We start from the raw sequence: 71621 nt of genomic DNA on the forward strand, positions 1-71621 counted from the left end.
GGCCCTGCGACCTCAGTGGCCCGCATTCAAGGCTGCAGTTATTTTAGGTGTCCTGTGCAACGCAGACAGTTCAGGCAGATTTCAAAGAGCCCCGTGTCGGGAGCGGAAATCATGACGTTAACCATTAACACGGCCCGGGTGTCTTTAGGCTCGTGTTTCAGGCTTTGGTCACCGTGTCTCATCCTGGGAAAAGTCACTGAACTCACCATTTGGCTTAGGTCAGAACAGGCGAATGACCCGGTGACTGATGATCTTCTGTTCCAAATCATTTTGATTTCCTCTTCCTTTCTGGTCGCGAAGGGAAAAGGGGATTTTCCCAAGTTTCGTTGGAATTAATCACATTTAACAGCCCTTCAGAAAGAAACTATTAATCTTGTAAGTGGCAAGTTTTCACCGCCTGGGGAAGTCCGCATCAGGCCAATCAGGCAGGAGCTGAGTTTCCCTCCCGGGGGCTGAACCCTCCCCAGGGCAGCGGCACCTCAGCCGCTGTCTTTTCAGTCCTGGGTCAGGAAGAACTAACACATTCCACTTGAATGTCGACAGTGCCATCACTGTACCTTAATTTCTATACTTCCTACAACCTCTCGTCTTTTTTTGATTCTTTAAATCAAACGAGGTCTTTTCTCTTTTTTTTTTTTTAACTTAGCGCCATTATCAAGTGAAACAAGGAAATCTCTCCCTTTGCTGATTGTTTCCAGGATTGGAGTGGGAGTCATGCAGGACAGATCACAAAGCTTAATGACACACATTAAAATTATTCTATTTGTACATGACCTCTACTGGTTAGTTACATAGGGTTAAGGAAGCTTATCCTTTCTTCTAGTGTCCCTTTACCCTGCTCATAAATCAACTATAAGTTGGAAAAAAAATAACTAAGGTATGTCTGTTACCGACTTCAGGGGAAATTCAAGTTCTCGTTTGCACCACTGAGCCCCTAACCCATGATGCTTTAGCTAAGGACCAGGGACCATGAACTCAGGTTCACTGCTCACTGCAGACTTATTGAAGGGAGAAATTAACAACATGGGCATTAACCATCTCCGACGTCTCCGGGGCTGTGGGTCCCCTGACTTTGCCGTAAGCGGAAATGGTTCCGATCCCCCGCAGTCTGGCTGAGGTGCTGGAGTGGGTGCCTTTTCCACAGCGCTTTGGGGAAAAAGAGACTGAGTTGGAACAACTTCTGCTGAAGCTCTTGCCATTCCTAAATCGCTCAGCACTGAGTGAAACAGCATCTATGTGGGGAGGATTTCCAGCTCGAGTGACCATTTTCCTACTTGCAGACTTCGGAAACCCACTTACCAGGGACCGCGGCTTAACCATGAGCAGGGAAAACGCAGCCTCCTTCTGGAGCTGGGCAGTTCTCTCATTGGAGCTGGCCAACGGCAGGTATGACCGCTCTGGTGGAGGGCTCTGACAGTCTCCTGGGTTAGATGTTGAAAACAATGACCTCGATTGTCTCCACAACAACAAAGGAAGGCATTTAAAAGTCATAAACACACGGGTTGCCTTCTGCTCACACACATATTCCATACACGAATAGCAACGTCCTCACTAGTGAAATAAATGTCCCTTTCAGCTCTTCTCTCTCAGGGGCTCCAGTTTCAGAGCTTTGTGTCCTGAGCCTACAGGAAGCATCCCAAGCATTCTTGCAAGTCCTGTGGCTTGGCTCATGCAGCCGGGAATAAAGAGTGCCTTGAGCACAGATGGCCATGTCACATCCCGGCAGCTGCAACCCAAGGGCAGCAGCCAGCAAGCAGTTCATGCTTCGTGTCGCTGCTGTTCAGGCTGAGGGAAACACGAGGGAGATGTGCCTACTGAAGGACCTGTTGGTCTGATTTATGAGGGGAAAGAACACTTGTTTTGATGATTCCCTTCGGCATATAAAGATTTTCCCTTGATTTTAACTAGCAGAGACACATAAATTTCTATACAATGCTTTGTCTGAATTTTAAAAATAAAGGAATTGGAAAAACAACAACTCCAATTCCCACGGAGCTGTCAGCTTTCAGCTTTCAGGAGACTGTACTGTGTGTGGTTAGTAGCAATGGGTTAAATCCTCTGTTATTAACGAAGACTAGAAAAGAGCCCTGGAAAAGGTCAGCAGGGCTTAACTGGAGCTCGAGGAAGTGGGTGAGGATGTTTACAGTTCTAAATGGAGCATATTTCAGCTTTCTACACAAAGAATGCTTTCTTTCTCCTTTTACCATATCACTGAAATGAGGTGGCCAACTTCTGAAGACTCACAAAGGGATTTGTTACTGAATCGTAAATCTAAACTTACACGGTATGAATTTCTTTCCTTCATCTCATTCCACAGACCAGCCCATGACACTGAACATCTTTCACAGGCCATGATGACATTGAACACAGTGTCTACAGAATTTTATGGGAAGAAAGAATGGATGTTGAGCTTTCTTTTCTTTTTCTTCCGTCTTGAACTTTGTGTGTTTAAAGCAGGCATGCATAGTCAGGAAGCCACGTGCCAGACAAAATCACTAGTGGTATTGACACAAAACTTTACCACTGAGGGTGGGTGGGAATCTAGATCCCATGGTGTTCAAGAACAGAGTGATGAATTGTGAGTTTTCTGTGAAAAATCATCTCTACCCGTTGTAGTTACCATTCAACACTTCATATACATTGCCACGGAATCTCACCAGTGAAAGAGAACTTAGAGACGTAGAGACTCACGATCAAGGTCGTTTCCTCAATTTACAAATGTTCACATGAAGATTGGGAAGACATATATGACTTGCCCAAAGTCATAGAACCAGCAGTGCCAAAGCTGGGATGAAGCCAAGGCTTCCTGAGTCCAAAGACTGGTATCTTTAAAAGCCTACAGCATTTTCTTGGACATTATGGAATATTTCCCCTAAATGCATGGGCTACCTTTTCACCAGGTGGAAATAGTTTGCCTGGATGAAGAATGAAGCAGATGTTGGATGATGTATGGATAGGGGCTGAGGAAATGAAATCGCCCTGGCGAAATTCTTTGTGGGTGACCAGGCTGCATGTCAGAACCACCTGGAAGAGAGTGCTGGCTCTCTATTGCTAGGTATAAACTACCACAAAACTTACAAGCTTAAAATAACAGCTATTTTATTAAATCTCACAATTTTGAGGGGCAGGGAACTGAGTGAGTTGCAACAAGGTGATTCTTTTACTCCATGTGGTGTCAGTTAGGATTATTTGGTGGTATTTAACTGGCCACTGGATGCTTCACTCACATGACGCATGGGGCAGGATGGATGTCTGAGCTTGCTTGGTCCCTCCCCCATAGAGTCTCACGGAATCTCTATATCACTGGGTGAAAATCTTAATTCTGCAATTTACTGGCTATGCGACTCTGGACAAGCTAATTTACTTCCCCACATCTCAAATTTTTCATAAACAAAGTGGAATTAATAATAATAATACCACTTCATTGGGTTAAGCCTCCACCCTTTGTTTCCATCATGTACTCCCAAAGAACTAGGAACTCCTTGTTGGAAGACTCTTCCCACTGTCAGGATCTGTTTGCCGTCCCCGCAAGGCTGAACTCTATGTGAAGCAGAATCATTCCTTCATGTTTTGGAGCAGATCCCCAGTGATCAGCAGGGTTCCTGGAATATGATATGGAAATAATCAGATGTCAACCAAATAAAGGAACATGTGTTACTATACTTGTTTAACACTCAATAGTAGTTTGATCGTCATGATATCATCATCAGAAATTACTTCCATTTTAAAGACAAAAATAATAAGATTCAGAAAGTCTAAATGAGTTAACAATGCTAGACTCTTAGCATGCAGTAAAGGTCACATCAGAATGCAAAACCTCTTGAGTTTTTGTCCAAGGCATCATCCTGTTTCTCCAAAAGATTTAGTACTGAGCACTGGTTTCCTAGAAAGATGTTCTAAATCAAGAATGACAGATAAATGGCATATGCACCCCAGCTCCCTCCTCTTGCACCCATGGCAGACATTAGTAATAAATCACTGCACGTGGATGTAAGATGATAAGACACTTGAGAAACAGAGCCCTAGGGAGCCTCCACTGAGCGATTCTAACTAGCCCGTGAGATAAACCTATTTTCCGCCCTGCTATAAGCTTTGCTATGAACTATCTTGAACCTCAGGGGGGAGGAGAAAATTGACCAGCCAATCTCAGAAACCAACTATTTTAACTTTTTTTATTAAAAAAACAAATCATGTTTAATAATTTGCATGGGGCCTAGACTCGAACATTTGAGGAGAAAAGGGTAAGGGGAATTAAAGGATGATTGGGAACTGTTCCATACCCCAGTAGGCTATCTCCAGTCCAGACTCAATTTCCTCGTAGTCACTTTGGTCTCAATCTCATTCGCCTCACCAGCTCTAAGCTGTACGTGGTTGACAGTGGAGTGAGGCATCGGAATTCATCGCCGACATGGTCCCTCTGAGCTAGGGCCTCACTGCCAGCTGGAGAGCCACAGATGATGGTAGCAGAGAAGGTCTGACGGCCAAGAAAGGGGCTACCAGGAGATTTTCCCTTTGGTCCTACACTATGAACTCTCATTTGTTCTGCTCCCACATGTCACAGAACATGACATAGCTCAGCCTGTTTAGTGTGGCTTATCTGCATTAGAGATTTCTTATCTCTTATGTGTTCATTCAGCAAATATTCACTGAATTTGCATTTTCTAGGCACCGTCTACACAAAGTGAAGAAAAGCTCAGCCGTCTCTATCCGGGAGGTAACAATCCAGTAAGGGAAATACTATGTATATAAAGACAGTGACGTGTCTTTAGGGAATGCAGATAAAAATCTGGAGGGAGTTCTGAGAGCAGGATCTAGTTCTGGCTGGGGATGGGGTGGGGGTGGGGTCTGCAACCAGGCTTTGCAGTAGACAGCAGGGGGTTGGGTGGAAACGGGGCACAGGCACATCCTAAGGCACATCCTTACGGGGCAGCGCACAGGCACATCCTAGGGGTATGAGATGCAACTTGGCTGGAAGAGTCAGGGAGCGAACTGGAGGGAAAGCAGACTCAGAAAATCTTCGATGCCAGACTAAGGCAGAAAAGAAGCGGAAGGCTTTTGAATATGAAAAGTGACAGTTAAGACAAATGCTTCAAGATAAGTGCCCAGGCAGTAATGAGTAACAGGGACGGTAGAGGGACAGATAAAATGGGGTCACTGCTTAGAGACTATAATATTATAATAAACCCGATAGGACAGGCCTGCCTTTGAGGGAGGGAAATGAGGGTGAAGGGATGTGAGAGAGTTTTCAGGCTTGAGACTGCATTTGGAGAGCAAGAGAGAGGACAAAGTCCACACGACTTCCTGGGCGACCAGAAGGACTCGCGCCTTCACCCAGCACGCCGTGGTGCCCTGCTCTGCGCCAGGCACTGCGCTGGGTGTTGGGCGCTGAGGGGAACGGTCTTGGCCCTGCCCTCTGGAACGTGTCATCTAGAGGGAAATCAGGCCAGGCCAAGTAAACGATACCCAAGGAGTGGTAAGTTATCAGAGTGATGCAAGAGACGACAGAGGTGGGGCCTGCTCAGAGGGGGCCGTGCAGGGCAGCTTCTCCAAGCAGGCGACATTCATGCTACAGCCGTGGGCACAACGGGGCCGGGGGAACACACTTTAGGGAAAGGAAGCTATGTGGGCGAAGACTCTGACACCTGGAAAGTAGGATGATGGCAGAATGGATTTTGTTTCCTCCAAACAAAACCTTACACAGCGGCCTTTGGTGAACAAAAGAGACCTCTGAGGCTGTGACTGCTCTGCCTCAAAGGAACCCGGCTCTCCACCCAGAGTCCACTCTCCTGGCTCGGGGCTGAGGGCTCTGCTGGTCGCTGACACGTTTCTCCCCCGCTGACTGCAGAAGCAAAGGCATCGCCTGTGTCATGTGCGGGCCCCTGGCCCATCGGACCTCTCCTAAGGACTCTCAGCTGGAGTGAGGGACCTGGGAGGGTGAGCGGCCTCCTCAGAGCAGCCAGGGAGGGAAACAGCTCAGGGCAGGTGGGGGCTCTGCACCTTCTGGGTTGTGACGGGGGTGGTGGTGGGGACTACTGTTCTTTCACAACTCAGAAGGAGTTAACAAGAGGTGAGTTTGGGGCCCACTGTAGTTAAGAGGCCAGTAGATGAGCAGAAGAAAACAGCTACGGGGCAGATGCAAGGACACAGGACAGGACCACCTGCCTGGAGGCAATGGTGGAAGCAGTACAATGGCCAAAGGACGGATCAAACACACACAAACCAGGGGACATGGAATCTGGATGAAAGCAGAATCCTGAGGTGTGCAGGGACACTCTAGGTGTCTTCAGGAGCCCAGGTTTCCAACCTGGGCAGGGAAGGAGCTTGGCTAGCAGCATCCAGCTCACCAAAGCCACGTTCAATGCCCAAGAGCCTGGGTCACAGCACTCGGCTCCAGGGAGGGCAAAAGACCAAGCCTACCTTGGGAAACAGACTCCCCTCTCCCGCCATTCTGCAGGAAAGCTGGCCATGCCGAAGGCAGAAGGCGTGACGTATGCACAGAAAATGCTGACCTCTGTTCTCCCTGAGGAGAGAAGGATAGGAAAGGGAGTTGTTTGGAGAAATCTGCAACTAAGTTACTGTCTCAGAAAGGTGGAGTGTGATGACAGCTGCTTTTCCTCACCCTTTTATTTCCTGTTCTTGGAGACACTTCTTTTCCCACAAGCTTTGTTGGTTGTTGCTAAAGAGCAACACAACACAAACTTTCTCATCTGCAAGGATGATAGACGTTTCTCAGTGGGACACTGAGCCAGACAACCACAGATCCATGGGGCGGGAGCGTGCACCAAAAGTCTCGTTCTTCGAAGAAAGGCCATTCTCTGGAATATATTTGGGTCGAGAGTTTAACAGAAATGGCTGCCTTTGCCTTTTCACAGAAGTGCACCGAGGCACAGCCTGTAATTTCCAGGGTCCCTATTGCTTAAAAAAAAAATACTCTGCAGTCCTACAAGGCAAGTAAAAGATCTGAATTCAGTGAAATAATTTTGTCATGTTTTCCACTTTTTACTTCTGACTCTTGGTAATTCTTACAGAAACTAGAAAGAACAACTTGAATAAGTACAAGGTTGGCCTGGACATGGGAAATTCATCTCTTTACAGATCCTGTCACCCAGTGAATAAATATGTTCTATTTCCATATTTCTGCTGAAATCTAATCAGTGGCTTTTACCTTCAATTTATAGTTTAACTTTAGTTCCTCCACATCCCAGAGGGGAAAAGAAAAACACGGCCATTTTTCCCATCAGCATCTCATCAAGTCTCGTTACCCTTCTTAATAAAATCAGCACCATGCAATTAGAAACCAATTACTGTCCAGTTTCTCAACTGTCTAAACCATATGCATGGACTTTACCGATACACATGTCAAAATGTAAAATTGTTTCATTTACACATTATCTCACACACACAAGTTCTTTCTCGGAGCAGGTTATAAGCATTTTGTACTCTAGAAGCGTGCGTGTTACCTTCTCCGTTTCCCTGTGTTAAACCCCAGCACAGTCCCCGGCGCACCCTGACAGCGCAGCTGGCCAGAGGCAGGCAGCCTCCCCACTGAAACCTGGGCGGCGTCCAGCATGAAGAGAGAGTCCGGAGTGAGTTGGGTGAGTTTCCGAGGCGCAGACAAGGCCCCGGGTGATGCAGAAGGAAAAGAGGGACACTCGCGCAACTGGGGTCTTCCAGCTGGCCCTGGGATGCGCTGGGAGAGGGTTTGCTAGAAGATGCGGGGTGGGGGCTTCAGCATGCGGGGTGAGAAGAGGCCCCACGACCGCAGACTGTGTGCCCAGCAGGGGGGTCCCGGCGCCCCCGCGCTGGCGGCCGTGGTGAGTGCGCCCTGGGGAGCCAGGTTGAGCAGGGCGCGCCCAGCTTTGCATCCCGGGCGCCGCGCGTCCCCCCGCTGCCCCGGAAAGGGGCGCTGCTCACGCCGCCACACCGGGTTCCCGCGGCCCGTGAGGCCCACGCCAGCGCCCTGCGGGGACCGCGGTGGCCACCCGAGCGTCGCCCCCAGGGGCCTCCAGCTCACCCGCAGCCTTGCTGCGCCAGCAAAGTGAGTCTTCCTCTAAAAGTGCCAAAATAACCGGCAAAGATTCGTCTACGTGCTGTGCAATCATCACTGAATTATTGCTCAAACATGAAATAAAAAGATTCAGATTTAAACAGCTTCAAAAATCTTACTAATTGATGTTAGAGCAATAAATGGCTAAATGATAAATGATCCCTGGATAATTCCTCCCAGACCATTTAACCCAGTGGGTCCCTCCTCTTACTTCACCTAATTTCCTTCATAGAATTTACCATGATTTGTAATCATTTTCGAGGAAGTTATCCATTAAAGACTTTTCAATAGATTAAATTGGTTTAATTATTTCCCTAATTATAGCATAGGAAACTATCTATGAAGATTAAATATAGATCCGTGTAAGTCCCTGGGTACCATTTGCCGTCTTTAGCCCATCACATAATGAGTGTCCAATAAATCACTGAGACTGCTGTTGCGGCTGATGGTAAATAAGGGGCAAAACAGTTTTCTAAGAGTGTTTAGTGAAATAGCAGAACTAGGCGTGTTGGTGGGCCCTGAGTTACAGCAAAAGTGAGTAATTCAGATCACTGATGAGGAACTTGGGCCATCAAAATTTTTTAACTTATATTCAATATGCTCTTTTTAAGGATACAAGAATAGACTCTGGATACAGGTGCTTAAATCAAAGCCACATAAATCTCTCTTTTCAAAATCATGACTAACATATCAAAAGAATACTAAAATAGGGAAAAAACCTGCATGAGCCTGAAAACTAGGATGCCACAAATTCAAGGGATCCCTAGTAGGTGGCAGATGGAAGCAGATTAAAGGGAAGCCCTGGGTGTGCCTTGGAGCCCTTCTTGAAAGGAGCAGGATTTTGCAGGAAATTTAGTAAATGGAGCCTCAGGGAACTGTGGTTACCCTGCTAAGTTTAGAGGGCTGAGGACTGGAGGCGAAGGACAGCTGTGGGGTGGAGGAGGCGAGCAGCTCCTCTGAATCCTCTTTCCTGTCCCAGAGCGGCAGCAGCAGCAGCGGCAGCCAGCAGCTGCAACACAACACCTGTGGCCCGGCCCGGCCTGGGGCCTGCGTCCTGCAGGGGTCTCGTCCCATCTAACCATCCCCGGGCAGGAGCCCCTGAGCAGAGAACAAACAACTCTCAGAACCCTGGGTCCTCACGCAGCAGCTTCACCAAACAGGCTCAAGGCTGGGTGGACACAGGTGCCCGAGTGGGACGGCCACAGCTGCCCACGGCCAGCCTCCCCGCTGGCTGGTGAACCACGACAAGTTCAGGTCACGCTCCACCGCCATCCTCTAGCTTAGGGTCTGAGAGCAGCTTCCAGAGCGCTGGCCCTTTGGTCAAACAATTCCCTCCGAACCCCTACCAGCTTCTGACCTGTTCGCCTCAGGGAAGTTGGCTCTTTGGCCACACAATTCCCTCAAAGGACTCGATAGATTCTGACCTGTTTGCTTCTGGGAAGTTCCACATGTCAATGACCACACCCAGATTTCTTTCCTAGACATAATTCTTAAACCCAATTTATTTCTCACTCAACTCCTTTCTACTCTTTCTCAACTTAGTGCTGGCTGATATGGAAGACGGGAGAAACGCCACACCCTTAGTGAGTTCTTTACCTTGAGACTGAGTCTTGGATGACTTTCACTACTCAAAAAGAAATTTTTTTTTTCCAATCTACTTTCCTGCTATTTGGGCTCTAGAGGCAGTCCGCTTTTCTTGCTTTACAAGTTCCAAATCACTGGACTCTATTCCCTTTTCATTTCTGCTTTCAAGCCAACAGTTCTTATTTGAACTCACCTCTTTCTTCTATAACTTGGCAAAATGTAGCCTCTGTTAACGAGCTTATCTACTCATACACTCACACACACACACACACACACACACACAAGCTATTCTTTATTCAGCTTGTCTTCCTAAAACTATGGGCTCAGTAGGCGTTTTATCTACCATACAAGTTATCACCAACAAATGTTTTTCCAAAATGTTTTGCCACTGCAAATCACGGGTCTCCGTTCTCCAAGCCTGTAGTGCAGGTTTACTTGCTGCCTATTCCCCAATGATTAAGATAGTATTATATATTAATTGTTTTGTTTTGGCAACACTCCACTTCCTCTGCCATTTCTTATATTTGTTCAGGCTGGGTGTGCGACGTTAGCAGCTGAGGAGCTTTGCCTAATAGCGTTTGCTCTTTCTCATGCATGTCCGATGGCAGTCGAGGGCTCTGTCCATGCAGTTATTCAGGGGTGCAGAGACCGGTGGAGGCTCTCTGCTTTCAGGGCGGCCTTCGGCATTGGCGTGTGGAAGGAGCACGCCTGAGCAGTGACACGTATCCTTATGTCCCATAGCCGCAACTCAGCCACATGGTCCCACCTAACAGCAAGGGAAGCTGTGGGCTCAGGAAGAAGATAAAGCAGACTCGGAGAGGCAAGACAGACCTGAATTCACTCTATTAATTCCAGAGATTTTCACACAGGCCCAAACAACACTATCAACAAAATCTCTGTATTTTCAAGAGACACTTGAAAAAACATTCTGATGCAGAAAAGTTAAAAAAAAAATGTAAACAAAAAATTCACTTAGAAATATTGACACACACACACACTATACATCTAAAATAAAAATTCACCCTTCTAAGTAATTCCTGGTTCTAAACAATCAAAATGATGGTGCTATTTATATTTTTTAGGGTTCAGGGACCAGAAAATGAAATGATCAACTTACGGAAGAAGAATTGGTGGGACTGTAAGTATTCCCGGGTAATAAGGGGGTCGGATCTAACAACGGAGCCGTGGACGTGGCCACACCCTCACCAGGCCAGAAGTGCCCCGTGTGGGGCCAGCTGCTCCCACGGCCTGCTGCGAGCTGACCCCACTCCCTCCACCGCCGCCAACCAGCTTCCCCCCTCCTCATACCTTTTCTCAAACTCACAATTTCTTCTTTTTTTCCAATGTGCCCTAAACCTGGTCCTTTATTTACTGTCTTGCCATACATGACTGTAATTCCTCTACGGCTAACTGCCTCTTCCTCTGAATATTTCTGAGCTCAGAGTTTAAAGAAATAGAATCTAATTAGCCAGCTCATCTTTTGTGCTGGTCAGCCTGAGGGCTGGGGAGTGGGGGCCTGTGTGAAACCCTTACCCAACAGGCAGTAACTGAGGGCGAGAGGGAATGGCAGGCATGAACCTGGTATCCGAAGCCGGTCCTTCCTGCAGAGGCAGGGCTGAATCCCAGGAGGAGCGGTAGGTAGGTCAGGCAGTAAATATTTGTTGAACAAACAAATGCAGACTCTGCCATTTCCAGGTATTCTGCAGGTGCCGATGCATGCGTATATAACCAATGCCGCTTTCTAAAATTATGATATAAATTCACATTTGCAGACCTGGGAAAGGAATCCATAGTATAATGTTGATTAAAAAAAGATCAGATTAGGAAAGAACACGTCTAGAATGATCTTATTTTTGAAAAATGGAAGAGTATCTGTACGCATAAATAAAAGTTCTGATGAGATATACGTGAACGTGTTTAAACATGGTTTTCTCTGAGTGGCAGGTTTGGGATGATTTTAATTTCTTCTTAAATCTTTCTGAAATGTCGGTACATATTTAGCATTGAGTGCACACTGGTATTTTTTATAATCAGGATAATAAATATATTTTTATTAGGGGAAGGAGTGTCTTAAAATATGTGTATCTTTTGACCTAGTAAATCCATTTCAAAGAATTTATCCCAAGAGAATAATTGAAGTTAAGCCCAAATATATTTTTATAAGAAAGTTTAGAGGCTTTATTTTCTTTCTAGAAGAATAAGCTAGTTATTCTTTCTGAGACTCCTTGATTATTCTACAAATGTGACTGAAAGATGAGCCTCCTGTACATTTTCTTGGATGATCTCAAAAAAAGCAAGCTGAGCACTGGGTTTGATGCTAAGTAACCCACAGGTAAAGGTGAGGCAGGCGGCAGCACCCGTAGCTGCAGTCGGGGAAACGGAACCAGTGAAACGATGCTTCTCCACTGTCAACATCGTGAAACCATTTCCCTCCAGTCCAAGTGTTCCTAAGGTTTTTGTATTGAGAACATGTTTCAGAAAAAGGATCTGAAACTGATTAATCATAAAAGAGAGATCACAGCTTAGCAAAGAGTTCCCCCATTGGAACCCCTAATAACAATTCTTCCTCTCTCCATCCCAAGGTTTGGATTCCGTGACTTTGAGGTGTGACCCGTGGTCAGCATTAAACAGACATGCCGATGCCTTTAGAGAGGTGGCCTTAGAGGAGGCTGTGAGAGGCACCGCCTGTGCACACGTTTGCGGCCATGGGTGTGACAGGCACCGCCTTCGCACGCACTCGCAGCCATGGGTGTGACAGGCACCACCTTTGCATGCGCTCTCAGCCATGGGTGTGACAGGCACTTCCTTCGCTCACACTCGCAGCCATGGGTGTGAGAGTCACCACCTTTGCATGCGCTCGCAGCCATGGGTGTGAGAGGCACCACCTTCGCATGCGCTCGCAGCCATGGGTGTGACAGGCACCGCCTTCGCATGCGCTCACAGCCATGGGTGTGACAGGTACCGCTTTTGCACGCGCTCACAGCCGCGGGTGTGACAGGCACCACCTTTGCATGCGCTCTCAGCCATGGGTGTGACAGGCACTTCCTTCGCTCGCACTCGCAGCCATGGGTGTGAGAGGCACTGCCTTCGCACACGCTCGCAGCCATGGGTGTGACAGGCACTGCCTTTGCTCGCGCTCACAGCCATGGGTGTGACAGGCACTGCCTTCGCACGCGCTTGCAGCCATGGGTGTGACAGGCACCGCTTTCACTCGCGCTCACAGCCATGGGTGTGACAGGCACCACTTTCACTCGCGCTCGCAGCCATGGGTGTGAGAGGCACCGTCTTCGCACATGCTTGCAGCCATGGGTGTGAGAGGCACTGCCTTTGCACACGCTTGCAGCCATGGGTGTGACAGGCACCACTTTCACTCGTGCTCGCAGCCATGGGTGTGACAGGCACTGCCTTCGCACGTGCTCACAGCCATGGGTGTGACAGGCACTGCCTTCGCACGCGCTTGCAGCCATGGGTGTGACAGGCACTACCTTCGCACGCGCTCGCAGCCATGGGTGTCTGCATTCTAACAGGGATCCGAGTCTCAAGGTGAAGGAGCGAAGTTGGTGTCCATTTCTGACAGCATGGGGGCCAGATAGCCTGAGCAATTCTACTTCTGGGAACAACTAAAAATAGTGGGTAAAATATCTTTTAATATATTTGAAAATTCACTGATGAGGGGTCCAGAAAGCAGGAAGTACTCTGAAGCCAAAAAAAAAAAAAAATAGTCCTAATGTAAAGTAAAAAGCCAGAAAGGTAAGCAGACACTTAAAGCAGCATTTGCCCTGAGAGATCTGTCAAAACCAAAGGAAACTGAGCACTCGTTTTCATGCCTAGAAGGGTTCAGGGAAAAAGAGACAAGGTCCTGTACCCAGAGAGCAGGAGGCGAATGCGACAGCCCTCCTCAGCTGGGCCCCAGGGTGACGGCTAACTTAAGGGGCGTTCTGCCCTCACACAGTGGAGACGAGAGAAAAAAACAGACCCTCCCTCCACCGTGATTCTTTACTACAAGCCAGACCACTTGACCCCGCACTACCAAGGTGAACACTGAAAGGTTTTGGGTGTTGGTAGTGCCCCAAGAGCCAGGCAGAAGAAAAGAAAATCTTCTCCAGAGGAAATCATCTTAAACCCAAGTGCAATCAATTTCTGAAGATACGATTTTCAAAATATGAGCTCATATTAAAATTTTTTTAATGCTAAAAAACAAGTTTCCATTAAAGAAAGCCAAGAAATGAAAGACTGAGAAATCAAACATGCAATAAATTTAGATTTTGAGAATATTGGACATGTTATAGAAAATATGTGCTATGCTTAAAGAAATAAAAGATAAGTTTGAAAATATGAGCAGGAAACAAGAGATCATAAGGAATTATGATATGAATAAAAGGCAAGAGACTATGAAAATGACCAAGCAGGTGTAAAATAATTGATTTGACATCAATGAAAAGAAACTTAATAAACTGGAAGATATATCTGAAGAAATTTCCAGATACCACATGTAGAGACAAAAGTATAGAAATTTCAGAAAAGAAGTTGAGTCATGTAAAATGGACTCGGCAGGTTTACCATCCATCCGAGCACTATTCCAGAGGATCAGGAAGGAAGCGAGAAGGCTGGGGAGGAAGCAAGGTTTCAGAAAGAATGAGAATTTTCCAGTACTGATGAAAGACAGTGTGTGAAGATTCAGGGTGCCCAGTGAAACCAAGTGAAAATAAAGTCTAAAAGGTCTGTAAGAGTGACATCTTAAACCAACTCCAGGACACCAAAGGCAAAGAGGTCAGAAAAGCACCCACAGCCTTCTGTCGGGATACGGAAAGATGCAGAGAGCATGACTCTCACTCTCACAGCAAGACAAAAGCTGGGTCACCTGAAAATCCACTGTCCATTGCAGAGCTGAAACTGCAGGGCCATGCGCCAGCTCAAACTGCACAGAGAGGCTCGAGGGCCCCTGCCACCCGAGAGCAGCTGCAGATCCACCGAGCCAGTAAGAACTCAGCTAAAAATGTCGATGAGCTGCCAAACAATTGCCAGCTTTGGGCTAGCCTGAGAGTATAGGACCAAAGAGGAATTCACACCCAACTGCCAAGGCGGCCTGGGAAAGGGGGACCCCGTAACCACCACAAGGAAGGCATGAGATCTGTTCCCCCGTCCAGACTATGGAGCAAAAGCCTAAAGACTGGGGGAAGACAGAACCCTCAGGTCGCAACTGGAACCCAGGGCAGCTGTGGAAAGGGAAAAGCGGACAAGGAAACTGTAGCTCTGGCTGGGACAGAGGCAGGGAGCTGTCCTGCCCGCACAGCATCTGCAGCTGGGGAGGTGCAGAGCCCCTGCAAGGCCGCCGCCCCCTAAGCGGCCACACAGCCCCTGCCGAAGACGGAGACAAGCCCGAACGACAGGGGACCCCGTCCACGCGGCACCTCTCCACCTGTCCAGCCGGCATGAAACAGCACGTGACAGCAGTCTCTGCAAGCGGACGGGAGGGCGTGACAACAGACGCGGCCATGCAGGGAGGAGGGGATGCCATGGCAGCAGCCACGTGGCGCAGGAGAGGTAGGACAGCATCGCTGGGGGAAAGGGAGGTCATGCCAGAGAGATTCGCTAGGCCCAGAGAAATGAACAGTGGGTGACATGATACATATGCAGGCAAGTAGGAACGGCGTATTTCCTTATTTTTAATTGTTCTAAAAGATAAATGTCTAAAGCAAAAAAAAAATAAAATAAAATAAAGCATTTATGGTGTATGTAAGAGAAAAAGTGATGATAACAGGCTTGCACATCATTAAAGAAAGGACGGACTGTTAAAAAAAATGATATGGGACATTTAGTGATCCCTAAGAAAAAAATAAAATTGAATCTGTATATAAACGTGAATTCTAGACCCAAAAGCACAAACAATAAAAGGAAACTGTTAATAAATTAGATAGCATCAATAGTACGAACCTCTGTGCTACAAAAAACAACATCAAAAAAGTGAAAAGACCCCCCACTGAATGGAGGAAAATGTTTATAAATCCCATATTTGATAAGGAAGAGACTTGAATCTATATATAAAGAACCCTTACAGGAAACATATAACCCAATTTAAACATGGGCAAAGGATTCAAATAGACGTTTCCTCAAAGGATGGTACAGAAATGGCCAATAAGCATAGGAAAAGATGCCTCACGGCATTTGTCCTCAAGGAAATGCAAATTGAAATCAGGTAAGACTCACCTGATGCCCAGCAGGGCGGCCAGAATCCAAACGCGTCCAAGAACAAGCACCGCTGGGGATAAATCAGAACCTCCCCACACTGCCTGTGGGAATGTGGAATGGTACGGCCACTTTCTAAAACAATCTGGCGGCTCCACAAATGATTAGACATTAGTTACGTATGACCCAGCAATTCGACTCCTAAGCATATTCCCAAAAGAAATGTCTACACAAAAGTTTGTAACTGAATGTTTCCAGCAACATGATTCATAATATTCCAAAGATGAAAATGACACGGATTTCCGTCAACAGAGAATGGATGAGCAGAATGTGGTATATCCACACAGCAGAATATTACGTGGTGACAAAAAGAAATGAAGTACTGATAAATGCTACAATTCGGAGGAACTTTTAAAATAGTATTGCAGAGTGAAAGAAGAGCCAGTCACAAAAGTTCACGTATTATAGGATTCCTTCACACGGAAGTCCAGAACAAGGAAATCTGTCGACAGAAGGTAGATTAGTGAGTGCTGAGCGCTGGGAGGGAATGTGGAAATAGAAGTGGGAGGGCTAAAAGGTACGGAGTTTCTTTCTGAGGTGGTGAAAATGTTCTGAAGTGACTGTGGTCGTGTTTAAGGGGCTGGACGGATGACCTGCGAATACACCGAAAACCACCGAACACTTGAAACTCTCGGAAGAGAATGTGGAAATACAAGCCACCAGCTGGGAGAAGGCATCTGCAACAAATACAACTAACAGAATGAAACGTCCAGACACTACATAAAGAAATTCTATAAACAAACAAAAACAAGGGCAAACTTGAAGAGACATATCAGAAAAGAGAAAATATAAATGGACAATCAACATGAAAAATGTCAAGTTTACTAGCCTTAAGAGAAAGTAAAGGTAAAAGCACCATGCAATCTTCTGTCATGCCCACCAGAAAAGCAGAGCTGATGTTCTGACAATGTGAAGTGTCAGACTTGAGCTACCAGGGCACGCCTACACCGTGTTGGGAATTTAAATTGGTGCAAACACTTTGGAAAATAATTTGACATTTTATAAATAACATAGGATATCCCACTTCTTCTCCCAAAGGAATAATCCTTGAGAAACTTTAGTGCATGTGCCCCAAAAGACCTGCAGAATATTCCTGGCAGTGATGTTAAGTGATAACGAAAATCTAAGGACAACCAAAGTGTTCATGAGTGATCCAATAAGTTTTAAGATCACATCATATTCATTCAATATAATTTTACTTAGCAACGAAAGACAATGAACTACAGACACGTGCAACATAGATGAATCCCAATATATAATATTGTTTTTTTTAAGTTGCAGAATACAGTATAATTCCATTTATATAAAGCTCAAGTATAGGGAAAACTGAACTATGCATTTTTTTAGAGAAATAAATATGAAAGAAATAAATACGAAATAAAATCTTAAAATGAATTGCTGAATAGCACACAGAGTCAGGATAATAATTTCTGAAGAAGGAAGAGTTTACAGAAGACTTCAGAGAGGATGACAGACAATTTTTATTCAATCAGGTACATGGGTTCTTTCTTCAGTCTTGTATGTGTTGCATATATGTATTCTGCATCTATCATTTCAAAAATAATTTCAAAAAGTATATGTATATATTCCCCTCCCCCAGCCCCCCAAAAAGCAAATTTCCACTGGGGCATTTCAAGCCTTTAGGAGCAATTGGAAGAGACTCAAGAGGGAGTCAGGGGCCCTCCTAGCCCCCCATCTCTGAGTCTGAGGACTGCCTGCCCGTCGGGAGAGGGGCCCTCGGACTGCCCTGCTCTCCTTCCTCCTTCTGCCTCCCGTCCCGGTGAACCTCCTGCTTTCCCACGGCCGTCTGCAGATGCCCCTGCCCAGCCCACCCTGGCCCACTCCGTCCCAGCCCCGGCCTGAGCCCAGTCCGCCCACAGCCACGCTCCCGCGAGGACGGGTCCCTCGTGAGCAGTGCCCATGGCCTCAGCAGAACCGGCGCGGCCCTCCATCCCCTGGCGTGGCCTTCGTGGTCCTCCCCATTCGGGCCCAGGTCCCGTGTGCCCAGCCCTTGCGACAGGGAACCCGGTTCCGCCACGCGCTTCAGCCTCGGCTCCGGCACCTGCGCCAGGGCCGGTTTCCAGCGTTCGTCCTCAGGCCTCACGCGCCGTGACCTTGTCACACAGCCTTGGGGTGACAGATGTTCTCGCTGGCACCCGCTCCCCATCCCAGTACTGTGGGGAGTCAGGAGAGAGCAGTTGCTTCAAGTTCACAGTAACATAGGGAGTTAATATTGGTCTGAGCCGTGCGCTCTGCCGGCCGCCCGGCTCCAGGCCTGTTGACACGAACGAGTTGAATCCTCCCGCTGGGAAGTTCCAAACAATGGAAAAACTCTGGAGAGAAATTGATGGCTGTTTTACTTCCAGCCTGCACTGGGGATACGGGGGACATTCCGGAGACCCGTCCAAGGCCCCCCCTGACCTGGCGTGTCTGCTCTCAAGGCTCCAGATGTCCCTGCCCAGGTTCTTGCGCGTCACGGACTGCGGCCCAAGGATCTTGTCGCTACAACAAAAGCTCCCAAACCATGGAAACCGTTTGTTTCAGCCAAACCCAGAGCTGAACTGTATACACAACTTAAGAATCAAGTTGCCTTAATCTTGCATTTTTTGGCTCATTTTTCCTGGCCACATCCTAAAACCGAATGGGTTGAGTTACTAGATGAAAAACAAATTCCATCTGTGGGAACTGTTGCTGTTGTCACAGAAACAAAGGGAAGGTGTTTTTCTGCCGTGTCTTGGAAGAAGTGAAGTCATTGTTTTAGAATGAAAGGATCAGACTTAAATCCCTGCCATATGCAGAAAAATGGACTTAGTTGCTTAATTAGACCTCCTGTTAAAAGATCTCTTAATAAGTTGCATTTTAAAATAGCAAATCCAGGAAAGCTGTTTTAGAGTGGAATTTGAAAATGTGTATTTAAAGTCTTTAAACTTTGTATATGTTTACCCAGCACATCCGATTCTAAGAACAATCGTGAAAGCACCCATGGAATTCTCTGCATGGGTCTTCAGTGATGCATTACTTTTCAGAGTGAAGGAAAAGCCCCTTTACATGTTCAACATAGGAAACTGGTTAAATACATTGTGTGGTAGATTTACTCTTTAAAAGGTAAATAGCCCCCTGGATTAACCATAACTGCCCACTCTTCACGCATGAGTGTCCAGCCCCTGAGCACGCACAGCTAGTGGGCTGCTCTAATCAACCCACACACTCACACTCACACTCACACTCGAGTGCTGTGGTCACCAATAGTCGCATTGGTTCCCAAACCTGTTTTGCTGCTATAACTTTTATTGTAATTATGTAATTAATTTAGTTAGATAATATATACACCACAATAATTAAATTATATATAACAGAGAATTCTGTTTCTCCAAAAACTGGATTGGATGTCTTAGAAGTACTAGATCAAGCTGTAAGAAAAAAAAAGTGCTGTTGAATTACGTGAGAGCGGGCAACTGTAAAAAACTAGGGGAAAATTAGAATGATGACAAGGACTTTTCTCTAGATTGGTAAGTAAATGCAGATTTATATGTTTTAGTCTAAAATAAAGTTTGTTGGATATTTTTATGTTAAAAGGTTTAAAACGCTCTGACTTTATGAACATCCACAATAGGACACTAGTCAGCTATTAAAAATGGTTATGCAGAAAAGCAGATGCAATGGGAACATATTTTGTAGGTCATATATTGATAAGTACAAGAAATCGGTTATAGAAGAATCTTTACCCTATGATTCTGAATTTATTTTAAATTACACCTTTCTGCATAAGAAAAACCCTGAAAGGACATACTCTGAAATGTTCTCAGGGTCGTGTCTGTGTGCTCATTAGGGAAACTGAGGCCCGGCCACAGGACACGGTCTAGAGCCCATACAGGCGTCTACGAGGGAGGCACGTGGGACAGGAGTCGAGCAAGAGGAGAGGCACAGAGGCTTGCGCAGCGCCCCACTCCCACTTCTCGTGTGTTTGGAGGACGGGGATTCTTGATTCCTCACCATGCCTGAGATAGTTCCTCTTGAGTCGCTACAGCTCACCAAGAATTCACTAGTACAAGCAGCGCGCATAACAGAACCACCTTCGAAAGCACACGCGCCCTCACCTGAAGTTGTGTCGTCGTAATGCGCGTGTGCAGATGTCGCCGAGGCTCTGCCGTCACCCTGGCTCCGAACGCCGCAGAAGCTGCGCCTTGAGTGACCGGAAAGGCCCAGGCCTCCTGGGTGTCCGCCTTAAATCTGACAGGGCCACACCTGCAAAAGCGAGAGCCCTTCTCAGGGTCCGGCAGAGCCAGCCAAGCCGCCCCTCCAGCAACCTGAGATTGGGCCCAGGCCGTAAGGCTGGCTGACCCAGGCATGGGGCCTGCCAAGGGCCACAGTCCATCCTCACGAGAGGGGACAGGCCCGTCCCAGGCCGTGCTGGGGGCCCAGTGGCTGTCGCGGGGTGGGCCTAACTGACAAGACCTCAGGTTCTCTAAGGACATCACGTGCCAGTTGAACTCAGTATTTTTCTTAAAGGTTGTTCCTGTGGCTTCTCCATCAGAATGGCCCAGGAGCTTGTAAGAGGCAGATTCTCCGACCTCTCTGGGCAGAGGCCCTCAAATCTGCATTTTCAGAGCTCCTCAGGGAATTCGGGTGTAGACTGACGTCGGAAATGCCATCCAACCATCGAGGTCAGGGCGGCTGTGCTTCCTGGGAGTTACGGTGCCAGATCCCAAACCGCCGGCCTGAGTCCTGCTCCAGGTTCTGAATGTAATTTGCTTTGTTACCTTGGGCCAATCACTTAACCTCTCTGGACTTCAGTGAACAGATGAGCTCTGAAGTCCCCTCCAGTACGAGAACCTCCCATTTCTGTGTTATGAGTGATTTTTTATTTGTAAAGTGTCTAAAGTCACGTGTGGCTTATAGTAAGCGTTCAATAATCATTGGCCGATTGCCAAAGGGTATGAAAAATGTAATCAGAGCATAGGAGACTTTGAAAAAAAGCAGTTAGCGATGTATGTGCAGGGTTATAGTTTCTGTTCTCTGTGCTAAAAGGACAGTTTTCTTCTAGTTAACCGTAGACCCATAAATCACGAGGACAAGAAGGGACCTGGCAGTCCTCTGCCAGGAGAGGCGTGACGCGGACAGGGGGCTTTTCCACGTCACAGACTCTCCTCTCACCCTGCACAGCCATCTGGAGACTCTGCTCGAGGATCTGCCATTGTGACTGGGGGACTGTCTGTTGTGTTCCCCAGATGGGCTGAGATGCTGATTCCGGTCCAGGTTCTGGTCCGATTCGGACTCTGATTCAGGAAAAAAAAAAAAGATACCCAGAGAAACCCAGACAAGGAAATAACTGTTCCAAGTTCACCCTGCCAGCTGGGGCAAAGCGGCGGCTGCCCCCTTCCCCCTGCCTGCCCGATCGCCGTGCAGCCCCTTCCCCCTGCCTGCCCGATCGCCGTGCAGCCCCTTCCCCCCAAACCAGGCATGGCTTCAGGGCCCGAGGCCGCCCAGCGCCAGAGCTGCGGCTGTGAAGCCTCTGTGGGGTGATCGGTGCCCAAGGGGAATGCTTATTCCACTTTCCTTTCTGGGATGCAGAGAGGAATTTTCACAACTCACCGCCCTTGGCTACCTTCCAAGCCTCTTGGGGCAGATGTGTAGGCAGGAGGCTGGGACCGCCATGTGCCTCGGTTTCCAGGCTGTGATGACAAGTAGGCTGGCTTCAGCGGTGGGAGTTAGCTGCCTCGCAGTTTCAGAGGCAGCTTGCTTCCTCTGGGGCTTAGGACATCCTGTGCCGGCTGGCAGCAATCCTGGGGGCTCCTTGGCTGGCGTCCCTGCCACGTGTCGCATGGCGACGGCCGCTCCCGCCTCTTCGGGTGCCTGCTGACTGCGGCTTCCAGCTGCCCCTGTGGCTTTCTCTCGCTCTTTTCTCTTTATGAAGCCAGTCATCCAGATCAGGGCCCCGTCTCATCCAGTCGGGCCGCACGTTAACTTAAAATAACTTCTTCAGGAGATTCCACTTACGGGCACTTTAGCAGGCCTATGTGGCTGCGATGAAATTCCCCCGCCCAGCCGCGAGCGCCGGTTATGCAGAAGGAGGGAGGACCCAGCTCTGACCGCGAAGCACTCATTACGCAGGTGTCTCCCTGCAGAGCTGCGCTGCCGCCTGCTCTCCCGCCGGGCCCCATGGAGGTGCCCCCTGGCCCGGCCGCAGCCCAGGTTCCTCCAGGGTGCCACGTCCACCGAGAAGGCCGCCTTCCAGCTCCTCGTGCTAAACTGAACTCATCTTTCCCTGCCCCCAGCTTTCCCTCCTCCTGTGTTTCTTATTTCTGTTAAAGGCGACCTCATCCTGCCTACCTATCAGAAAGGTCTGGGAACTTAGAGCCATGCCGAGGCCTCTCCCTCCAATCGAATACGAGAAACAACAGTGACTGCAGGATGTCCGCTCCATCGGCGCTGTCCTCCGGGGGCGCTCAGGGCCGGGGCTCCCCGCACGCCCCCGCATAGCAGCAGCCGGACGTGGGCTCATCCCCTCTCTGACATCGAGGAGGCCAGGAACTTGCCCGGCACAACCTGGCTAGAAAGCAAGGGTGCCAGTACGGGGAGGTTTGCCTCCAAAGCCCGTGGTTTCCCCCTGTGCTGCCACACCCCGGCCCCTCCCTCACCTGCTGCTTCCAGGGCCCCGTCCATCTTTGGGCTCTCTGTGTTCCAGCCCATCCTGAGCAGAGCAGTCAGTTCACTTTTCTTTGCATGCTATATGGCGGGGTCACAGTTCATTCTTTTTCCATGTGAGCAGCCCGTTATTGCAGCACCATTTGTTGACTTTTTTTTTCTTCTCTCTTTGTTTGCTTGCTTTCGGAAATGCATGGACTGGGAATGAATGGGGTCTCCTGCCTGGCAGGCGAGAACTCTACCACTGAGCCACCCCCGCACCCCCGTCAGTTCCCTGTAGAAGGACCTGCTCTCAGCACGTTGCTTCTCTGCTCCGATGCCTTCAACAGCTCCCCACTTCCTCTGCAGGAAAATAGAGGTTTCTCATGTGAATCTTGCAGAGCTTCCACAATGTAGACCCAAAGTGCCTTTCGAGCCTGAGTCTTGCATGACCCCTGCCATGAGCCCGGAGGATCAGCCAAGCCATCAGGAGTCTCAGGGTTTGCAGCAGATTCTTCTGCTCGTGGCCATTGCCCATGCCCCTCCCCACACCCATCGTGTCTGCATGAGAGACCCTTCCTGCGTGCATGCCGGCTACAAGCCGCCTCCCACGGCTTCCTCACCCCCTCCCCACGGTGGCTGCTTCCCCTGCTGACGGCCACCAGCCTCTTGCTTGAGCTCCACTCCTGTCTTCGGTATGTTCCACCCTGTGTGTGTCTCAGGCACCTGGCAGCTGTGTCTTCTGCTCCACCTGCATGGTGCTCCCCTGCCCGTGTCTCCGTCCACCTCACCCGGCTGTGCCACCGCACCGGGCTGCGCCACCTCGCCAGGCTGTGCCACCACACCCACTTCCCCCAGCTCTCCCCTGCCTGCCCAACAATACACACAGGAGTGAAATGACCTTAGAGAATTAAGTCAGTTAATCCATGTTAAATTCTTAACACAGTGCCTGGCACACAGCACGCACCATCAAGTGTCACTACTAATCACACATGCGCTAACATGGATAAAACATAGACGTCTGTTTTATTATTTCAAATAAACTGGCCTCCACAGTTGATGAAGCTCTGGTTATTCACTACAGTTGAAAGATGACAGATAATAAAATAGCTGCTCCTTCATACCTTAATTCTAAAATGCTGTGCTTTTTATTTTACGTAAATAAAGCGCCTGTTAGATGTAGCACTGTTATCCGAAACTAGCATAAGAAGTAATCATGTTGTAACCTTTGTAAAATGTGTTCAAATTATTCATGGGCTGTAATCAAGGAATAATTTTAATTCAACAAACCAACATTCCCTGCACATTTGACGCCCAAAAAGGAAAAACGAATGAAAGATTTTTCCTTTTCTTCTTCCCCTTTGTTTTGCCTAATAGAATAAAACTCCTCATTCTACTGAGGCCAGAGCAATTTTATAATTTTCACAAGAATTTTGCTACAGTTTATTATGTGACAAGCACCTGCTGTGCCAATTGATACTACAAATGGAATAAAAAAGAAGAGCGCAGCCCCCCCAGGTGAGCTCACGCCGTGGAAGCCCCACGCGGACGTCAGTGGTTTGACTGAGTTTGAAGCAAAGGGGTCTCACTACTGACGCTATTTGAAATCATAACTTCAAACTGATCGATTAAATGAGAAGCGCCACAACCTAACTCTCGCAACCGTGGGCACTCACAAATAGTGGATATTTCTGAAAATTTTTTCAAAAAATTCAGACTAGAATCTCCAATTTAATCTAGATTAGTGAGGCTTTAGTAGGTTTCCATGAGAAACATTTAGCACATTCACGTCGTGAGTAACGTCATTACAGAAGAAAGTGATGGGGTTAACATTTATTGTGCACCTACTGTTTTCAGGTAACTGTGTGGAACGAGAGATGAAGTGCAAGTGACCCCTCAGCCGCAGCCTGACAGACAAACAAGGGAAACGCACACGTGAGAAAGGCTGTGGCCTCTTTCACATGCCCTGGAATTCATAGAGCGTCCTCTGTGTGCCACGGAGGGGACCTGGGCTGGGAAGGCTCTGGTAGGCGGTTCCTCTCGTCTCAGGAGGGCCCTGATAATGGAAACGTGAGTGCCAATATCTGCATGTCTTACGCAAGGAAACAGACCAAAGCCTTAAATGACTATTTCAAGATCACACCTCATCATAAAGCTGAGGGAAATCCTGACCTCTAGACTTCTGTAGTGTATCCAAGTATAAATACACAGCTTTTTTCTAAGGATATATTCCCCTGTTTATCCTAGAAAAAAAAAATTGCATTTAAACCTTCACCCAGAATTCACCCTTCTAAATATTCCATACATAACTAATTTACTAACAAACCAAATGCAAAATACAACACGTTTATTATGCCCCTAACTTTTGGAGAAAGGCAAAAAAAGATTTTTATGTGAGCACTGGGTTCGTATTTCCCCACCAGTTGCCGCTGCCACCCACACGCAGCACGTCTTTGGCAGGCTTGGCCGGTGCCCGGAAGCGCCTCTACCCAGCCCCAAGGTTGTGCAGGGTCCGGCCATGCTGCTGTCACTCCTTCCCTGCCCAGGGCCCCACCCCAAGGGCCTGTGGCTGCGCCTGGACGGGGCTTCTGTCAAGGCCGGGTGGCTGGCCCTCTGCTGGGACGCGCTCCCCTGGCCTGGCTCCCCTGGCACCGCGCACTAGGAACTGCCTCTGCCCGGGTCCTCGGGCGCCTACAGACAGCCTCACCTGTGCGCCCCCTCCTTGGACAGGTGACATCCCGCCTGCGGGCCACCTCTGCTCTTCCCTGTCCTGCCCAATGTCCAGATCTGCCCTGCCCGGCCTGCAGCCCAGCCCCTCGTTAGGGGACAGTTCTCAGAGGATGGCGGAGGACCGTCACAGCACAGGGTTCTCCTTCCAGCTCCTCCCACGACATTCCTTAGCGCTTAGACTGGCTGGGGAGGCCCAGGCCCCTGGTGGCCGGCCGCACGTAGGTAGTGTCACCCCGTCACGCGGTCTCGTGACTCACTGGGCCTCCCGACTCCCACGCACAGACCCTGTGACCGTCTGAGGCTCCTTCACCCAGAAGGCTGGACCCCCTGGGAAGCTGCCCCGGTGTGTGGGGCTGTCCCCTCGTGAGTGTGGAGCAGGGTCTGCACCTCATGGTGGGCAGGACTTAACAAATGAATATGAGTGCTGAATCATTGCATGATATCTCTTTTACTCTTAGAGCAGCTAGAAGTAAAAACCTAAAGTTGTGAAATTGTGACCCATGCCAAACTCTGAAATATGTTCTACAACTAATTGTGGTGCTGTGCTTTGAAATTTATTGCTTTTCTTGTATATATGTCATTTTTCACAAAAAAAAAGAAAAGAAAGTCAATTGTGATGATAAAAAATATTTAAGCCCCCTAGCCTCCTATATTCTGGAGCAGCTAGAAGGAAAAGTCTGAGAGGATGGTATGGTAGCCCACGACAAACTCTGGGATCTGTCCTGTAACCACTTGTTGAAGAATGCTTTGAAAACTGTTGCTTTTTAATTTCTCTGCTTTGTATATGTCATACCATACAATAAAAAAGTTTGAAAAAAAAAAAGAGCTCCTAATCTTACAATGCTCCTTGTATCAGACGAGCCCCGGTAAGTTGCTGCTACGTACCGATATGAGCCATCAGGGAGGGCAAATGTCTGCACAGACAGGAAGCGTGCCTGGCGCCGTGGCTCATGCGCTCCCTAGAGGCACACAGCGCTCTCTCAGACTCCAGAACTCAGGCTCTGGCAAGGGACACGACGCCTCTCACGTCTGGGAAGCCAGAAAGGTGCAGACCCCCCATGGTCCGCCTGGGCCCAGCCTCTGGGTAGACACGTGAAAACAGAAGGATTTGTGTCCTTTGGACGTCACTGGTATTCTTTACACTTATCAAAGCAAGTCTTTGAAATTCCCACTCTGTCATTCAAACTGGGCCCATTCCTCAAAGTGCCAGGACTGGAGAAGATCACGACGGTGGTGCCAACAGGCAAACCCCACAGAGTGGACACTGGCCTGGAAGTGACAGGTGAAGAGAACTTACAAACCAGGAAAGCAGTTTCTAGTTAGAGTCCCCAGCTCTGGTGGGCGTGTGATCGACGCCTAAGGACGCATGGCATCTTGGCTCTAGGCTCTCAGAAGGTTCCAGGTTCCAAGGTAAACCTCTGCAGCCCGGCTCCCGGTCGACAGGGAGAAACACCTGGGTGTCATCTGTTTTCAGTATCTCTAAGGAAGGGGCCGTGACCTTGCTGCTTGGGACCAACTTACTCTGCAGCTTACGAGGAGTAGACACACCCGTGTCCCCCCACTTTTTCATCTGACATCAGTGGGCCTAGTTCTTTCTGATATGCCTGCATCCCTCTAAAGAATGCCCAAGGAGACCAGTTTTAACAGCCGGGTCTAAAAGGACACCATAAAACTTAGTTGCTAGGATTATTACTACAAGAATTTTTCTAACCAGTAAGAAATAGAATTAAACAGACCTTCCCAAAACTTTTATGATTGGTAACCAGCCCAGTGGCGTGCCCAACGCCAGAGGAAAGGGATCCAGCACTCACAGAGGCTGCCGCCCCAGTCTTTATATCATGGTCTGAATGGAGAGGGGAAGTGGGAAAGCTCCCATTTCACACGGTCACCTCTAGAGATCATGTGGATGATTCTCCTAGCCACATTTTCCTGGGCCAAAAAAAAAAAAAAATACAGTATATCAAAAGAAAAATGATGGAAGCTTCATCATGATATAGAGAAGAGAGAGGAGTGAAAAGAAGTTAAGAAAAGAAGGGGAGTCTGTAAGAAAGAAGGGAAGAAAGAGGGTGAGGGAAGGAACAGAGGAAAGAGAAATACCGAATTTGTCAAGTTCTATCAACTGACTGGCATGTATATCTGACTTAACAATAAAGAGCTGGTAACGTTCCATAACGTTGAACTTTAGTAAATACCAACCCTAAAACAGTGACCTGGCACTCCCTAAGCGAACAGGTTTTTTAAAAAACGACGGCTGATTAAAACCTCCCCACAGGCAGGGAGCCTCAAAGCTGCCTCACAAACCTCACGACTGTAATGAATTGGGCAGGGTGCTCACTGTAAATCTTGGCCATGCAGATAATGTAAATGCTCCCAAATGAAAAGGCCATGAGATATGGCTTTGAAATATACTTTTAGTGTAAATAAAAGTTTTATGAAGCTAGAAGTTTCAAACATGAAGCTAAAACTTTTCTTATGAAAACAATAAAACAGAACACATCTAAAAGAAGTCTGACTATAGAATGGAAACGGTGACCCCTCCTGCTTTTCAAAGCTAAAAACATGTTTAACCAATGAAAGAAAATGCTATGGTTTCAATGAGCAAATAGGTAATGTTTATTGAGCATTTGCTAATCACATTTGCTGTTCTTAAAAACTCACGAGTTAGGACTTCTGGAGAAGATGGCGGCTTAGTAAGATGCGCGGATCTTAGCTTCTCCTCCAGAACAGCTACTAGGGGAGCAGAAACGATACAGAACACCTCCCAGAGCCACGACAGAGATAAAAAAGACAGCGTACCCCATTCTGGAACGGCTGACTGGCTGAGAGAACCCGCTCTGGTGAGATCGCCGAGGGGCGCGGCCTTCACCGGGCGGGGCGGCAAGCGGCCGGAGTCCCTCCCTTCCCCCTCCCCGGGCCGGCTGGGAGAATTGGACAGGCGGTCCCCACAAGCCGCGGCGGCTGGCGCCCCCACCACGCGCAGCCCCCCGGACCAACTGAGAGAATTGGATCGGAAATCCCCAGGCCATGGAGAACGGTGACCGGGGCGGTCCCTTCCAAACACGTGACTCCCCGGTCCGGCTGGAACGGTGCACTCTCCCGGGCGGGCCGCAGAGGCTGGCGCCCTCCCGCCACGCTTGGTCCCCCGGGCCGACTAGGAAATTCGGACGGGCACTCTCCCAGGCTGTGGCGGCCGGCGACCCTCCCCTTTCGGACACCAGGCCGGCTGGCACTCTTCCAAGCCACTTCAGCTGGCGAACCTCCCCCACGGCGAGAGTTTTCCAAAGTTAAAGGACCTACAGCACCTTTTACTGGTGGGACCCACAGACAAACGTGTGCCACGAGCGCCACCTACTGGGCAGGATAAGAAAAACAGAACCCAGAGATTTCACAGAAAAATCTTTCAACCTGTTGGGTCCGACACCCAGGGAAATCTGACTAAATGCCCAGATGCCAGCAGAAGATAACGGATCACGCTCAAAAAATTGAAAATATGGCCCAGTCAAAGGAACAAACCAATAGTTCAAATGAGATACAGGAGCTGAGACAACTAATGCTGAATATACGAACAGAAATGGAAAACCTCTTCAAAAACGAAATCGATAAATTGAGGGAGGACATGAAGAAGACATGGGCTGAACAAAAAGAAGAAATAGAAAAACTGAAAGAACAAATCACAGAACTTATGGAAGTGAAGGATAAAGTAGAAAAGATGGAAAAAACAATGGATACCTACAATGATAGATTTAAAGAGACAGAAGATAGAATTAGTGATTTGGAGGATGGGACATCTGAATTCCAAAAAGAAACAGAAACTATCGGGAAAAGAATGGAAATATTTGAACAGGGTATCAGGGAACTCAAGGACAGTATGAACCGCACAAATATACGTGTTGTGGGTGTCCCAGAAGGAGAAGAGAAGGGAAAAGGAGGAGAAACACTAATGGAAGAAATTATCACTGAAAATTTCCCAACTCTTATGAAAGACCTAAAATTACAGATCCAAGAAGTGCAGCGCACCCCAAAGAGATTAGACCCAAATAGGCGTTCTCCAAGACACTTACTAGTTAGAATGTCAGAGGTCAAAGAGAAAGAGAGGATCTTGAAAGCAGCAAGAGAAAAACAATCCATTACATACAAGGGAAACCCAATAAGACTATGTGTAGATTTCTCAGCAGAAACCATGGAGGCTAGAAGACAGTGGGATGATATATTTAATTTACTAAAAGAGAAAAACTGTCAACCAAGACTCCTATATCCAGCAAAATTATCCTTCAAAAATGAGGGAGAAATTAAAACATTCTCAGACAAAAAGTCACTGAGAGAATTTGTAACCAAGAGACCAGCTCTGCAAGAAATACTAAAGGGAGCACTAGAGTCAGATATGAAAAGACAGAAGAGAGAGGTATGGAGAAGAGTGTAGAAAGAAGGAAAGTTAGATATGATATATATAATACAAAAGGCAAAATGTTAGAGGAAAATATTATCCAAAGAGTAATAACATTAAATGTTAATGGACTGAATTCCCCAATCAAAAGACATAGACTGGCAGAATGGATTAAAAAACAGGATCCTTCTATATGCTGTCTACAGGAAACACATCTTAGACCCAAAGATAAACATAGGTTGAAAGTGAAAGGTTGGGAAAAGATATTTCATGCAAATAACAACCAGAAAAGAGCAGGAGTGGCTATACTAATATCCAACAAATTAGACTTCAAATGTAAAACAGTTAAAAGAGACAAAGAAGGACACTATATACTAATAAAAGGAACAATTAAACAAAAAGACAAAAAAATCATAAATATTTACGCACCGAACCAGAATGCCCCAAAATACATGAGGAATACACTGGAAACTCTGAAAAGGGAAATAGACACATATACCATAATAGTTGGAGACTTCAATTCCCCACTCTCATCAATGGACAGAACATCTAGACAGAAGATCAATAAAGAAATAGAGAATCTGAATATTACTATAAATGAGCTAGACTTAACAGACATTTATAGGACATTACATCCCACAACAGCAGGATACACCTTTTTTTCAAGTGCTCATGGATCATTCTCAAAGATAGACCATATGCTGGGTCACAAAGCAAGTCTTAACAAATTTAAAAAGATTGAAATCATACACAACACTTTCTCGGATCATAAAGGAATGAAGTTGGAAATCAATAATACGCAGAGTGCCAGAAAATTCACAAATACTTGGAGGTTCAACAACACACTCTTAAACAACGAGTGGGTCAAAGAAGAAATTGCAAGAGAAATTAGTAAATACCTCGAGGTGAATGAAATTGAAAACACAACATATCAAAACTTATGGGACGCAGCAAAGGCAGTGCTAAGAGGGAAATTTATTGCCCTAAATGCCTATATCAGAAAAGAAGAAAAGGCAAAAATGCAGGAATTAACTGTCTACTTGGAAGAACTGGAGAAAGAACAGCAAACTAATCCCAAAGCAAGCAAAAGGAAAGAAATAACAAAGATCAGAGCAGAAATAAATGAAATTGAAAACATGAAAGCAATAGAGAAAATCAATAAGACCAGAAGTTGGTTCTATGAGAAAATCAATAAGATTGATGGGCCCTTAGAAAGATTGACAAAAAGAAGAAGAGAGAGGATGCAAATAAATAAGATCAGAAATGGAAGAGGAGACATAACTACTGACCTCACAGAAATAAAGGAGGTAACAACAGGATACTATGAACAACTTTACGCTAATAAATACAACAATTTAGATGAAATAGACGGGTTCCTGGAAAGACATGAACAACCAACTTTGACTCAAGAAGAAATAGATGACCTCAACAAACCAATCATAAGTAAAGAAATTGAATTAGTCATTCAAAAACTTCCTTAAAAAAATCCAAGACCAGATGGCTTCACATGTGAATTCTATCAAACATTCCGGAAAGAATTAGTACCAACTCTCCTCAAACTCTTCAAAAAAATCGAAGTGGAGGGAAAACTACCTAATTCATTCTATGAAGCCAACATCACCCTCATACCAAAACCAGGCAAAGATATTACAAAAAAAGAAAACTATAGACCAATCTCTCTAATGATTATAGATGCAAAAATCCTCAATAAAATTCTAGCAAATCGTATCCAACAACACATAAAAAGAATTATACATCATGACCAAGTAGGATTCATCCCAGGTATGCAAGGATGGTTCAACATAAGAAAATCAATTAATGTAATACACCATATCAACAAATCAAAGCAGAAAAACCACATGATCATCTCAATTGATGCAGAGAAGGCATTTGACAAGATTCAACATCCTTTCCTGTTGAAAACACTTCAAAAGATAGGAATACAAGGGAACTTCCTTAAAATGATAGAGGGAATATATGAAGAACCCACAGCTAATATCATCCTCAATGGGGAAAAATTGAAAACTTTCCCCTAAGATCAGGAACAAGACAAGGATGTCCACTATCACCACTATTATTCAACATTGTGTTGGAGGTTCTAGCCAGAGCAATTAGACAAGAAAAAGAAATACAAGGCATCAAAATTGGAAAGGAAGAAGTAAAACTATCACTGTTTGCAGACAATATGATACCATACGTCGAAAACCCGGAAAAATCCACAACAAAACTACTAGAGCTAATAAATGAGTACAGCAAAGTAGCAGGCTACAAGATCAACATTCAAAAATCTGTAGCATTTCTATACACTAGTAATGAACAAGCTGAGGGGAAAATCAAGAAACGAATCCCATTTACAATTGCAACTAAAAGAATAAAATACCTAGGAATAAATTTAACTAAAGAGACAAAAAACCTATATAAAGAAAACTACAAAAAACTGCTAAAAGAAATCACAGAAGACCTAAATAGATGGAAGGGCATACCGTGTTCATGGATTGGAAGACTAAATATAATTAAAATGTCAATCCTACCTAAATTGATTTACAGATTCAATGCAATACTAATCAAAATCCCAACAACTTATTTTTCAGAAATAGAAAAACCAATAAGCAAATTTATCTGGAAGGGCAGGGTGCCCCGAATTGCTAAAAACATCTTGAGGAAAAAAAACGAAGCTGGAGGTCTCGCGCTGCCGGACTTTAAGGCATATTATGAAGCCACAGTGGTCAAAACAGCATGGTATTGGCATAAAGATAGATATATCAACCAATGGAATCGAATAGAGTGCTCAGATATAGACCCTCTCATCTATGGACATTTGATCTTTGATAAGGCAGTCAAGCCAACTCACCTGGGACAGAACAGTCTCTTCAATAAATGGTGCCTAGAGAACTGGATATCCATATGCAAAAGAATGAAAGAGGACCCATATCTCACACCCTATACAAAAGTTAACTCAAAATGGATTAAAGATCTAAACATTAGGTCTAAGACCATAAAACAGTTAGAGGAAAATGTTGGGAGATATCTTATGAAACTTACAATTGGAGGTGGTTTTATGGACCTTAAACCTAAAGCAAGAGCACTGAAGAAGGAAATAAATAAATGGGAGCTCCTCAAAATTAAACACTTTTGTGCATCAAAGAACTTCATCAAGAAAGTAGAAAGACAACCTACACAATGGGAGACAATATTTGGAAATGACATATCAGATAAAGGTCTAGTATCCAGAATTTATAAAGAGATTGTTCAACTCAACAACAAAAAGACAGCCAACCCAATTACAAAATGGGAAAAAGACTTGAACAGACACCTATCAGAAGGGGAAATACAAATGGCCAAAAGGCACATGAAGAGATGCTCAATGTCCCTGGCCATTAGAGAAATGCAAATCAAAACCACAATGAGATATCATCTCACACCCACCAGAATGGCCATTATCAACAAAACAGAAAATGACAAGTGCTGGAGAGGATGCGGAGAAAGAGGCACACTTATCCACTGTTGGTGGGAATGTCAAAGGGTACAACCACTGTGGAAGGCAGTTTGGCGGTTCCTCAAAAAGCTGAATATAGAATTGCCATACGACCCAGCAATACCATTGCTGGGAATCTACTCAAAGGACTTAAGGGCAAAGACACAAACGGACATTTGCACACCAATGTTTATAGCAGCGTTATTTACAATTGCAAAGAGATGGAAGCAGCCAAAATGTCCATCAACAGACGAGTGGCTAAACAAACTGTGGTATATACATACGATGGAATACTATGCAGCTTTAAGACAGGATAATCTTATGAAGCATGTAATAACATGGATGGACCTAGAGAACATTATGCTGAGTGAGTCTAGCCAAAAACTAAAGGACAAATACTGTATGGTCCCACTGATGTGAACCAACATTCGAGAATAAATTTGGAATATGTCCTTGATAACAGAGTCCAGCAGGAGGTAGAAACAGGGTAAGATAATGGGTAATTGGAGTTGAAGGGATACAGATTGTGCAACAGGACTAGATACAAAAACTCAAAAATGGACAGCACAATAATACCTAATTGTAAAGTAATCACGTTAAAACACTGAATGAAGCTGCATCTGAGCTATAGGTTTTTGGGTTTTTTTGCTTGTTTGGTTTTGTTTGTTTGTTTGTTTGTTTGTTTTGTTTTTGTCTGTCTGGTTGTTTGTCTTTTTTTTTTACTATTGTTATTGCTTTTATTTTTTTTCTCTATATTAACATTCTATATCTTTTTCTGTTGTGTTGCTAGTTCTTCTAAACCAATGCAAATGTACTAAGAAACGATGATCATGCATCTATGTGATGATATTAAAAATTACTGATTGCATATGTAGAATGGTATGATTTCTAAATGTTGGGTTAATTTCTTTTTTTCTTTTTTTCTGTTAATTAATAAAATAAATAAATAAATAAATAAATAAATAAAAACAAAAAAAAACCTCACGAGTTAGGCACTACTATTTTCCCTGTCTTACAGATTGCAGCCATGGGGCTTAGCCATATTAAATACCCGGGCCAAGGTCACACACCAGCAAATAGTGGAAAAGCACTAAGAGCTCAAGAAGCCTGAACCCAGCACTTATTCTTGCAGCTATTATATTGTACTGAACCTCTATGGATTAAAAAGGAAAACATTTTAATCTTCGATTGATAAAATGATCAGCTATTTCTCTGCTTTGGAGTTACATGAGGTATTTATAGTACGATAAACTCTCTTCTACGTTTTCCTTGCTTTCCAGGCTCTCCGAAGAGCACCCTCTCCCCAGCTACTCAGCTTAGGAGGACCCCAGAACCTGCCACCCATTTTCTTTTCTCTTTAACTGGAACCCGAGGGCTGCTTGACCACACAGGCTTGCCCCCAGCTGCCGGAACCTACCTTCTCTCAAACACCAGCAAGCACAGGGTCTGGGCAGGGGTCACAGGCTTGGTTTGTGCTGAGGAGAACCATTCCTTCCAGCACGGAGGTGCCAGGAAACATCCTGCGGGGAAGTCTGGCATCACCGAACCTGCTGAGGGCCATGCCGCTCGCCACCCAACGAGGAAAGGACAGTCTAGAGCTTCTCCCCTCAGATAAGATGTGCATGCAAGAATTGTCTGCTAAGTAGGAGAGCAGCTCATGTAAGGTCTCATTTCTTCTGTCATCTTTGCCCATCACTCTCTTTGAAGATGGGCTAATATCTCACTGACTTCTCCTCCTGGGCTGAGCATTTTTTATCTGTTAACACTTTAGCATTCTGTAAGGGAGGAGAAAGTCAGACTTAAATCTGTCAAAGTTTCTGACATCCTAGTAATGAATCAAGGTGGCAGGAGGATAAAGCAAGCTCCTTCAGAGCAGGGGCTCTGCAGGTCCTGCTGGCAGACAGTATTCCCTGAATATGAGTCACAAAAGGAAAAGGAGGCGATGTGTACGAGAACGAGGTGGAGGAAGAGAAGAGGGCACAAGAGGAAGGGAGAAACTATTGCCTAAAATGGGCATGTTAGTGTAGTTTAGTTATCTATTGCTACATACAAACCATCCTAAGACTCAGAAGTTTAAACAACAGCAGATCATTTATTTGCTCACAATTCTACAATTTGGTCAAGATTTAGCCGCGACAGTTTGCCTCTGCTCCAGATATTGTCAGCGGCAGCAGCTTAAGTGGGGCTGGAAGACCCGCTTGGAAAGGGCTCACTCACCTGCCGACAAGTGTCCGCCAGACCTCTGCTAGGGCTGCTGGCCAGGGGCCTTGGGCTCCCCTGTGCCAGCCTGTTCATACGGCTTCTTGGGTGTTCTCACAACATGGCAGCTTGGTTCCAAGAGAAATTATTCCAAGAAAACAAGCCTCCATGTCCATCAAGTTTCCACTTGAGTCATACTGGCTAATGTCCATTGGCCACAGATGGGTCAAGACCAAGCGGAGAGCCAATGCGTGAGGGAACGACACAAGAAGTGAAATCCCAGAGTGGTGGGTCTGAGTGGCCACCAAAATAACAGCCTACCACAAAGAGTGAGAACTTTTTGTTCTCATTTGTAGAGAAAAATTCAGGATTAATGTTAATTGTCCATTTTTATATATTTTTTAATTAGCCAGAAGCTTAAATTAATGTATCCTAAGTTTTCATTCACTTAGGAAAATCGTAAGAAAAAAAAACTCTACGAGAGAAACAATGTGATTAGTTAGTAAAATCAGGAAAATAGAAGTCCTTGTATTCTTTAGAGAACCATCTTGGAACCTGAAGGAAGTAGGGTACACATGGGTTGAGAAGGATGCTTACACCACAGATGAAAATAAATGGCAGGCTAGTTAATAAAAATCATATGTCAACCTAAAGTACAATGTCATAAGATGTAGAAACCTTATCAATTAATAAAGTTCAGGAAGAAATAATGAAGACTTTTCAGGTCATTCAGGAATAAAAGAAGGAAGCAATCAGTTCGAGTTTGCAAGCAACAAAATTTCAGCTGGACTTTCAAAAAGGATGATCAATGTTTTGTTTTTATCAAAGATAAGATTATTAAAATAGTGTGATGACATAATGTGAAGGACTGGATTAGAATCCAAATTACTGGTCAAATAGAAGTTGACAAAAGATGCAAGGGAAGCTGGCGTGGTTTTGAGCTGTTTCCTTGCCCTAGGCACATAGTAGGAAGTCCACGTAAGTCAGAGCATTTGATGGCCGCAGAAACGTTTAAACCACACAGAGTCTGTCACTTTCTCATGGTCGCCATTCTCGTCAGTATGGGAGACGGAATTTGCAGCTGGATCTGTTTAATGATCAATGTGATAGAAAGTTTTTCAATAAATTGAAACACGCATTTTTCTTTGACTCTATGAAATTGGAAAATATGTTTACATAGAAAAACTATTGATCCAAAGATGCAATAAAACATCACATATACGAATTTTGAAAGCTCTTCAAATCCTCAAGCTGAATTGAAAGAAATCTTTAATCAAATAACTCTCAAAGTAATTAACCAAATCAAATACTGAACCTTCAAATATTGAAGTTAGAAACACGTTTCCTTGTGATTACAACGGTGCGACGGAGTAGTTTTAAAAGCATTCAGTTGCTTTGTTCTTTATTCCACCTATTTCCTCTTAAACCCCCCAAACTTATAAATTATAGACCAGATCTTGGTACTTCAAAAACTTCAGAACAATTGGTGTTTATAAATTCTTTATCTTTATGCATTTCCCTGCTTCCCCAGGGTACTCCCTGATTGTTTATTAACTAAGGATCTCTGCTCTGCAGAGCAGAATACTATTAAGGCGCATTTAGTTGAACTGTTGCTTTTTGATCCCTTGTAAGTTATTGATGTTCGTGGGGAAAAAATCACCCCTTTTCATGTATGTGCTTTCTTAGAGCCAAAAACTGTATGGTGAGGGATGCTCTGTAACAGAAGTAAGAGCAGTAACTCTTATCAGGTGCTGGTAAAAGCTTTCCTTCTTAATTTATTGTTTTATTTTATTTGTTTTATTAATAACAGAAGTTGTGGGCTTACAGAACAATCATGCAGAGAACACAGGACCCCCACACACCACTCTGTTACTAACACCTTGCATTGGTGTGGCATATTTGTGAAAATGGCGAAGGCACATTTTTTATCACTGTAATATTAACCATAGCCTATGGGTTACCTCAGTTTGTGTCGTGCAGTTCCATGGGTTTTCTATTCATTTTACTGTAGTAACACATAGACAACCTAACGTCTCCCCTTTAAACCGTATTCAAATGCACTTCAGAGTTTTGATTATGTTCTCAACGCTGTGCTCCCTGCACCCCCCGCCGCCACTCATTTACCAAAACTTCTGTCACCCCAAACGGACACCGTGTAAGCTTAGTGTTAACTCCTTACTCATTGTCCGGTTCTGTAATGTAGATTTTAGATCTGCATCACGAGTTTGTTTATTCTAATTATTTCATGTTAGTAAGCTCAGACAGCGTTTGCCCTTCTGTGTCTGGTTTCTTTTACTCAACATGACGTCCTCAAGATTCCTCCCTGTTCTTTCATGGACCAGAACTTCATGCCTTTTCACAGCTCAGTAACATTCCACCGCGTGAACTGACCATGCTTTGCTACTCCATGCATCGGTCAATGGACGCTCGGGTTGCTTCCATCTTCTGGCAATTTGTGAATGATGCCACAGTGAATGTCAGTGTGCAACTATCTGTTCAATTCCTGCCTTCAGTTCTTCTCAGTTCTGTATGTATACGGAAGTAGGATTGCTAGTTCCGAAGAAATGCCAAACTGTCCTCTACAGGGGCTGCAGCATTTCACATATTCCCTTTTCCTAGTAGTGGCCATTCTCGTGGGTAGGCAGTGGTCCTCATGGTGGGTTTGATTTGCATTTCCCTATTGGTGACCGAGGCTGAGAATCTTTTCATCTACCCTTGGCCATTGTACATCTTCTTTGGGGAGCTGTTTATTCAAGGCTTTGCCTGTCTTTTAATTGGGCTGTCTATTGCTGTGTTAAAGGATTTATACTTATATATTCTACATATTAAACTTTCTTTACTTGTATGGTTTCCAAATATTTTCTCCCATTGTTTTAGATTGTGGCTTTACTTTCATAATAAAGTCCTTTGAGGTACAAAAGTTTTTAAGTTTGATGTGGTCTCATTTATCTATTTTTTTCTTTTGTTGCTTATGCTTTGGGTATAAAGTCTAAGAAACCATCGTCTAACTAACATAAGGTCCTAAAGATGCTTCCCTACATTTTCTTCTAGAAGTTTTATAGTTCTGGCTCTTACAGTTAGGTCTTTGATGCCTGTTGACTTTATTTTGTTAATGGTATGGAGATCTAAGCACAATTTGCTGGAGAGATTATTCTTTCCCACTTGAGTTGGTATTTACCCTCTTGCAGAAACAGGAGGACATAAATGTGGAGGCTGATTTCTGAGCTCTGAATCCCTTTATGTCTGCCCTTGTACCAGGACTGTGCTGTTTTCAGCACTGTGGCTTTGTAATAAGTTTTAAGTCAGAACGTGTGAGTTCACCAACTTTGTTTTTTCAAGTTGGCTTTGGCTAAATGGGGCCCCTTACTTTTCCATATAAATCCGATGTTGGCTTTTCCATTTCTGCACAGAAGGCTATTGGAACTTTGATTGGGATTGCACTGAATCTGTAAATTATTGAGGCAGAAATGACATCTTGACAATATTTTTATTCTTCCAATCCATGAATGTGGATTGTCCTTCTATTTATTTAGGTTTTCTTTAATTTCTTTTAGCAGTGTTTCCTAATTTTCCATGTACAAGTCCTTTACATCCTTAGATTGTTTCCTAGAAATTTGGTTCTTTTAGTCGTTATTGTGAATGGAATTTTTTTCCTGATTTCTTCTTCTGATTGTTCATTACTAGCATATAGAAACAGCACTGATTTTTGGATTCTTGTACCCTGCCACTTTGCTGAGTATATCAGAATTTTCTTTATATAAGATCATGTCATCTACAATAGAGAAAGTTTTACTTTTTCCTTCCAAGTTTTGATGCTTTTTCTTTTGCTTGCCTAATTTCTCTGACTAGAACTTCCAGTAAAATGTCAAATAACAGTGGTGACAGTGGTCATCCTTGTCTTATTCCTGATCTTAGGGGGAGTTTTCAGTCTCTCACTATTTAGTTGGATATTGGCTATGGGTTTTTCATATATGCCTTTTATCATGTTGAGGAAGTTTCCTTCTATCACGAGTGTTCTGAGTGTTTTTATCAAGTAGTACTGTTTTTTGTCAAATGCCTTTTATTGCATCAATCAAGATGATCATGTGGTTTTCCCATCATACTGTTAATGTGTTTTATTGCATTAATGGTTTTTCTTATGTGACTCACCCTTGCATCCCTGGGATAAATCCCACTTGATCATGGCATATAATTCTCCTAATGTGCTGTTGGGTTCGGTTTGCTAGTGTTTACTGAGGATTTTTGCATCTGTATTCAGAAGAGTATCAGTCTGTTATTTTCTTTCCTTGGGGCGTCTTTATCTGGTGTTGGTATAAGGGTCCTCTTGGCCTGAAGGGTGAACTAGGGAATGTTCCATCCTTTTCCTTTTTTTTTTGAAGAGTGAGCAGGATTGATGTTAATTCTTCTTGGAATGTTCGGTAAAATTCCCATGCAAACCAGTTTGGTCTTGGGCTTTCATTGTTGGGAGGTTTGATTACTGATTCAATCTATTTCCTATTTACCTTTTGTGGTGACCTGTTTCTTCTCGAGTCAGCAGAGTAGTCTGTGTGTTTCTAGGTTTCTGTCCATCCTATCGGGGTCATCTCATTTGTTGGTGTGCAGATGTCCTCTTGCAGTCCTTTGTTGTTCGATGGGGTCAGTAGTAATGTCTCCCATTTCGTTTCTAACTTTAATTATTTCTGTCCTTTCTCTTTTTCTTCAACATTCTAGGTTAAGGTTTGTCAAGCATATGATGATTTTAAAGAACCAACTTGTGGTTTTGTTGTTTCTATTGCTTTTTTTATTCTCCATTTCAGTAGTCTGTCCCCTAATCTTTATCATTTTCACTCTTCCACTCCTCTTCTAGCTCTTTCAGCTTTGAGGTTAAGCCTCTGATTTTAAATCTTTCTTCTTTTGCAATGTAAGCATTTAGAGCTATCAACTTCCCTCTCAGCACTGCCTGTAGGTTTGCATCCCATAGTTTTGGTGTGTTGTATTTTCATTTTCATTCACCTCAAGATATTTTCCAATTTCCCTTGTGATTTTCTCTTTAACCCATTGCTTATTTAAGAGTATGTTGTTTAATTTCCACATATTTATGAAGTTTTCATCTCTCCCTGTTATTGATTTCAAGCTTCATTCCATTGTGATCAGAGAAGTTAAAAATATTGAAATCATGTAACATAATTGATTGAGGCTTGTTTGTGACTTAAGTTATGGTCTATCCTAGAGAATGACCCATGTCTACTGGAGGGGAGTGTGTGTTCTGTTGCTGTTGGGTGAGGTACTCACTATGCGTCTGTTAGAGCTTGTTGATTTAGAGTATTATTCAAGTCTTTTACTTCCTCACTAAGCTTCTGCTTAGATTTCTATCTGTTATTGAAAGGGGTGTGCTTAAGTCTCCCACACTATTAGCATAGAGCTGTCAATGTTTTCCTTCAAATCTGTCAGCATTTGCTTCATGTATTTCAGGGTGCTGCTGTTAAGTGCATATATAACCATAATTGTTACATCTTCTTGTTGTATTTACCTCTTGATCTGTATATAATGACCATTTTGGTCCCTTATAACTATTTTTTTAATTCAAAATTCTATTTTATCTGCTATTAGTATAGCTACCCTAGCTCTCTTTTGGTTACAATTTGCATAGTATATATTTTTCCATCCTTTCATCTTCAACTTACTTATGTTTTTGAATTTGAAGCGAGTCTCTCGCAGACAGCATGTAGTTGGATCATACTTTTCTGTCCATTCTGTAAATCTTTGGCCTTTACTGGAGAGTTTGATACATTTACATTTAAAGTCACTACTGATAAGGAAAGATTTACTTCTGCCATTTTTTATTCAGTCTCTGTAAGTCTTATAACTTTGTTGTTCCTCAGTTTTTCCGTTAATGCCTACTTTTATATTTATTTGTGTCATTGTGTTGTACCGTAATGAGTCCCTTCTGGTTTCGATCTGGATATATATTTTTTTTACCTATTTTCTTTGTAGTTACCATAGGGTTAAGATTTAACATCCTAAATATATAGCATTTATTTTGATACCAACCTAACTTCCATAGCATGCACATATACTTTTTTTGTACTTGTCAAAAATTATATCTTTGTCATTGTATGTCCAAATCCATAGATTTTTCATTACTTATTATGTATTTGCATCTCAGCACCTGTAGGGCATAGGAAGTGGAGTAACATATCAAACAATAAACTACAATAATGCTGGCATTTATGACTACCTAAATGGTTTCTTCACTGGAAGCCTTTGTTTCTTTCTGCCACTTTGAATCACTGTCCAGGGTTCTTTCCTTTAGCTCCTTCAGCACTGCGTGTCGGGCAGGTCCGGTGTGAGGCTCTCCCTCAGCTCTTGTCTGTGAATGTGTTAACCTCTCCCTCACTTTTGAAATGAAGTCCCACCGGATATAAAATTCTTGGCTGACAGTTGTTTTTTTCTGGTTCTTTAAGTAATTCAACTCACTGCCTTCTTGCTTCCTTGGCTCCTGATAAGAAATCGGTACTTAATTTAACTGGGACTCCATTTCCCACAGCATGTCCCTTTTCACCGGCAGCTCCCAAGCCCTCTCCTTGCGTTTGCACTGAACAGTTTGATCAGTACGTGACAGGGCATATTTCTCTCCAAGTTTATCCTGTTTGGTGTTCTCTGGAGCTCGTTTGCTAAGTTTGGGATGTACTCCGTCATTACTTCTTGGAGTATGCCGTCTGTCCCTTGGTCCTCCTTCCGGGACCCCCGTGCACCCACGGGTGTGCCTGGCGGGTCTCACCGATCTCTCACACTAGTCTCCCTTCAATAATCTTCTTTCTGCTCCTCAATCTGACTCATTTCATTTGTCTTGTCTTCAAGTGTGCTGATTCTTTCTTCTGCCAGTTCCATTTTGCTGTTGAAACCCTACTGGGAATTTTTCATTTCAGTCATTTTGTCTTCAACTCCAGTAGTTTTATTTATTTATTTTGAAATTGCTGTCTCTTTATTGAGACTCTCATATAATCTCATAGACTGGTCTCCTTTGCTGGTGTTTTCTGGATTTTTACCTCTCTCCTTTCATTTCCCGTTTCTTTGTCTTGTAACCTTTTGTTTCACATGTATATTTTAATATTTAAAAATGGCAACTCTGGGATTTGTTCCCTGTTTCTTGAGTGTGTAACCAGCTGGTGCATGACGGAGACTCTGTGGAGCGTTAGCCCTGCTACGTGGCAGGTCAGCCGCGACAATGCCCAGTGCACGCCCTCCCTTTCTCTGCTGGGCTTGTGTCTGGTCCCGACTTGAGCTTGCCAGTCGCCTCGGGAGCTCCTGTTTGACTTCCTGCCCCTACTTGCCTGGAGAAAGCCCTCCTCCCTCTCCTGGGTGCCCTACCATTGGAACTAAAGCAGGTAAGCCTTTTCCCCAGGCCTTCCGTCTCAGTTGTTTCTTAAGCTGCTTTCATTATCTTAAGCTGGTTTTGCCTAGAGAGAAAATTCTGGGAGGGGTCACTCCTGAGCAGAGTTTCCCAGGTCAGTCTTTCCCGCCCCAGGGTCTCACAAAGGGTGCTCCATCTAGCGCCAAACTGCCCTGGAAGGGGACAAGGAGGGTGCTAGGAAGGGCACAGGAGCTCCCTCCAGGGCTCCCTGAAACTGCCTTTTCTTGCCCTCGAACGCAGCCCTCCCACTACTCTCCGGGATCTGAGGGCAGTGTGCTGTCTAAGCCTCCTCCACCAGCTCTGTCAGGGCGTGTTGGGACAAACACCGTCCTTGGAGCTGGGCCCCCAGCGATCCAAAGTAGCTAGTCAAGAGCTCAGCACAGGGATAGGCCCGCGCCCACCGCGGAGCCTGAGAAAATGGAATTTTATGTCCCTTTCTGGCACCAGCATGCTATGCCTGGGGCAGCTGCCACTGCTGGTCGACTAACTGCAGGAGAGAGAGCAGGTGGGTCCCTGGTGTTTGCTGCAATTCACCGGCCTCCTCCGCCCTCTTCTGCACACGGCACAGAGCGCTGCGGGGCTCTGCAGTCTCGGGAGGCTCGATTCAGAAGCGCCTGCCTGATCAATAGTTTTCCTGGGAGACAGACTGATCCCTGCAGCTTTCTACTGTGCCATCTTCCCATAACCCTTTTCTCAATGTACTGTTTTTCCCAAGTTCATTTCTTCACAGGGAGAACGACTCAAGTCGTTTAGTGCTGAAGCCGAAATGTCAAGCGCCCCCTGGGGCCATATCAGCAGGGACAAAGCGTCTAGGACTTGAGGACGGGTGCTCTATTTCCAGCGTTTTCTCAGAGCCCTGTTAGAATTAAACGTTCGGTTTTGGACTCAATAACTTAGACCAGCAGTGGGAGCGTTAGGGAACGTCCAGCAAGAGCTGTGAAAGTTATTAAAAGGCCAGGGAAGTAGGCCTTATGAGAAAGGCTATTTATTCCATAAAAGAAAAGTCTAAAGTAGGATTGAAGATCCGTCTTCATGACCGGGTGGAGCTGTGGCAGGAGGGGTGGTCTCCCCTTGGAAGGGGACTGAGGCTCAGATGGGGGCAACTACCAGGGCCACGACCCTTTAAGGGGGGCTGGCTCTGAAAACAGGCTGGGAGCATCTCCCCCTAGTGCAGCCCAAGGACAGGGTCAGAGCCAGCCGCCACGTTCTGCACCGGCCCATTTCTGGGGCCTTGTTGATGCACTGAGAGTCCAGGGAGACTCAGAGACCAGAGTGCAAGTTCCCCGGTTCCTGACCCCCGGCTTTGTTTTCAGGGGCATCTGTCCTCAGCAGACAACCCAGAGTCAGGAAGGAGTTCAGGTTTGGGGTCCGAGCAGACCATCTCTGCCACTTTATCAATTCGTAAATTCTTAATTCTTAGTTTTTCAGAGCGTTCGTTTTCTCAACTATGAGACCAGGATAATATTTAAAACGTTGCAATGAGGATCAAATGGGACAAGACATGTAAAGCGCACGCTGTGCGTAGGTGCTCAGTAAGTCTGGGCTTCCCTCCCTTTCCATGATTAGACGGCTTCAGGAATGGGAAGGGTGGAAGGAGTGAGCAGCTGGAGAACAGACACTGCATACATTTTATAGCTAAATTTTTATTTTTTTAAACACCAACACTATGAAGAAGCAATGTTCAAAGTGAACCAGTCATCCAACGATGGTTCCAGAAGGCTCAGATTCCTAGTTGTTGCACCCTGAGCTCTGCTGCATTTCCCAAGTACTTTCCGAATGCCGGATCCGTGCTGGACGCCCCAGTGACAGGCCTGGGTTCCTGTCCCCATTTTAGGAATGAAGGAGCCGAGGCCTGAGAGGCCCTAGGCTCACAAGGCCACGTGGCGGTTACGCTGTGAGGCTACCCTGAGCCCAGGTTCCTCCCCATTCTGAACCCCGAGACGGTGACGCCCACACGGGGCTGCCCAGGGCCAAGCCAGGTGAGAAGCCAAAGCCGCCAGGGGTGGCACCGCCAGGGAGCTGCAACATCGCACCTGGGCTCTGTCACCATTTCTAGGTGCCACAGACCGTCCCGAGTCACGCTACTCACGTGGGACCCATGGCCCGGCAGGTCACAGGGAGGACGGGACGTCTGCATCCTCAGACTGAACCTCTTCACTTCGGGAGTGGGTTCCCGGGGGCTCTGGAGAAGCTCTTTCCGCTCCTGACACCAGTGGGTCTCACGTGTCACTTGACTCACACCCCTTCCCACAGCGCTGGCCGCAAAGCCCCCCCCCCGGGAGCCCTGAGACACACCAGAGGCCCCCTCTGCCTGGCGCTGCTGGCCGCCACCCACGGTCACCCAGCCCGAGGGTTTATGAACAGGGGTGATTGCGCACGACACACTGAACCAACATCCCGCGCTGTGACCCTCACCTCGAGGACGCACGCCCGCCACGGGCCACCCGACCCTGCCTTCCCCTGGGGCCCGTCACCCCAAGTCCCCACGGCGGAACACGTGCTGCTCTTCCTTTCTTGTAGGAATTTTTTGGCTACCGTGATTAAGAGAAGGAAGAGTGGAAAAGGGCGCACATCCCATTGTTCCTGATGCTTGTGCTGGGTATTTTGCCCGTCATGCTTCAGACACAATGCAAAGTTATCAGCCCAGCCTGCAAGGCCTTTTTTGATTTGTACACACACACACACACACACACACACACACACACACACACGTGTCTGACTTGCTCTCCCAGCCTGGCTCCAGCTCCTGAAACACACGGAGCACGTGTCCACCTCAGGGCCTTTGCACCTGCCTCCCCAGGGGTCGGGAACACCGAGACTCCCTCCCCCACCTCAGGCGCACACATGGGGGCTGACGTGAGAGCCCGTCTCTGACCACCCCACCCAAAACAGCACCTCCAGGCACTCTGTCCTGCTCTACCCTCTCTCTGCTTCACTTTCCTTCTCAGCACTCGTCTGTCTGTAGCGCACACGTGGACGCCATGGGTGGTGTGTGTGCTCAGCTCGCCCTGTGTACAGCTCACACACGCGGAGCCACTGAGCGGAGGCCCTGAGGGCAGGACCTTTCTCTGTCCCTTCCCTGTCATACTCCAGCACCTGGAGACGCACCCGGCTCATAACACGGACACAGTCGGGTGGACGCACGTTCGCTCCCTGGGACTAACTAACTCTTCTAAGGCCATATAAAGACATCTAAAAGTTGCATATATCTGTGGACAACTGATCTCATAGGATGATAAAAAATAACTCAGTTTTTGAATCAGTGGTTTATGGTAAAAGAGCAGCCTCTGAAAAAGTACCTACCCTCTTGGGTAGTAGAAGGAAAGAATCAGCTACATGAAGGAAGAGGAGGAAAGAGAAATGAGGAGGAGAAAAGATCTAGCTCCAGTTATAATTGTACAATAATTTTAGTCAAAGAGTGTGCCAGGCAGTGTTCAGACCTTAAACTTGTGCGGAAGTATTCTCCAAAGAGTGCTAAATTCTGAGGCAGAGTATTTCATAAATCATTGCAAACATTATGAAAAATAGAGCTGGAGCTCCATTAAGGACACATTTAATCTAACTACATTAGGGGAAGCAGAGCTCACAGTCCTCTGAAGCCTTCACCAGTTAACAGAAAAAATAAGGGCTGGAAACCACGTCTCACCACCCACTGTTTCCCCCCAAAGGGGCTTATTTCTCACTTGCTTTTCCCTTAGTTTGTTAAAAAAACAAAAGCCTATCTTCTTCCCACAACCCCCTTCTTTCTTTTTCCAAAGGGAAATTCACATTTATCTTTGAATCTAACCCAACATTTCACAAACTGCAGTCATGAAATTAGCAAGGTATTATGGGCATCTAAGTTAAATATATACGTCTGTAGAACACAGACTCACAGACATGATGTGTCCATATGCACATCCATAATATGTTAGGAAATTCCAATGCTTTCCCTTCCTCTCTTATAGATATGCAATGCATGTTAACACGCTAAAAGCCCCCAAAAGCCATGATATAAAAATATTATATCTCTTCATTTCGCTCGGGGCTTCCAGAACATACTTAACGGCAGGAAATTACTTTTCCCCAGAAACTTCTCACAAACTCAGTTCCGGAAACACTCCTACCTTTCTGCTATAAACACGAGATAAACACATAGGCATTCAGGACGCATTGTCTATGAACTAAATACACAACCGAGCTGATTGCTTATCACACGCTTAGATATACACTTTGAAGTGCTGTCATCTGGCCACTGGCAGGATGTACGGGTAAGAATAGACTAGGGCTCCCCACAGAGCTGAAGCTGAGTTGGGTGGCAGAGGGAGACTAGGCTAGCAGGTATAGCGGGCGCGCTATCTTGTTTCAGTATTTTCATTTTTTATTCGATAAATTGTAGGTTTACAGAAAGAGCATCAGGAAACAGTTTCCATATCCCCCTTTCATTTTTAACATTTTGCATTAACGTGATATCTTTGCTCCAACTGGTGAGAAACTATTGTATTTGCACTATTGACATAGTCCACAGTTTACATCGGGGTTCGTGCATTGTGCAGTCCTGTGGTGCTGGTTTCTAAAAAAATTTCATTCCAACGACTTATATACCACCTGAAATTTCTGCTTTTAACCACATTCAGTAACTCAGTCTCTTCCCGAGGTGACCCGGAGCCTTAAGGAAGCCCGCTCACTAATACATTTCTTTTCCTCTTTCTCACTGCCTTTTTGTCTAGAATCGGATTATTAGAGAAGTTGCAGGTTTACAGAAAAGACATGCAAAGAATGTGGAGTTCCCCTATTATCCCCTCCCCACATATACACTTATTAACACCTCCCCTTGGCAAGGTGTGTTTGTTGCACCTGATGAGAGAATATATTATAACTGTATTATTATGGTTTACATGGAGCTCCCTGGTTGCACTGTACAGTACTATGCTGTTGTTTAAGTTTTTGTTCTAACCTAAAATTTCCCTTTTTAACCACTTTCAAGTACACAGTTCAGTGCTGTGACAGTCACCGTGCGGTGCGGCTCTCACCACCATCACCCCAAAGAGAAGCTCTGTGCAATCCAAGCCCCCCCACCCCAACCCCAGCCTCTGTAACCTGCATTCTAGTTCCTGACTCTGGATTTGCCGATTCTAATTCTTTCCTTTCAGCAAGATCACACAGCATTTGTCCATGAGTGCTGGCTTTTTCACTCTCCATTCTTGAGGCCTCCTCCATGCCTCCTGCGTCTTCACCTGACATCAGGTTCAGTTTTAATGAGAGGAGCAGAAACGGATTCTGCAGCAAGAGAGGCTAAGGTGGTTTGCATTCAGATTTTCATCAGTCTATCAAAACCTGATTACTTATCTTTCCTTCAGTAATGTTTTTATTGAGATATAATTATACAAAGTACACAGTCATTCACAGGATCGTCACAAAGCTGTGCACTCGTCTTTACAACCAAATTTTTAGTGTTTTCAATATTCAAAAAATAAAAATAAAAGTAAAAAAGGACACCCCCAAAATCCCACAGCCCCCATATGCCCTATCGTTTATTTATTTTTTTCTTACTTGTCTGTTCATACACTGGATAAAGGGAGCGTCAGTCACAAGGTTTTCATACCTTTAAAGTTCTAAGGCTATTCAATCACCTTCAGGATCCAAGACTATGGGATTACAGTTTAAGTTTCAGGTATTTCCCTCTAACTACTCTGATATACCAAAAACTGAAAAAGGATGTCTATATATTGCCTAAGAATAACCTCCAGAAAGTTCTCTTGACTCTATTTGAAATCTCTCAGCCACTGACACTTTATTTTGTCTAATTTCTTTCTTCCCGCATTTGGTCAAGAAGGTTTTCTCATTCCCAGGAGGCCAGTCCAGGCTCATTCCCAGAGTCAGGTCCCATGTTACCAGGGAGATTTACACCCCTGGGAGTCATGTCCCACACAGGGGGGACGACAGCAAGTTTAGCTGCCAAGTTGGCTTAGAGAGGCCACATCTGAGCAACAAAAGAGGTCTGGGGGTGACTCTTTAGGCATGATCATCAGTGGGTTTAGCTTCTCCTTTGCAGGAATAAAAACACAAACAAACCCCAAGATTGAAGGTCTGTCCCATCAAATGACAGTCCCAAAGCTTATGAGAATATCAGGTCTTCCCCAGGTGGTAAAGTTTACTATTTTCACCTTTTTCCCCAGTCCCTCAAGATACTTTATCTTCTGCCCAGATTACTTAGGGATATATTGGGGCATCACAGCAACTTGTACAAAAAACAAACTCTCACTCCCTACTCATGGCTCCATGTCATTATGGTGTTTGAGTAATCTGACCATAGAAGTTAAATTAGATGTTGTTCTACCAAAAATATAAATGTTGCACCAAATACACATCCCTTCCTTTGGTCTCACACAGAAGCTGAAGTTTTAAAGCACAGTCAATATCATCCTTTACCCTTTAGTCTGATTTGCCTCCTTCCTACCTGGATCAGCTTCATCCATATCTCTGATTGAAGTCTGATCACTTTTTCAGTGTTTGGTTTTTATTTTTGTTTTTGTTTACTTATTTTTTACACAGGCAGGCACGGGGAATCGAATCCGGGCCTCCGGCTAGGCAGGTGAGAACTCTACCTGCTGAGCCACCGTGGCCTGGTCTTTTTTCAGTGTTTTCAGCAGTTCTCATTACTTTTAGCGAATGTTTCAAATTGCCCATCACTTTTTAGGAGTACTTTGAGCTACTCATATATTATATCAAACTTTACTTCTTAAAGATCTTTCTCTTTTTAAGGACTTCTGAAGCTTTTGTTTGTTTTCAGGCACTGTTTCAGGTGGTTTATTCTGGTGAGTACAAACATCACTCAGTCCTTATAAAGGAATATCATGAATATCATGGTGACATTTCAATAGCAGAGTTCTAGACTGAAGTCCATATTTTGGGAAATGGGTATCAAAATTAGATAAGCTAACTTTATTGTATCCATTCATTTTAAATTAACTTTAAACCAAATAATGATTCTTAAAAATGAGGCCAACAAGCAAGTAACAGGGGACTACAATTAGGAGAGCATGCAAACCTACAAACAACCAAAGAAATCCAGACTGCAACAACAGATCATTTCTATACCTCTGTGTGCTCGTGCGTGTGCCTCACCTGGGCAGTAATTTAGCAGTATATACCAAATGCTGCAAATAGGCCCTGCTCTTGATACTCCACTCAACTTCTGAGAACTAGGTAAGATATTAAATAGAAAAAGTCACATCCTTAAATATGCTGAATGCTATTATTTTTACCAGTAAAAAATGGAATCAAGAAACTAGTCCAGCTAGAGGAGAACAAAGTAGTAAGTTTCGGCATAGCTGCTGGATGAATCACTATAACATAATTAAAGCAATGGTTGTAGAGACTATATAGGAAGGCAAAAATCACTAATAATTTTATGTTAAAGATCAGGTCCAAAATTACATGTATAAGATGATTACAACTACACTTAAAAAGAAATATATGGAAAAAAGACAAAGAAATGTACCAAATTGCTGATGGTTATTTAGTGAGCAGTAGTATCATTACTTTCATTTTTCTCAAACAATTGCATCTTCTAATTTTACACTTTCTAAATGAAGGGGTCTAGTGTCCATACTCCAAAATACAGATTTTATATATATGTCAATACCTATATAGAGAGCCTACTAGAATTTCAAAACAGAAGAGGATTCTAAAGAAAGTATCAGCTAAGAAAAGGAATTAAAGTGCTGAGGTACACCTGGAATCAATCCTGGGGCACTAGAGTAGGTGTAGTATGAAGGAGAGTCTAGCACATGGCATGTGCAGTGCCTGCAGGAGGGTATATTATAGTACGGTGTGCAAGGTTTCAGAAGTTTTTCATTAAAAAAAAGTTTATATATGCTTCAATGCAACTCCTGGGCATGATAATTAGATTACTTCTGTATTAGTTAGGGTTCTCTAGAGAAACAGAATCAACAGGGAACACTCGCAAATATAAAATTTATAAAAGTGTCTCGTGTGACCACAGGAACACAAAATCCACAGGGCAGGCTGCAAAGCCGATGCCGCCGATGGAGGGTCTGGACAAACTCTACAGGAGAGGCTCGCCAGCCAAAGCAGGAATAGAGCCTGTCTCTTCTGAATTCTCCTTAAAAGGCTTCCAGTGATCAGATTAAGCATCACTAATTGCAGAAGACACTCCCCTTTGGCTGACTACAAATGGAATCAGCTGTGGATGCAGCTGATGTGATCATGATCTACTTCTATGAAATGTCCTCATTGCAACAGACAGGCCAGCGCTTGCCCAACCAGACAAACAGGTACCACAACTTGGCCAAGTTGACACATGAACCTGACCATGACAGTCCACCCCTTGTCCACTTGGCAGCTATACATATCACCTTATATCATACCTAATTTCCAAATGAAAACAATAAAACACACATTTTTTTCTTTTACCTGACAATACTCAATTGTCCTGCATATACTGGAAACACATTAAATCTCTCCAGAATAGAGTGTAAATCCTTGGGCAACATTCATTCTTAAATTTGATATCTTACAACTTAAATAGTATAATATAAATAAAACAGCATTACAGTCCTCGATTCTGTAACTGATCACATGGTCGAAGTTCATGTTTATCACTACCTTCTTCCACTACCCATTCCATGTTCCCTTTCCCCTCAGCAAGCACTTCAGCTGGCTGTCATTCTTTGCCTGGTGGGGTGACCCAAACCTTCATTCCTGAAGTGTCAGAGCCATTGGTAGTCCTGCCTGGATTGTGTTGTTGCAGTTTTCCATTGATTTTAATCACAGGGCATGGTAATACTAAAAGACGCCCTAGGGGATCTCCTATATTCCAAGAAAACTCTTCTTTACCTCCATTATGTAGTTGCAGTCCTACTTCCTCCTGATAGTCAGGGTCAATTATTCCAGACAATAATGTAATCCCCTTCTTGGCTTATTGATCCAATGGCATAATTAGCCCAAATATGACCAGGTGGCAGTCTCAACTTCCAGTTCAGTGGAATCATTGTTGTTTCTCCTGTTGGAAGCACTCCCCATTTTGGAACTAAAACCTGTAGACAAGCAGAGCTCAGAGTCACAGGGACAGGAAGCAAAAATTTTCCTAGTGGATCACTAGGGGTAATAGTGAGTGGTGCCACTCCCATTTCCACCCCTTGGTTCCTGGACCCATGGATCCTGGTTATGGGAGAAACAGCACCATACAGTGGACACTGATTCAGAGCATACACAGCTTCCTGGATAATGTTACTCCAGTCCTTCAAGGCATTGCCACCTAGTTGGCACCGTAATTGAGTTTTCAAAAGGCCATTCCACCATTCTATCGATCCAGCTGCTTCTGGATGATGGGGAACATGGTAAGACCAGAGAATTCCATGAGCATGTGCCCATTCCTGCACTTCATTTGCTGTGAAGTGTGTTCCTTGATCCGAAGCAATGCTATGTGGAATACCATGACGATGGATAAGGCATTCTGTAAGCCCACGGATAGTAGTTTTGGCAGAAGCATTGCATGCAGGGAAAGCAAATCCATATCCAGAGTATGTGTCTATTCCAGTTAGAACAAATCGCTGCCCCTTCCATGAAGGGAGTGGTCCAATGTAATCAACCTGCCACCATGTAGCTGACTGGTCACCTTGGGGAATGGTGCCATATCGGGGGCTGAGTGTGGGTCTCTGCTGCTGGCAGATTGGGCACTCAGCAGTGGCTGTAGCCAGGTCAGCCTTGGTGAGTGGAAGTCCATGTTGCTGAGCCCATGCATAGCCTCCATCCCTACCACCATGACCACTTTTTTTCATGAGCCCATTGGGCAATGACAGGAGTTGCTGGGGAAAAAGGCCGACTGTTATCCACAGAACAGGTCCTCTTATCCACTTGATTATTAAAATCTTCCTCTGCTGAAGTCACCCTCTGGCGTGCATTCACATGGGACACAAATATCTTCATGTTTTTAGCCCACTCAGAAAGGTCTATCCACATACTTCTTCCCCAGAACTCTTTGTCACCAATTTTCCAATTATGGTCTTTCCAAGTCCCTGACCATCCAGTCAAACCATTAGCAACAGCCCATGAGTCAGTATACAAATGCACCTCTGGCCAGTTTTCCTTCCAAGCAAAAGGAACAACCAGGTGCACTGCTCAAAGTTCTGCCCTTTGGGAGGATTTCCCCTCACCACTGTCCTTCAAAGACACCCCAGAAAGGAGTTGTAATGCTGCAGCTGTCCACTTTCGGGTGGTACCTGCATATCGTGCTGAACTGTCTGTAAACCAGGCCCGAGTTTTCTCTTCCTCAGTCAATTCACTGTAAGGAACTCCCCAAGAGGCCATAGCTCTGGTCAGGGAAAGCGAAGGGAATGTGGCAGGAGTGGAAACCATGGGCATTTGGGCCACTTCTTCATGTAACTTACTTGTGCCTTCAGGACCTGCTCTGGCCCTATCTCATATATACCATTTCCATTTTACAATAGAGTGCTGCTGTGCACGCTCAACTTTATGGCTTGGTGGGTCAGACAACACCCAACTCATGATAGGCAACTCAGGTCTCATGGTAACTTGGTGGCCCATGGTTAAACGTTCAGTCTCTACTAAGGCCCAGTAGCAGGGCAAAAGCTGTTTCTCAAAAGGAGAGTAGTTATCTGCAGCAGATGGTAAGGCTTTGCTCCAAGATCCTAAGGGTCTGGTTGTGATTCTCCTATAGGGGCCTGCCAAAGGCTCCAGACAGCATCTCTATTTGCCACTGACACTTCTAGCAGCATTGCATCTGCTGGACCATATGGTCCAAGTGTCAGAGCAGCTTGTACAGTAGCCTGGACCTGTCGCAGAGCCTCCTCTTGTTCAGGTCCCCACTCAAAATTAGCAGCTTTTCTGGTCACTCGATAAATGGGCCGGAGTAGCACACCCAAATGAGGAATATGTTGTCGCCAAAATCCAAAAAGACCAACTAGGCGTTGTGTCTCTTTTTTGGTTGTGGGAGGGGCCAGATGCAGCAATTTATCCTTCACATTAGAAGGGATATCTTGACATGCCCTACACCACTGGACACCTAGAAATTTCACTGAGGTGGAAGGCCCCTGTATTTTTGTTGGATTTCTCTCCCATCCTCTGACATGCAAATGCCTTACCCATAAGTCTAGAGTAGTTGCTACTTCTTGCTCACTAGGTCCAATCAACATGGTATCATCAATATAATGGACCAGTGTGATGTCTTGTGGGAGGGAGAAACGATCAAGGTGCCTGCCAACAAGATTATGACATAGGGCTGGAGAGTTGATATACCCCTGAGGTAGGACAGTGAAAGTATATTGCTGACCTTGCCAGCTGAAAGCAAACTGTTTCTGGTGGTCCTTACTAATAGCTATTGAGAAAAAAGCATTTGCCAGATCAATAGCTGCATACCAGGTACCAGGGGATGTATTGATTTGCTCAAGCAATGATGCCACATCTGGAACAGCAGCTGCAATTGGAGTTACCACCTGGTTGAGCTTACAGTAATCCACTGTCATCCTCCAAGACCCATCTGCTTTCTGCACAGGCCAAATAGGAGAGTTGAACGGGGATGTGGTGGGAATCACCACCCCTGCATCTTTCAAGTCCTTAAGAGTGGCAGTAATCTCTGCAATCCCTCCAGGAATCCGGTATTACTTCTGATTTACTATTTTGCTCAGTAGGGGCAGTTCTAGTGGCTTCCACTTGGCCTTTCCCACCATAATAGCCCTCACTGCACGAGTTAGAGAGCCAACATGGGGATTCTGCCAGTTGCTCAGTATGTCTATTCCAATTATACATTCCAGAACTGGGGAAATAACTACAGGATGGGTCTGGGCCCCACTGGACCCACTGTGAGACGGACCTGAGCTAAAACTCCATTGATCGCCTGACCACCATAAGCCCCCACTCTGACTGGTGGACCAGAGTGACGTGTTGGGTCCCCTGGAATTAAAGTCCCTTCTGAACCAGTGTCTAATAATCCCCAAAATATCTCATCATTTCCTTTTCCCCAATACACAGTTACCCTGGTTAAAGGCTGTCGTCTCCTTGGGGAAGGCTTGGAGGAAGATTAACAGCATAAATTTGTGGCAGTGTAACAGGTTTCTCCCCTCTAGGGACCTGGCCTCCCCTTCATTCAAGGGGCTCTGAGCCTGTAAACTGTTTCAAGTCTGGAAATTGATTAAGGGGCTGTGACTCTGTGTTTTTGTAATTCAGGTTAGACTTCTGTTCCCTTGACCTAGAACTGTTTTGTTTATACAATTCAAACAAGAATTTAGTAGACTGCCCTTCTATTGTATTTCTAGGTACCCCATGATTTACTAGCCAATGCCACAAATCTCTGCATGTCATATAATTTTGACGCCTGATTTTAGTTTGCTATCTACTATAATAGCCACATCTACCCTGTCTTTGGCGATTAAGTGCTGCCACCTGGCTTCTGTCAACTCAGGATCCTGTCATCCCCATTGTGTTAAAGGATTCCAGCTCAGCGACAGCAGTTCCTACAGTAATATCTGACCTACAGAGAAGTGCAACCACAGAGCTCTTTAGGGATGATGGTGCTAGTCTCACAAATTTATTTCTCACTGTTCTGGTAAAAGGTGCATCCTCCAGACATCCTTGGCATGTAAGAACAGGCTTTGCATGATAAATCCACTCTAACATTCCAATCTGTCTAAGCCTCTGGATCCCCTCATCTACATTATACCAGGGCAGCTCTGGCATTTCAACCTTGAGTAATGTTGGCCACCTTTTGATCCATGTTTCAACCAACCATCCAAACAAAATGTTAACACCTTTTCTAATGGCTCGAGCTATAACATTGAATGCAGAATCTCTGCAGTGGGCCCATATCAATAAATTCAGCCTGATCCAGCCTTATTTTCCTCTCACCATTATCCTACACTCTTAAAATCCATTGCCACACTTATTCCCCTGATTTCTGTCTATATAGATTGGAAAACTCACACAGTTCTTTCGGAGTATAACATACCTCCTCATGTGTGATACTTTGTACTCCACCTTTAGGGGTCTGTTGGGACTTTAGTTATAGGTCTGGAAGAAATGAGGGGTGGTGGGGGTTGGTCATGAAAAGAATTAGAAGTATCTTCCAAGCCATTTGCTTCAGGGCCTTCATTTGCAGTTTCATCTGGTGAAAGAGGATTAATCACTCTAGGGCTAATCCCTTCAGGAGGAGGTTGGGTGGCCAACTCCTCAAGGCAGGCTGGAGGTGGGGTGGCTGTGTCCTCAGGACAGACTATTACAGGGTTATCTAGAGAAGACTCAGCATGACCTAGGGTTTCAACCTCGCCACCGACATCATTATCAATCCATATGTCACCATCCCATTTTTCAGGGTCCCACTCCTTTCCAATCAATGCCCTCACTTTAACAGCAGACACCATGCAAGACTGAGATTTCAGTTTATGTTGTAAAGTTGCTACTCTAACAATAAGATTCTGAGTCTGATTTTCAGAGATCTCAAGTCTACGGCTACAGGAAATAAGATTTTCCTTCAGGATACTCATAGAAACTTCTACATCTTTCAGACGGTGCTTAAGCTTCTCGTTTGAAGCCTTAAGCCCATCCCTTTCACCCCTTAACATATCCAGTGTATCTAACAACAACCAGCCAACATCTTTATACTTACTATTTCCATAAAACTCCATAAAGGTGTCAAAAACATTATCCCCCAGAGCCTGGCTTCGTACAAGCGAAGCATTAGAAGAATCAGATGGTAATAACTTGATTATCTCTTTTGCCAGCTCACTCCATGGATTGAGAATGTCATTCTGATTATGGGAATCAGAGTCCTTAGTGCCTTTGAGTCCAGTCAGAGTAGAAAACCATTCCTAAAAACCCATTTTTAAGATTCTGTTCCTTAAGAACCACTCCTGGTACCAAGATGTATTAGTTAGGGTTCTTTAGAGAAACAGAGTCAACAGGGAACACTTGCAAATATAAAATTTATAAAAGTGTCTCACATGACCACAGGAATGCAGAGTCCAAAATCCACAGAGCAGGCTGTGAAGCTGACGATTCCGATGGAAGGTCTGGACAAACTTCACAGGAGAGGCTTGCCAGCCGAAGCAGGGATGGGGCCTATCTCTCTGAATCCTCCTTAAAAGGCTTTCCGTGATTAGATTAGGCATCACTCATTGCAGAAGACCCTTCCCTTGGCTGATTACAAATGGAATCAGCTGTGGATGCAGCTGACATGATCATGATTTAATTCTATGAAACATCCTCATTGCAACAGACAGGCCAGCACTTGCCCAACCAGACAAACAGGTACCATCACTTGGCCAAGTTGACACATGTTCCTGACCATGACAACTTCCTTTTGGCAAATTTTATCGTTAAATTTTCTTCTGAGAGAAAGCAAGCACACTACACAGTATTATAAGTATTAAACATCTTGCCTTTTACATATTGTTTTTTTAATCAGCCTTTGCTTATGTGTGCGAGAAAACCTGAACACAATCTCCCCAGGTATCACAAATCCCACGGGAATGCCACTTTGAAGGAAATGTTGGTTATTATTCATCTTGTTATTGTTATAAGTAAAATGTAATACTCTGAAGACAGACCTTTCCCCTCCCCACAACAGTCCTGCAGCTTTTCTCTTGAACGTCTCTCCTTAGTTCCCTTTGCCAAATGCGCTGGTCTTTGTACCCTCCCATGAGCGGGGACCCTTCCGCCGCATTCGGCACCCTTGGCCACCTCCTTGCAATCTCCCTTTGATTAACTGCTCCCGTTGACACTGCTAGTGGGAGCTAATATATTTTTAGTTGTTGCTGTGTTCCGGGCACCGTCCTAAGTACTTGCAAGCATTATCTCGTTCGACCCTTATGACGACACTCCGAGCAGATCCTACCCGTAACCCCGTTTTACTCACGGGGACGTGGAAGCTCACAGAGGCTGAGCCGTGCCGCCTGGCGTGGCTGCCTGCATGCGGACAGCCTGACTCGGAGCTCCACGCCCTCAGCTGCCACGATGCCATCAGCTCCAGGCTGCTGGGCCACCGAGAGGGACCTACCTTTTCATCATTTCATGTGCCTCTGCTGTTGTCTTCCTGCCTCCTCGCATTTGCCCCAACTGATGAAAGAAGCCTCTGACCCAGACCCCTTCTGCCTAGAAATTCGTCCTCCTGTTGTTAGAGATTGTTTTCAGGATGATGAGGGCTGTCTAACCCGAGACGCTGTGCATGAACACTGGTCCTGTGCTGGGTACGGGCAGCACCCTAGTACACGAGAACAGCGGTGCGCATGTCTCGAGGAGCTTCATGTAGATATTTTTATTTGATCCTCCAACTCCACCTCTTCCATACCAAGTTTATCATACTTCTTCCCAACAGCTCTTGGCCTCCTAGCTTCTCAGAGGCACCATCATCCTGTGAGGCTCAAAATCTGCGTCATCTTTATCTCTCCTTTCTTTGTTCATCTCCACACTTGCTCTGCTGTCTGGCTGGACAGTTTCTGTTCTCCATGATATTTTGGGTCCCACCCCTTTCCACTTCCCCTGCCACCAAAGTCAACCTCCTTACTCAAAACATCGTAGCTCTCGATGAACTGCAAAACTGCAACCTCCTGCCTCAAACATTAAGATCTCCCTCTAATGTCTGCAGCTTACCTTTCAGTATTAAGTTAAATCGATCCAGTGTGCACGTCCTAGGCTCATTAGACAGGAGTGTTTGTACCTGATGTTTAAGGAAAGAGGGCACTGGAGGATTTCAGAAGACTAGGTCAGACGCATTTTCTCTAATAAGTGTCAGACCTCTTGGGATGAGTGCCTGCACGGTGTTTGCCCCCCAAAGCCTTATAACATCGAGCAGACATGAGCCATGCTCACCTCATTTTTAAAAGAGTAACTCAGGTGAGAACTCCCCACAGTCAAATTTGCAAAATAACCTGCACATCTCAACACAAAGAGCGGTCAGTCCATCCCCAGAGGAGGAGGAAAAGGAAAACAGCTACGGAGCCCTGTGGGGCAGCTGGAACTGGGAGACCCTGCTGTAACCCCTCGTGCTCAGGACGGAGCAGGTTCCCGGGTAGGAGGTCGCAGGGTGGGAGGGGCAGTGTCCCAGCGCCCGGTCTGCGCCCACGGCTGCCCGGAATGGGGGCATCACCCAGAGCACTGAGGCAGGGAGCACACTTTCCCTCAGACTTTGATTTGTATAATAACTTACACATATGAATCATCTCAAACCTAATTTTGGTAATATTATTTAAAATTTCAAGAAGTAACGATTACCTCCATCTGACAATGATGAGCGCGCTGCGGTTTGACCACAGTCACGGCGCTGGAGTGCTCCCTGGTGTCACGCGGTCCTAATTGCAGGTTTAGAGCACTGCCCCCAGGGGTCCGACTCGTTCTCTCCTCATCTCTAGACAAATGTCATCGCCTGCATAGTACTGTTTCAGGGGACCACCAGTTCTAAGTTTCCACGCGTCTTTAAGATTCCCACGCCCTAGCTGTTGCCTGATAGTCGTCTGGTAGTGCTGTATGCTTTTATTGCAAAGCATTGGGAGAGAGAAAATTCTTTGCATCCTTTGTATCTTGATGTAAACAGGTCAGTCCTTGGTGACTACGTTCAGACCTCCTTGTTGAAACCCATTTTGACATGAAACCATTCCAGAGCCTTCAAAAGAGGGGGTGGGTAATCAAAATGAAGAGGCTTGAATGGACCGAAAACAGATGTTGTCCACCTCAATATTTCCTTTTCTAAAGCCATGGCAAACTTCATGGAGGAAGGCGCTTCAGTGGAAGCAAAGAACTTTTGGTGAAAAGGAGACATTGTATGAGAGTTGAAAAGATGGGGTGAAAATGGGGAGGGAGAGAGGAGAGTAGAGAACAAATGCATCATTCCCGCGCACCTCTGCACTTCACTGCCAACACTTGGAAACTGTTCTGCAATCGGTCCTGAGAAATGTGTTTAACCTGTTCTCAGCATGTGTCACTGGGACTGTCTGCTTATTTGCCTCAGGCTCAGAAGCATTCTATGTCCTGGTTACAGTTCAATACGTGCCGGAGGGTAAGCGATCACTCTCATCTCTTTAGGGGAAAACACAAAGTAAAACTCAGATCCTAGAACCCCAATCCAGTGTTGCCATCAGCAGTTGGTTTGGGAGAAAACCATTGACTGATATTTCTTTTCTAAGAAGGGAGAGAAGATTGGGCCAAGAATACCCAGCCACCAAAGTTTATCCTCCCACAACCTTCATTCCAGCACTGACTCAGCTCAGCAGACACCAAAATCCCCAGAGAGACTTACATTCCATACCCACTGGTTCCAGGAGAGAAAAAGAAAACAGAGCCAATGATTGCATTCTTATCTTTTCCTAGATCACATTCGGGGGAGCTCAGTGCTCCCAGAATGGTAGGGAGTCGAGACATCCAGCCTATGACTTGTCTGGGTGCCTAAACACAGCATCACAGGAGGATCTGTCCTTCTCATTTAAATCCTAAACATTTCCCTTCATAGAAGACATTTCACAAAATTTCAAAACCTACCTCCACAGTGAGCTTCCACAACGATCTTTGATGGTTTGCCAACAGGAAATAAATCTGACGCGATGAAACCTCCCGATTTCCTGGACCCACCCTCTGCTTCAAGTGCACACTCTGCTCTCCCGAGGGGACGCCCGTGCTGCCAGGTGCTCCCGGCTTACCTGCGAGCACACCTGCAGCCCCACAAGTCCAGCTGGTGGGCCCATGAGCTGCGGTCAGTCCAAAGCCATGTCAGATACTCACCAGATTCCTAGGATTTACATGAAAAAATAACGTAAAATAGCTCATTGATAGTATTTCAAACTGATGACATGTTGAAAGGACAATATTTTGGATAGATTGTAGTAAATAAAATATATTATTAAAATGAACTTCACTTTTATCGTGGCTCCTATAAAATGTCAAATGACATGTGTTTTGCATTATATTTCTACTGGGCAGCACTGACCAGAAGTGACCCGCCTCTAAAAGTAAAAATGCCCCGATTCTAATCCTGGCTCTGTGACCCCCTGCCTGGCGATCTTGGGAAAGCCACCTGGTCTCAGCCTCACTGCCTTGCCTGGGAAGCCGAGGGTTCGACGAGACATTGTATAACCTCCCTCTAAACCAGAGGCTGTTAATCCTTGGAGCGCGTTTGAGTCGCTCAGAGAACTTAAAAAAAAACACCGGACGTCATGTTCTCACCCTAAACCATTTAAATCAGGGATTTGGGTTCAGGGCCTGGTGGGTTTTGTTTTATTTTTGACGGGGGTGGGGGTGGGATGGAGGGAAGCCCCCAGGCGACTCAGACACGCAGCCAGCCTGGCGCCCACGGCTGTCCATTCTCATGGTGTGACTCTAAGACCCTAATGGCCACTTGCACAGGTTAAAAGTTCAGAGTTGTTTTTTCCTCATTCTGTATAAGCAACTTTTTTCTGTTGTGATCTTTTTCTCCCTAAGAGACAATGAAATGTTTTTCGAGTCATGCAAGTTAGAACTTTGTTTGTTTTAGTTTTTAATGAAGTTCACATGAATCCAATGCACTGCCAGGACTGGGGAAGAAATGCACGAACTTGCGATTTTAAGGTTGGGCGATTAACGTGCCAGTTCTCCTGGGGCTTCCTACACTGCCGCTTTCTTCTCGGAGGTACCTGCCCTCCCCACGAGTGACAAGGGACGCACTCTCAGGGCTTCTCAGGTTTAACGTGCCTGCAAATCCCCGGGACCTGCAGCTGTCAAGTCAGGAGGTCTGGGCTGGAGCTGAGACCCTGCATTTCCAAGAAGTGTCCAGGCGAGGCCGATGGGGCTGACCCCTGGCCCCGCAGTGGGAGGAAGTCATCGGACCTTAGGGAATTAGTTAAGACCCCCCTGGGCAGGTGGAGCGGAGACATCGCTGCCCAATCTTACATAAGAAGTGAGCAGCGTGCTGCTGTCGTCGTGAACACAGAACCGCATTTTCTTTCAGGTGCGCAGGCCGGGACTGGAACCCGGATCTCCCGCAGGGAAGATGAGCCCCTGCCGCTGACCCACAGAACCACCTTTTAAGTGGCGTCAGCTCTGACTTGCCCATTGGAGCATCATTACATGGGCAGATTTGGGCACATATTTTCTCTGTCCCTCCCGCTAGCTTCTGGAGAGTGGGACAGTGTCTTCAGCGCAGGTAGCTGACCTGACCTCCCCCAGCCTTCCCCTTCTGCCCACAGGGCGAGAGCAGGTCCTGAAGTGGAAACCAATCCCATCTCCCCCAGGCCCCCTGACCTCCACCGACAGGCATCCAGGTTGAGTCCCATATACCCGCCTGCCCCCCAAAAGAGGCCCGGACCCCAGGCCATGGCACTTTCCCCTCTCTGCAGCTCACGAGGCTGTGCACACCCCAGTCCTGTCGTCTTCCTCTTCGGCCCCCCCACATCGCCCACGCCCGCAGCGTGCTGTCTGGACTCACCGTCCTTCGTCAGCCGTGTCCCTGGCACCCCCTGTCCCCCTCTCCTGGCCCCTCCCCTGGGGCCCTCTCATGGCAGGGACTCTGTGCTCCTCCGTCCTGACCGCTGGGCTTGGGGATGGACTGGGCGTCCTCCTGTCCCCAGGCACTGCTTCCAACCGCCCTTCGGCCTCTTCCTTCACGTCTTCACCATACGCCCCTCACCGCCCCTCACTGCGTTATCTACTCCTGCTCTGGGGGGATTATCTCAGCTCTCGGCTCACTGCACTCTCTCCTCTCCTCCTCTCCCCCTTTCTCGATGATCCTGACACACACAGAGGTGTGTGCCCAGCCCGTCCCCTTAGTTAACTTCTGGTTTGACGTCTTCCTCACGGACCTCCCTTCCGAGATAAAAGCTGCAGCATCTCTACTCTAGTCAGGGTAGGAGAAATACTTTTAAAATGGTCACTAGATCTATGAAATAATCACGGACGTGCTTGTTCCTTGCTCACGGTGTGTTGCATTACTGGGTTTGGGGGGGGCTCCCACAGAGGGCCCCAGACCAGCCGCTTAGCCCCTTCCGTCTTGGACGCGCCTTTCCCCAGCCCACAGTCCTGGGCTGGAGCCTCTACGTGCAGCTGGCAGGTGGAAGACAGGGAGGTTTGGGGTTGCGCCATAGGATTGCCCAGAACTGGTCATGCGACGGTACCTAACTGCAAAGAGGGATGACAAACGTGGTCCAGCCGTGGTTGGGGGTGACCAGTGACTGCAGCTCACTCCCTCTATTATCCCAGCTCCAGCGAATCTTCAGCCCACCAGGGGCCCCGATCCGCTGATCCCACCATCTTTTGCTGTCCTTCGGCCCCTTGAGACCCTACTTCCCCTCTTTTGGCTTGCTTAGATAACCTGCTCGTTCATCAAATGAGTCCTTCCTTCGCATCTAATCCCGTGTCACTCTCTAGCGTTGTCACTCGGGAAAACCATAACCCTGGTTGAATGCAGCAACCTGTGCCTTCCCCTGCCCAGCAGCCGCTGACTGATCCCACTTTAAATGCGTGACAGCGACGTCCGTCCGTGAGCCCTTACGCTGCCAGGCTGCAGTGCCGTGTCCCCTGGTCCACGCCATCTCCCAGTCTCCCAGGCAAACATGTCATGACTCATCCCCTCTCCTTACGCCTCTGATGCCTTCTCTCCCGTCCTCACTCTCAGGTGATAACCTTCCTTCGTCTTCCACCGGGAAAATAAAGCCACCAAAGGAGCACTTCCAAGGGCTCACGCAGCTGCTCCCAGACAACGTCTGCGCCACCTGTGCTTCCTCCTCACCCGCGCTCGGCCTGTCCACGCGCCCACCACCAGCTCGTGCTCCAGGCCCAGCCCTCCCCACACTCAACAGCATTTGCTCCAGCAACTCTCTTCTCTCTCTGGAATCAAGAATCCCTCCTTTCCTTGCTGGGTTACTCTCACGATCTACACACATGCTATTAGCGCTCTCGTTTTTTGAAAAACAAAACCCCAAACAACCGCTTTTCTTGATCGAGTTTCCTCCAATAGCTACTTCCCGTTCCTCTGCCCTGCTAAAATGATTCTCCAAGGCATTAACCTGCTCACTGTCCCCCGTCCCTCTCCATTTCCTGTCTCTTATGGGCATTCAAGTTGGCCGTCACCCTCCGGTCCTCAGAAACCGGTCTTGTCATGGTAACAGCTGGTCTTCTCATTCTAAAGCCAGTGTCACTTTCCAGTCCTTGCGAGTCCACTCAGCGGCAGCACTGGGACTTTTTCTCACCCTCTCCCCCACCACACTTGCTTCACTCACCTTCTAGGACGCCACAGTCTCTTGGCTTCCCTTTCACCTCAAATAGTCCCCCTTTTCCAGTTTCTCCTCATCTCCCAGACCTCGTGGAGGGTCCCAGAGCTCAGGTGCTGCAGGTTTTCTGTTCTCCATCTGCTCTCAGGGATGACCTCCCGAGACCTAGGCATGCGAAGGCGCTCCGTGAACTGATGGTTCCTCAGCCAGCGGCTTCTCACCCCGGGCTCTTAGGTCCAGTGTCTCCTGGACATCTCCACTCGGGGTCTAATGAGCACCTCGATCTCAAATGATCAAACACAAACTTTAATCGTCCCCCCCAAACCACACCCGCCCAGAGCTGGCCCAGCAACTCTGTCCTCTCAGCTACTCGGCAAGAGCCAAAACAAAACACAACAAACAAATAAAAAACCCAAGAAATGAAACAGAGCAAAAACCATGGAGTCAGTAATTCTACTCTTTGTTTTATATCCACTTCAATCTATTAGGAAATCCTGTTCAAGTCCCTCCAAACTATATCCACTTCTCACCAGCTCCACTGCCACCGGCTGAGTCCAAACCACCACGACTTTCACCTGGATTCCCAGGGGAGCCTCTCATGAGCCTCCTCCTTTCCACCTTGACCTAGCGCAGTCCATCCTCGATGCTGCAGCCAGGGTGACCCTGTTACAGGTTATCTCATCCCCCTCTGCTCCTAATCCCCAGGGGCTTTCAAAACTACTCAACCAAAAAGCCGAGGTTCTGAAATGATCTACAAGGCCTGACACAATCCAGCTATTTTCCCTTTCCTCTCATTCTTATTACTGAACTCTCCTTTCACTGAGGCCACCCAGGTGTTGTTGCTGTTTCTGACACGCCCAGTAGGCCTCAGGGCCTTTGCACTGGCTTTTCCCTCCACCCACTGCTCTTGCCCCAGGTATCCGCATAGCAAAACTCCTGTTGCTTCTTCAAACATTGTTCAATGAGTCTCCTTAATCATTGAATTTAAAATCATAACCTAGTGCTCCTAACCTCCTTATCCTTCTTTATTTTTATAGTATTGCATTACACTCTAATGTTTTATGAGATACTTGCTTTTTATTGCCTCCCCCCTACACACACACGCATTAGAATGTAAGCTCCATGAAGGTAAGGATTTTCATCTGTTTTATTCACGGATACATCCCAACACTAAGAACAACAGTCAATAAAGACTCGCTGCATGAATGAGTGAAATCATCCCCCCACAGAGCCTAGTTTAGTGTCGCACACCTGGGGGGCACTCAGTAAACCTTTATTTTAAAACAGTTAGGTTTTGTTTGAGAATGTCTAAAGCTCTCTGGCAGAAAGTCATTTTAAAAAACATAGAAAAACTGGAAGCATGTGTTAGAGTCACCCTGCAGACGAAGCGCTGGCAGCGTCCTCTCTCACACCTCCATGTTTGCCGTCCGGATACTCTCAGGCTGACCCGCAGCAGGGCCCGGCTTCTCACAGCCTTCGAGCCGCGTGCTGGGATCAGTGCTCGGCGTGGGCACTGCCAGCCTTGACTCGTTTTCCGTGCCCTGCTCCCCAAGCACCTCAGCACGGCTCAGCCCCTATACACCTACACCTAATGACGAAAGCAAAGGAAGAGAGAAGGATGAAGAGGTAGTGGCAACAGAGAAGGCAGAGGAAGCGGCTACCATCTTTGTTGCCTCATGAATTCCAACCCAACGTTGCCCAACTCAGCCTGAGCTTCAGCTCATCTGTGCTGCTGTTGAAGCTGCAGATGCGGGCGCCGGCCCCAGAAGTCCTGGATCAGAACTGCCGATAGTGAAGCCGGCGTGCGTGCACCGTCAGAGCCCTCCATGGGCTCTTCTGACGAGCAGCCACGTTTGAGAAACACTGGACCAGGCACGTCACATGATCTCGTTTCACCTTCAAAGTAGCCACAGAAAGTAAGCGTTTTGATCCTCATTTTAGGACAATGAAGCCCAGTCAAAGAAGTTAACAGCTGTCCCGAGGTCACCTGTTCGTGAAAGGAGAGAACTGGGGTGCAGGCCCAGCCCCTTCTAAGCTGCACTCCACCTGCGGGGACAGGCACTAAACCACGTGCTGCGGGCAGCCCAGGCCGAGGCCCGGGAAGGGATGCGGTTCTCAGCCTCCCTCAGAAACCTTAGAACTGCCCACCAAGGCCAGCAGCTCAAGCCCTGCCCATGGGGCCCCCACTGGGTCCGGCGCTCCCGGTCACCACCCCAGGCCCTCGTCCTTCGCCACTGTTCCTTCCCTCTCACAGAAGTTACCAAGATCCTGACTTTTATCGTAATCACACTCCTGCGTTCCCTTTTGTTTTAACACAGTAAGGGCACATCCCTAGACCCTATGGGGTGTCCACCCATTTTTATATTTAACAAGTCTTTTACGTTTCTCACAACCTACAAGTTCTCCTCCATCCCTTTCTTTTTCTTACAATTTATTGGGAAATGTGGCCCATTGAGTCTCCCACCACCTGGGTTTGCTGCGTGTCTGTGAGTGCAACCCCGCACGCCCCTGTCTGCTCTATTTCTTGCAAACGGGTGGCTGGAGCCTGGAGGCTGAGCAGCCGCAGGTGTGATCCCTTTGGCAAGATGCCACGTGGTGGTCTGTACCTGCGTCAGGACTCAGTTACGTCTGCTTGTCTCTCCTTCTGTGGTGATACAGCTGTCGATGCTTAATGCCCAGATCCACTTATTCAAACGGTGAGACTCTAGTGCTATAGCTTCTTTCATGTGTATTAATTTGTCCACTAGAACACATTTATACAGGTATGCTTCCCCTCGTCTACTATTTGCTCACACAGTGGCATCATTCATTCCGGAAAAGCAGAATGCTTGATTCTTTCCCTTTACCAATTTTCACACATATACAAAAGCAATTAGTACCCTAACACCCTGTGAAAGTGACCCATTTTTTAAAAATTATGAAGTCATAGAGTTAAACTTTCTCAATGGGTACAATTATAATTACTACCCTTTCGAAGCTTAAATTATTCCCTTTGGCTGGTTGAAGCCTCTGCGTTGGCTCTGAGTGTTTTGGGCAGGCACTGGAGGGTGTAACTGTGCTCCAGACACACCTTGTGCATTTTCCTTCCCTGAACCTGGAAACCCCAAACCCACTGAACGGTGTGTTTTCTGGGATGTGGCGTTTCAAGGCCACAAGTTCGTTACTGAAGGGCTGGTCCATCATTTCTCACTGACCAGAGCTAGGAAAGGCGCCTCGCACGTAAGTGAGCCCTGTTTTGTATGTCTGTTATAATTCAACTAAGGATGTTTTTTGTGAGGGTGCTGCACTTTGTCCATCCCTTGCTTGCCGATATTTCTCAGCAGCACAGTTGATGGAGGGGCTATTGGCACCGAGCCTATCTCAATATTTTGGATGGAAAAAAAGTAGTTATTCTTTAAGTTCAGGGATCCAGCTCCCACTGCAATATTGTTTATTTTCTCTCTCCTTTATTAGCTCAGAAAAATCTCTGATTGTCCATTCCATCTTCCGAAATCTATATTTTCCAAATACCAAAATGCTGTCAAAGAGTCCTCTCCGGGGACCGTGAGATGTCAGCTGTTGCAGAAAACAAGAGGAAGTAAAGTCCTGAGGCCAGCCCTCCTGTACTTTCCGCAAATGCAAACTAAGGAGTTGCTGCAGAGACTGTTAGCAAGAGGCCTTCTTTCAGAGGAAATCCACAGGGTACAGCCTTGAATCCCAATTTAGCTTAAACACCAGGTATGAAAAGACAAATACCAGGGCCTTGAAGGGGTACTGGATTACAGAAGGATTCAGTCTGTGCTGAAAAGCACAGACGCAGGACGGCATACTCAGAAGAGTCAGGGGCGAATTCTTGGTGTGTTCCAGCAGCAGCAGAGGAAAACATCTGCTGGGTCTAGCCCCGCGTGCCTGGAGGCGGAGCGCCGGCGCTTCCCAGCGCCGAGCGGGAGGCATGTGGCCGTGCTTTGCATGTTGAACTAGGCCGTGCAGACGAACTAACCATACGGTTATTAAATTTCACTTAATTAAATCCCCAAATTCTCTTTTTAAAATGATCTTGGCCGGGGCTGTCCAGCCCGACACGTCCGTTGTGAGGGAAGGGTCAGGAGGGCACCAGGCTGGCAGAGGGGAGACCGGTCATTATCTTCCTGAAAAGAAAGCTGCGGACGCTGCACGGGGTCCCTCCCCGCTGGGCTTCTGTGAAGGCAGAACCTTCCCTGGCCCACAAGCCGGCTGCCTGCAGGGTCTGCGGAACACGGGGGTGGGCAGGGGGTGGAGGGGCTGGAACGCTGCAGTCCTGGCCTCAGGGCGCGGCCCCGGGGGAGGCGAGGACTGAGAACCAGTGACAGCCTGGGAGACGAGTCACGGGAAGGAATGTGGCTCTCCTGGGGCCTAAGTCTGTAGGATTAGGCGTGGGAAGCCCAGCCCCACTGCAGGCAAAGGAGAGTCATCCTTTCAAAGAGACTTTCTTCTCTGGAGGGCACAGAATGATGAATTGCCTGCCGAATAAGGAGGGAAATACTATAATTACATTGCGGGTTAAGTCAGAGTAACAGTTAAGGAAGCCCCAGAGATCACTTTCTCTAGTCACGTCCCCTCTGACCCGTGGACCGGCAAGGCTCCTTTTCCACTGGGCATGACCTGCACGTAAGCCATGCGAGCAACTACACTCCTTCGCCCCCAGACGGGGCGTTTTCCCAGAATTTATTCTAGCGCTATTAAGAGAGGATTGGAAAATGTGTCAAAGAACAGGAAGTGTAATTACTCCATTTATAGATCCATTCTGCACTCCTCTATGTGAGAGGGGTAATAAATGAGATGGTTAAACTGAAGTCTGACTCAGGAAACAGCTCTCCTTCCTTTCCCAAATGGATGTTGTGATTGGAGACAGGCAAGCAAGTGCCTACGTTGTATTTCAGAGACAGGCAGCCTCAGCTGCAGGGGACCCTTTCTCTCACCCCCTTGCCCGCTCTCTGATCAATTTAATTCAGTGTCCCAGGAAAACCCAGACTCCTTTTACAGAGAAGAGCATCCCTGTGCTATCAGGAGCATCGCATGGCCAGAGGTGTTCCCAGGTCCTGGCGCTGGCCGGGCCCCCTCCGTCTGCGGAGAACATGGGCGTCCTGTCAGTTCCCAAGAGCTGTGCTCTCTGAAGCCCTGGGCTCGGGCGCTGGCCTGGATTTCCCTTAGCCCTTCACCTCTGTCCCTGGCACCTCGACTTCTGTCCCCTCCTGTCCTCCTCCAGGTTCCAAGTTGGGTGTCTTTCCCTCTGGACCCACATCAGCAGCTGTCCCGAGCCACTGTCCCTGCTCCTGACTCCGGCCCCTGTTCCTGGGGTCTCAGTGAGCCCCTGCCTGAGTGGTGCTTTCCTGCCCCCTCTTCCCGACAGCAACGTCCTGTCTGCCCCGCTGACCTCTGCCTCCCCACCACCAGCAGGGCTCAGCCCCGCAGTTCTCTCAGGAATGATGCGTTGGGTTGTAACAGCCCTTTCACAGCGCCTCACAGCGTCATCCCAAGAGAGTCAGGGAGACCAAAGGGCACTGCCTCTGGCGTGGTGGCTCCCTCAGCTCCTGGTGTGCAAGAATGCACAGAGAAGAGGCGTGCCTTGGCTCAAAAGGAGGGAGCGTGTTACACCGGCATCGCAGTTTTCTCCAGAGAGAGGCTCGGAAAGGGCTCGTTTAGCATTAGGGAGATTTCTTCAGTTTACCACAGCAAGAGCAGCCAGTGCTCTCAAAGTTAAGAATTTAACCAGAATCACTGAGAACTTATGACGCTACATTATTAATAAGCCCAATGAAGCAATATTGAAATGAAATCCTCAGTGTCAGACTTGGCTTAAGGAATGAGCTGAGTGGGAAGGGTCGGAACAAGCGGTGTCTGAGCTAAGAGACGTCCTCTTCCGGGGACGGGAAGGCCGCGGGCCTCGGAACCGGCCTCCGGGGCAGTTCTGCCCGAGAAGCAGCTGGGGAGGTGCACGGGGCTCAGGGTGGCACGGCGAGGCGCGGGGACGGCCGCGGAGATCCCCGGAGAGAGGCCAGAGCCTGAGACCCAGCACGCTCGGGCCACGCGGGGCCCGGAGAAGGAACAACAACCCGCCCCAGAACCGAGGCCTCGGCGGCCCGGGACGGCGGAACCACCCAGAGAAGCACGACGCTGAGCCGCTCTGCTCTTGGGTGGGAAGCAAAGAGCGTCTGCGCTGCTCCCCGGGGCCTCATGCATCTGCGTCGGGAGCAGGACACTCCCGGGGACGTGGGCGCGGCTCAGGGAAGGCCCCCGCGAGCACCGTCCAGCCGTCTCCGGGGTCACGATGCACACCCGCTCTGCGTTCTCATCCGGGAAAGGGGGACACTGACAGCCCCGCCCTCATCTAAGGTGCTGGGAGGGCTGAAGGATCCGTGCCCGCCGGGCCGGGCCTCGCCCCCAGCCAACGTGACCCTCGCAGGATCAGCACGACGGCCGTCCCGAGCCAGGCCGGCTGCAGGTGACAGTGCCGCAGGGACGCACGACACCGTGAGGCAGGTGTTTCGGGGGCGCAGGGTCTAGCGGAAATGCGCAATGATTCTACAAAGCGCCCCGCGGCAGGACAGGGCCGCTTCTGCGTGACCGGAAGAGGGCGGGGACAGGAAAGGGCTGTCCGCACCCTCCGCTGTTGCTTGATAGAACTCAGAAGACTCGCGGCCTAAATTCCCATCGACAGTTAAACTGCATCAAGTTAGGGCGACGCCGTGTGTGGTTTTAGCCAGGGACAGCGCATGCCAAGGGGCTTGGCCTCTGGTGCGCACACGGGAACCTGGATTCGGGGCTCTGCAGGCAGTCACAGGCTTTCAGGTAGGTACCGGAGACCGAAGTCCAGGGCAGAGTCAAAGCCACGTTTGGGAAGCGGGACACACCACCAAAGTCTGCCCTGACTGCTTCTGTGAAGCGTGGGCGCGCTGCGGGCTGAGCCTGCCCTCCAACCAAAGCCTGCAAATGACACACACGAGAGCAAAGGAAGCTCCCGAGGCTGAAATATCAACAGGCAGAGGCAGCTTGTCCGTGCCATCGCTGCCTGGGACATCTGTTTATCTTGTTGGTGTTTAATTTAACACAAGATGCTACATCAGGAAGGCTGATGAAAATGTCAGCTCAACGGGGACAGAGGAAATGTTTCATTTTATCAGAAAACTGATTCTGCATACATGTTCTCCTGTAGAACTAATTTGGCCAGATTAGTTCTATGTAGTTTGGGAAGGAGAAGTACAGGTGGGTCCCGACACTTGTTCAGGCTGACAATGCCCATCAAATAAGACTTCCAAAAAGCAGGAATTATCTTAGAAAATTCGAAGGTATCATGTGCTTACTTTCTACTTAGAGGACATGGTATGCAAAGGACATGCTGAATCAAAATAATTTTTAGCAAGTTGTTTCATTGCTTTTTACCTTAATAAATAGATAATTTTCTAGTAAAAGGATTTTCTGGGAATTGCTAAGAAATTCAGTTTCTTTAATAGAGTAGAAGTCACTGAAAAAATCATGGTCTTATTCAAAATATAAAAGTTTAATGCATTCGACTGTGCATGCCTTTCATTCTCATTTCAGCAGTGAAGGCTGCCTGTGCCTGGGCAATTGTCAAAATTAAGCATTAAGGAGAGCATATGTGGAATTGTGTGGTCTGGCATCCTGACAGCAAATGTCAAAGTTCCCTTAAGGAGAGAACGCATTTTAATCTTCAGAGTAAGCGCCCTTCAGATGCCCTATCATACATTCTTGAAATAGTGAAATATATTCCTTTCTCA

General features: G+C 46.5%; 1 protein-coding gene and 2 long non-coding RNA genes across 9 annotated transcripts in view; 2 read left to right on the forward strand and 1 right to left on the reverse strand.

The window, feature by feature from the left end:
* Positions 1–2200: 2200 nt before the first annotated feature.
* Positions 2201–44859, reverse strand: LOC143655539 (uncharacterized). 7 transcript variants are annotated; one of them, XR_013162145.1, is made up of 4 exons: positions 11210–11329; positions 6620–6707; positions 6418–6520; positions 2201–3602 (listed from the first exon to the last, which is right to left on the reverse strand). XR_013162145.1 is itself a non-coding variant. In XM_077126775.1 (4 exons), the coding sequence occupies exons 1-4, from the start codon at positions 44780–44782 to the stop codon at positions 3556–3558; spliced, it is 309 nt and encodes a 102-aa protein (XP_076982890.1). In that variant the 5' UTR covers positions 44783–44859; the 3' UTR covers positions 2201–3555. The 7 variants fall into 7 exon arrangements, 1 of the variants encoding a protein (XP_076982890.1); XR_013162144.1 differs by having other exon boundaries at positions 6620–6815; XR_013162146.1 differs by having other exon boundaries at positions 11165–11329.
* On the forward strand, positions 42440–51099 carry LOC143655540 (uncharacterized). The gene is made up of 3 exons (XR_013162148.1): positions 42440–42656; positions 44103–44214; positions 50670–51099. It is a non-coding gene; the product is annotated as an uncharacterized LOC143655540 (long non-coding RNA).
* A 19323-nt stretch (positions 51100–70422) lies between these two features.
* The window catches only part of LOC143655541 (uncharacterized), a 17979-nt gene continuing 16780 nt past the window's right edge, over positions 70423–71621 (forward strand). The window contains exon 1 of the long non-coding RNA XR_013162149.1: positions 70423–70674. This is a non-coding gene — a long non-coding RNA (uncharacterized LOC143655541). The remainder of the gene's footprint in view (positions 70675–71621) is intronic.

The sequence above is a fragment of the Tamandua tetradactyla genome, chromosome 14 (genome assembly GCF_023851605.1).
Source record: "Tamandua tetradactyla isolate mTamTet1 chromosome 14, mTamTet1.pri, whole genome shotgun sequence".
Lineage (NCBI taxonomy): Eukaryota > Metazoa > Chordata > Mammalia > Pilosa > Myrmecophagidae > Tamandua > Tamandua tetradactyla.

What these genes read in the sequence shown, in the direction of transcription:
- LOC143655539 (XM_077126775.1), bottom strand. An exon ending in TTACGACGACACAACTTCAG is followed by an intron (nt 6,521 to 19,974) that starts GTGAGGGCGCGT and finishes TTCTCTCCTCAG; the next exon opens with GGAGAACAGAGGTCAGCATT. An exon ending in AGGGGAGTCTGTTTCCCAAG is followed by an intron (nt 3,603 to 6,417) that starts GTAGGCTTGGTC and finishes ATCATATTCCAG; the next exon opens with GAACCCTGCTGATCACTGGG.